Source organism: Trifolium pratense, linkage group LG5, assembly GCF_020283565.1.
Source record: "Trifolium pratense cultivar HEN17-A07 linkage group LG5, ARS_RC_1.1, whole genome shotgun sequence".
Classification (NCBI taxonomy): Eukaryota; Viridiplantae; Streptophyta; class Magnoliopsida; order Fabales; family Fabaceae; genus Trifolium; species Trifolium pratense.
Genome location: NC_060063.1, coordinates 34785027 through 34857115, shown reverse-complemented (window position 1 = coordinate 34857115; position 72089 = coordinate 34785027). Strand labels below are relative to the sequence as shown.

The window sequence follows — 72089 nt, the reverse complement described above, 5'->3', positions numbered from 1 at the left end:
CCTGGTTACACATGAAAATTACTAGAGTTGATGTCTTGAAAGATTTTGAGAACGTATAAAAAATTGAAATTTATAAACAATAAAAGACATATATGTAAACTAATATAATTTTTTAATCATTGAGTAACATACCTGATATTCAAGAGATTGACTCATCAACCACCACAAAAACGAATACTTGAAATGTAACCATCAACCCATAAGGTATTCAATGCAAAAAGTTATTTCATTCTAATAGAAAGTGAATAATATGTAACATTTGAATAATGAATAGGAATAGTAAATGTCATTATATATACATAGTATATTTTTTATGTTGAGCATACATATAATTTATATATACATACTTTAGTGACGTATTTTCATTTTTTTTCTTTTATAATTTTGATCCTCTTTTTTTATTTTAGCACCATTAATTTCCATTATTTGTTACTTATTAATTTTCAATACTTCCAAGATATATATATGTATAGATATAATATACCATATATAAACGTAATATTATGTTACTTGCATTTTATTTTTTACAATATTTGCATTTGTTTTAAACCCATTATAATCTGCCTAGATATAATTTATGTTAGTCTCAAGACCAATGATTTGGATGATGAATGGACACAAAATAAATTTTAGAGTAATGTTTAAATATAGCTAGAGAAAATTTTCTCTAAAGCATGCTACATAGGCAAAAATATGGAGGCTTCAAAATAACCAAGAGTAAAATACACACCTTGTTGAAGACGAACCGTCACATACATGTTATTGGTCATATATCTAGCTCCAAAAAATGCATGTTGATTTTGACCGCACACATAACTCCATTATAGAAAAACGTAATCCACAATTATTAGAAGACATAATTCATAATGATTATGAATGAAAAATGTAAAACATAAAGATGGTTGTAGTTTTAACACTTTTTTTTTTTACCGGAAAGTTTTAGCACATATACAATGTAATATCCACAATATTATGAAATAAAATAATGGAAAAAGATTTGGTTAATCTAAATATATAGTGACTTCAGCTTCAATCCTATAAGAAAAGCCAATGAAAAATTTGAAGAGTATCATCAAATAGTTGTTTGAATAAAGCGATGATGATCCAAAATCAATTTTTTTTATTATAGATAGATAGATAGAAAGTTGTAGAATTGTAAAAGTTATATGATTTATTTATTTACCTAGAATAAGAAGTTGCATAAAATTTTTTAGAGGTGTCAAATCATCACAATGCTTGCTTAATAGATAGAAGATAGATAAATAGATTTGAAAATTGAAAATAAATACAATATTCTAACAATTACTTAAAGCTTGCAACTGTGGAACAAAACACTAAATGACCATTTTCAACCTGAAAAAAGATAGAGATAATTAAAAAGGTTATTAGATATGATGTCTTATAAGATCATAAGAGCAATCAAACAATTATAATTTACAAATTTAAATGAAAGACAATTATCTCGTACCTATGTATATCAATTTCTTAAACATTGAGTCGCATGCTTGGGAATGTAACTATATATATATATATAGAAACACACACTAATGAATTTATGTAATCTTTAAAATATACTCATAACGCAAAAAAATGAGAGTTTGAAACGATGATACTTAGCTTGTTGAAGTTCCTTTGAGCAAGAAACACATTTCAGTACAAAGAGGTTGATAGATTAAAGAATGAACACACAAAATGAGTAGTACAATTGCATGATGTGAGAAAGTGGATAGGTTATTGCACATTTATACAGGATACTACTCAACTATAAATATGTTTAATTTTGTAAATTTTTTTTATATATGAAAAGTTGTGCTCTTTCAAGTTCTAGAGGATTAACACAATCACAAATTATAAGAAAAATTTCCGTTTTGTTTTAGGAGTATTTAATTTTAGTTGGTCCCTTTTAATTTAATTTTTTATTTTTTCATTTTTTCATTTTTTAGTATTGATATATCCTTTTGTAAGCAATTTTATTAGAGGTGCCACATCATCACAATGAAGGCCTAGGAGCAACTCAACCTTCCTTTTATTAGTAAAAGATAAAAGATTAGTGCTTACCCTGTTACTTTTTATTTGTTGGCTTGGCCCTACGATGTGCAATCGTAGATTTTCAGGTATAGGGTGAACCTTAAATTTTGCGGTGAAATCCTTTACTCATACTTGAGGTTGGCATGTAGACGTCTCTTCTGATACTAGTAACATGGGGGAAAATTCATCTAGTTTTATTTTCAACTTCTTTTATTTCATAAATACCTCATTTGGGAAACTTTGATGTATTATTTTCATCCAAACAACACTTTATTCTATTTCTAAAATTATTCAGATATTATTAAGAGTTTTTCAGTTTAATTAGAGTTTGTATTTCAGACAATTTTATTCATTCCGCTGCGATGTTTAATTAAATAGAAATTATGTTTTGGATTTTAGTAAGTGACATCCTCTTTTGAAAAAAAGTAATCATTTTTTTTATTAATGATAATCGGTTGGGAAATGAGGGTGTTACAGATGACGTGGTCAAGGACTAAAATAACATTAATTTTTTTTCCTCTTCATTTATTTATCTTCTTCCTCCCATTCTTCTTCATCTTCTTCATACATTCAATAACATAACAATAACCCATTTCGCTTCTTCTTCTTTCAAATTTTGTTGTTATGCATACTTTTTTTTCTTCATTTATTTATCTTCTTCCTCTCATTCTTGTTTACCTTCTTCATACAATAAATAAACTAACAACAACCCCTTTTACTTCTTCTTCTTTCAATTTTTTTGTTGGCTTTCACCACCAATTTAATCTGGTTCGGGGGTTAGTTCTGACATCAAGTGGTTCCGGTCCCGTCCCGATCGCAGTTGTGATAGAGAGAATGAAAAAGAATGAGAGGAAGAAGATAAAGAAATGAAAAAAAAAGTAATGTCATTTTAGTCTCTGGTCACATCATCCATCCAATTGTCACACAAATGTGTTAAATCTGCGTGCCACATGTTCTAAAAAATGTCACTTCAACTTTTTTATAAAGTTAGCAACAATTTTTAACGCAAGGGACCAAAGTGACTAACGGATTGCATAGTCAAGGACTATTTTGTATTTTTTCTTGATTCAGAGACCATAATGACAGCGAGTTGCACATTCAGGGACCAAAATGGTAGTTTCCTCGTCCCTCGTGCCAACTCTGCAAGCTGGCGTGTGTCCAAAAAATGCCACGTCGACTTTTTGTTGAGTTAACAGCCAAACTTAACAGAATGGACCAAACTGACTAACGGAATGCAGATTCAAGGACTATTCAATAGTTTTTCCTCATTGAGGGACCAAAATGACAGCGAATTACATAGGGTCATGCTAAACAGTGCCCCCGGGGCACTTGTTAAGCTTACCTAAAAAGGAAATAAAAAATAAAATTTATATTGAAAAGACAACTTTTTATACTTTTGAGGCATTGAATGCACGCATTTCGAGACAAAATTTCTATTTTAACATGCTTAACTAGTGCCCCGGGGGCACTGTTTAGCATTTTCCAATTACATATTAAGGGACTAAAATGACTATTTCCCCATTTTTTATATTGGACGTTATTGTAAAATTTGTTTGTTAGTTGATAAATGTTATTCTATAAAGTATTTTAAAACCTTATATATTTTTCATATACAACTTAGATTTTTACGATAAAGTAGATTAAAATTACGGAAAACAATGGGAGTGAAATTCAAACCAAGAATAAATGAGTTGATAAAAAAAAAAATCTTGTAGCGGTAGCACTGTCACTTAAATTGAACAATTGAAATTAAAATTTCGAATGATATATACGAGTTGACCTTTTTTTGGCGAAATTACCTGAAGCCTACGCTTTTTTAAATCCAATTGTAGATTTTATGCCAGTAATACCCTTACAGGAATTAAAATTGTAATAAAATAGTAGTAAATAAAAAAAAAAGATTGCTTACTACAACTCGTTTTTTTTTTTTTTTTAACGTTATAAATAGGACTTTCAATTTATGAATGATTTATATGCTTCGTGAATGATTAGGAAACGACGTCTTCTTAATTATTATTTTTATTGAAAATAGGCAGAATAATTAGTTTTGCAATTAGAAGCGTGTGATTGTGGCCTGATACATAAAACAAGAGCCACTGTTCTTATTCCAAATATGTATTATGTATATGCTAGCTTCAATGAAAACTAATGACATCTAATATTTCATTTCCAAGCTGTGTTGGTGATATCGAATTGAAAAGTTAACGAAACGAATCGGTTAATAGCTCTAAACATTGATTCTATTTTATTCGAACTGAAAAGTTAGCAAAATGAATATACGTGCATTGATTGATGTGTGTCTAATATGATCGCTATAATTGATATAAGTATTACAGTGGACAATTGTTATATGCGGTCCACTATCTATCTTAGAAATGAATATTGGACCTAACTCATCCTTACAAAACCGGCTTGTAAGGTGAGGATTGCCTACTGATGTGAGACTCTTAACACACCCTCTCACGCCCAGTACTATTGGGCTTGGTGCGTGGATATAAACGGTAGGTGGCGAGCCTCTAATACCATCTTAGAAATGGATATTGGGTCTAACTCATCATTATAAAATCGGCTTGTAAGGTGAGGATTGCCTTTAGTATATAAACACTTAGTCAGACAATCTCTCAACCGATGTGAAACTCTTAACGGTGTGTACTGATGCTTAAAATTATCTAAAAAATGCTAATGGCACATAATCAGCTATTTATATGTATATGATTGATTCCCTCGACTGCTTTATGTGATTGGTCTTGTGCATAAATTAAGCTTTTACTTTGTGATTAGGAAAAGAGAAGTCCGCATACACCATTGCTTAATGCATTAGTTCTTATAACAGGTTGATATAGTACTAGTACATGATGATGATTCGAAATGTGATTAGTTTAGCGATACAAGCTTAAAAGAAACAAAACTCTTTTTCTTACAAGTGGAATCAAATATAGTAAAGAGTTGGGTGCAAATTAAAGCATGATGATGATGATGGATCTTTTTACAGTCAACATTCAACAATAATAGTGTCTAGTACTAATTTGATAATTGATACAATGAATGAATGCACAAACTTAATTTGATACAATGAACTTTGAACTAAGGTAATGCCAACCTAAGTATTATATTTTTACATTCAATAATATTATGATGCATTACATCGCCAAGCATCAACAACTTAATATGATGCATTACTTACCACATGTTACTTACTAGTACTATTCTCTACTGTCATGAAAGTAACACCACTCAGTTGATATATAAAAAATACTTGGCACATGCTACTTACTAGTACTACTCTCCAATGTCATAAAAATAACACCATCTAATGTCATGAAAGTAACACCACTCAGTTGATATATAAAAAGTACTTGGCACATGGTACTTACTAGTACTACTCTCCAATGTCATAAAAATAACACCATCTAATGTCATTAAAGTAACACCACTCAGTTGATATATAAAAAATACTTGGCACATGCTACTTACTAGTACTACTCTCCAATGTCATAAAAATAACACCATCTAATGTCATGAAAGTAACACCACTTAGTTGATATATAAAAAGTACTTGGCACATGGTACTTACTAGTACTACTTTCCAATGTCATAAAAATAACACCATCTAATGTCATTAAAGTAACACCACTCAGTTGATATATAAAAAGTACTTGGCACATGCTACTTACTAGTACTACTCTCCAATGTCATAAAAATAACACCATCTAATGTCATGGAAGTAACAGCACCCAGCTGATATATAAAAAGTATTTGGCACATGCTACTTACTAGTACTACTCTCCAATGTCATAAAAATAACACCATCTAATGTCATGAAAGTAACACCAATCAGTTGATATATAAAAAGTACTTGGCACATGCTACTTACTAGTACTACTCTCCAATGTCATAAAAATAACATCATCTAATGTCATGAAAGTAACACCACTCAGTTGATATATAAAAAATACTTGTCACATGCTACTTACTAGTACTACTCTCCAATGTCATAAAAATAACACCAACTAAAAAAAAGTTAAATTGGAGGAAAAGGTGCCAACCATTATTTCATCTGATATTACTTTCTCCAACATTTTTTGCTTTGGACTTGTAAAGCAATAGCCCCACATGACAAAAATATCATGAAAGAAAATAAGGGCCCGTTTGGTGCATAGGATAAGAGACAGGATATGATAACTGTATCATATCCTGCCGCAATCGAGTGTTTGGTGATACAGCAGGATATGATAAGTTAATCCTGAAGCTTATCCTATCCTGTCTCTCTAGTTATATGTGATTTTCTCACAGGGATAATTTTGTAATTTATATATTCTAAAAAATCAAAAATTTTACTAAAATTACAATATTTTAAAGTAAAATGATTATTAAAAAATTGACAAATAGGGATATTAACTTAAATTTTATAAAAAATTAAAATAATTCTTTTGCAATAGTAGTTTTATTATTTACGTATGAGATATATCATATATTTATTTGGCTTATCTAACATGTATATATTATTGAGTTATTTATTTGATCATGATTCATATAAAAAATTAAACTTGATTATTTTCTCATGATTTTTATTTTAAATTATATAAAGTTATTTGATTACTTATTTATATTTTTTATTTATAAAATTCAAAGTATAACAAAATAATTTTTAAAAAATAATAATTGTTTTACAAGAGTAATTTTGTCAATTAAATATGTTATATATCTTATCATATTATTATGAGAAAGTATGTATTAAAAACAAAATATAATAGTTATCATGTTTGTTATCTTGTGTGCACCAAACATAGGATATGATAACTGAGTATAACTGTTATCCTGCTGTTATCCTATCCTATCCTTATCCTGTTTTATATCCTATCATGTCACTGTGCTATCCTGCGCACCAAACGGGTCCTAAAAGCTATAAAAAAGAACATGATATTGTTGTTGGGACAATTTTGTGAAACTTAGTTTGTGACATTTCCAACTATAATCCGTGCATGTAGAAATCAATTGTCATCTTTATTTAACTCACATAAAAAAAGAAGTTAAAAAAGCTAAAAATATAAATAATATTCACTATAAATAATATATGTGGTATCATATGATTAAGTTGATCCAAGTATGCAATTGACAAGGCATGGGTCAAAAATAATAAGGAAATTGACAGTGCAGGCATACATGCATGGATCTACCCGATGTTCCCCACTTTCAAAATTCTCCATCTCACACACACATGCACAAACTTAACTAGGAAAATAAGTGAACTTTGAACAAAAGTCTTGCTTTTTACTTAATTGGACCGTCTCTTCTTTTGAAATAAGGGAAGAATTTAAAATGGCAAAAGATAATTTTGATTTTGAGCTTATATAAAACTTATAATTTATAAACTCATACAATTAAAATAAATCTCTTAAATTACAATTTATGCGGACGAGCTTATAAGTTTGTTTGGCAAGTACAATAAGTTAGTTTGTAGTATAGATAGGTTGAATAACTCAATTTGTTTGAACTAAGAGTTAAATGAGTCGGAGAACATGTATTCAAATCCGAACATAGGGCAAAATATTAATTTAATAACTAATTACTAACATTGGTCATTTAAAGAAAAAGTTAGTTTGTACGTAGTTCATATAGTTATAAGCCTGTGAGATAAAATAAACTTTTGATGACAATTATATTCTTACAAACTTATAACTTATATTTAATTTTTTAGAATGAACATATATGATCACTATATATATAAACTAGTACTTTAACTAGCATGATATATGTTTCATTTATACTATAACTTGAGTGGAGTGTGTCTTTGAGTACTTAGAAAAGTTTGGATAAGTGATTGAATAATTCCTAGAGCATACATGATGCACTAATCCATGTTGCTTTGTGACTAAATTTTGAAATTATGGTATAGCAGAATCAGATGTTGTACAGAATGTCGAGACATCTGGTCTGATATGAATTATACGACAAGATGTATAACATTAAAAAAAGATAGTGAGGAATAATGTTTGATCAGATGTTCCAACATTCAACTTAAAGTGAATGTCGTACTTAATGTTGGAACATCTTACGAAACATAATAAAATCAACAAGTAAATAAACTGCACAGGAAATTGTTAACCCAGTTCAGCCAACTGCCTACTCTGGGGGATACCAATCCAGGAAGGAAATCCACTATCAGCAGTATTAATTCAGAGCTAAACTCTCCCGTTTACAACTCCCCACTTAATCCCTACCCAATGCAACTTCTACCTAGGAACTCCTAGATATGAGACCCCGTCTCACTCCCACTCAACCAACACTAGTAGAAAAAAGCTATTTTACATCTGGCGAAAACCACTTTTTACATCTGAGCAATTTCAGATGTAGGCGCACGAGACTTAGTAAGTATACACGTTTTACATCTGGCGTAGTCAGATGTAAAAAAACACTTTTTACCTCTGACCAAGGCGAAAATCAAATATTATTTTTTTAAAATTAAATTGGACTTTTTACATCTGACCAAGTCTACCAGATGTGAAATCTTAACTTTATTTTTTTCTTTTTGAAAAACCTGCGTTTTTTTTTTTATATATTTTAATTTTTTTTTTTTATTAAAAAAATCTAACCCACAATGTCAACACTATAACATAACTTGCATCAAGGACATAATACTAAAATTCAACATCCATAGCCAAATTCAACATTCAACATATATATAGTAATAATGTCATTAAAGTACAAACACATTGTAATCCAAAATACAAAACATCATAATAATTAATACTAATCCATCCAAAATACAAATTAAAACATCATCATAACTAGTCCATTGTAACTTCACAAACCTAGCTAGCTCCTAATCTTTCTCGTCGGCATCATCATAATCTACCTCGGGATTATATAGTTCAAGAAAACAAGTTGCCTAGCGGTCTCGCAAATCATACAGCACCTCCTCTGTTAATGCCGTGGGATCATTGAACACCTACAATATGTAAATAACATAGTTCTACAACATGTTAATTAATGTATGGTAAATGAATCAGCATAGCCATTTAGTGAACCAGCATATAGCACAAAAATTGTGAACCAGCATAGCACAAAAATTGTGAACCAGCTGCTGGAGCCAAAAAAGGTGCCCAAATAGAAATGCACAGCAGCAAAAAAAACAAGCACAATAGCAAAAAAACAAGCACAACAATATGCACAGCAGCCTATATATCATCATTCATTCACTACTAAGTATACAAATGTCTTCCTATCATCATTCATTCACTACTAAGTATACAACTGTCATTAACTACTTAGCTAAATGCACTAAACTATGAGTCTCATAGAAAAATATAAATTCATTACATAGAAAAATACAACCTTAGTAGAGACAACATTGATAAAGAAAAATACGATACCTCCATCCAATTCTTTGTAATACTAGCAGAGACAATGTCAATCATATTCTTCATTACATAATATCCACAGTCATTGCCGTTAGGCTGTACCCTTGTCTACATATAAATGACATTTAGTTAATACATATATATATGCCAAAACAAAAATACGAATCAATCATCATGTGTTATTAACGTAAATAAATATTAAAATTTACGCCACACTTACTTTGGGAAAAATCCATGAAGCCTTCTTTCTATTACCAAATGTTGCTAATTGATGAACTTTAAAAGCACTACAAAAATTTAAAAATCAACAATGCTTTAATAGGCAGTAAGTGGATGAACAAAGGCAAACTAAAGGCAAACTAAATAACGTAATAACTTACTTTGTAAAAAGACTCTTCGCTGCTTCAGGTATCTTATGGTGTAATGAACAAAGGCAAACTATTACATTGTCCTTAGGACACATAATTATTAATTGTCAATGCCCGCTGTACACATGAAAGAACAATTATTAGTGATTATGCTATCAAAATAAATAAGAAAATACATGTAGCTTATCAATGACATAAGCTATAAATATATATATATATATATACTTACTCCCAAAGATGTGGTGCTAAGTAGCACACTTTGTTTAGATCACGCAACTGATTTTGTATGTATTGTTTACCCGCCTTTTGAAATGAGACTGGCTGTGAATCTGTTGGGCTACTCTCAGATTTTTTGCTGAAGTCTTCTGAACTCAGATGCTCACGACAGGCCAAAAGGAATTGAACAGCTTGTTGAAGAAAGAATTGAAAAATAAAATGTTAATTCAAAATCAACTAGAACCAAAGGGTGAACAAAAGATAACCCCTATATTTCTACTGAATGAGCATTGATACCAGAATGGTCATATGGTGAAATATGATGATTATACACTAAAGACTAAGATAAGCAACTAATTCAAAATTTGTTTGTGCAACACATTCATCTGAAAAATTGATTATCAAGACTACAAACCTCATCTGGCTTCTTGGCAGCAAGTAATGAATTGGTAAGGCCACGCAGAACATCAAATTTGATATCTTCCGATACCTATCAGAATCAACCAAATATTTATGGATAACACTAGGTGAAACTACTGTGCCTGAAATAACTAATCACTAAGATTTAGTATTGATTTCAGCAAATCGAAGAAATTCAATCACTCCCTGTTCAAACTCGGCACTTAATCTACTAGCTTTCATCCAATCCAAGTACATTCTTAACATACAACTCTCAAAGCAACATAACATAGACCAAAATAACCACATGCCTAAGATTGGACTGCTAAGACCTGAGGCTGAGATACACACACAACAAGAAAAAGCTTGGCAATTATATTTATATTTCACTAGAATGCTATCTTTTATGGATATATGAAACAGGTCAGGGATGCTGGGTGCTGACAATACAAAAACATATCATTTCCACAATGTACCATCCAGACATGGAAAAAAATGCTACTAATAGACCAACAAAAGTTGAATTTTTTTAAAATCGAAAAATCTCAGAGTTCTAACAGTTCCTAGACATACTTTGGATATATTCTCCTTGGTTCGATTGGTCCAATTTCCTTAAAAGCATCTGCAAGTGTTTAGATCACTCCTCCCAGTGCACATTTTTAAATACCTTGGCATTGCAGATGGTATGTCCAGAAGAATTCTAGCTCTTGTGATTATCCCAAACTGTCCAAGACCACCAAGAACAGCATGGAATAAGTCTGAGTTACGTTCTTCTCAACACGTCATCACCTCACGCTTTCCTATTTCACACAAATAAAGTACACACACCATGACATACCAATAAGATAAGAGAACACTATAGTACTAAAATTGATTAGCATGTCTACACCAAAGACAAAAAAGGAGAGCTTCATATGTACTCAATAATTAATCAACATATACTATGTCACAGCAATGGCAAATAATAATTTATGAAATAAAACTAACAAGCAATTAAGAAATTAAATTACCTGTAACAACATCAAGTTAAAAAACATTGGAAATTTGAGGACCATAATTGAAGGTTTGACCACTAATACCAGCGTTGGATAAGGTACCACCCACAGACAAATACAAGTAATCAGTCCAAGACATAGGTGCTAACCCATACTCCATTGTTGCTTTCAACACATCTATCCACAATTCACCACCCCAAACATCCACATACATTTCTTTCTCCCAAACCTTAGGACCCTTAATTCCCTTTCCCATTTCAACCACCACACATTTCATCCTTGTATCTGCTTGTCCGTTTATCGAGTGTCTGTGTCCTCTCACCGACACCGCAAAAGGCGGCCACTTATTTGCCGCTTTAACCACTTTTACCACATCATCTAGCGACGTTGGCCGAACTGGTGCCAAAATCATGCCAGACTTCACAAGTGAAATAGGAATCGAAGGCTTTCCAGATGAGCTTATTTAGGTTACTTTCAACACATAAGTTCATCAAAAGTTTACTTACAATTTTCTCGGCAACAGCTTGTGTAGCCGTTGATGCGTACGAACCATCTTTTGTTTGTCGTGCCCTCTTCCAGCTCTCATGACGTGGGGGTGGAGATGGACTACGATCATTATCTTTAAATGAATCGGATTTCAAATTAATCACTTAAACTTTACCACTATATACCAGACAAAAAAATCACTGAAAATCATTATATACCACACAAATTATGAACAACAACAGATTTCCACCATATATACCAGACAAAAAATCACTGAAACTTTAAATGAAATTAAAAAAATACTTTAAATGAAATTAAAAAAAATGTGAAAATAACAATAACAAAAAATAATACAAGCAGAGAAAAAAAACCTAAATCTATTGCAGTAGAGAGAGAGAAAGGAAATTGAAAAATTGGAGTTGAAAATGGAACTGACCGGTCAAGAACGGAGATGTATTTGAGAGTTGAATAGACGGATTCGGGATTGTCGCGGTTGAAGGATGAGTCGACGTACGGTTGCGATGATGCGTTTCCCTTATAGCTTCGATTTGGAGCTAGGGTTCAAGAAAGAAGCTTCGATTTGGAGCTAGGGTTCGAGATTACGAGTGAGAGAGAGAGGACGACTGAGAGTGAGAGGGAGAGGACGGCTGAGAGAAGGCGGTGCTTGGAGAAGACGGCCGAGAGTTGATTTGGGGTTGTTGGGTTCAATCGATTTCGGCAGTAGATCGAGGGTGGTATGTTAACGTTGATTTGGGGTTGCTGGGTTGCTGAGTGTTTGGTGTTTGGGTCAGAGAAGAAGAGATAAGATTGCTTTGGTTAGTCTATCTATTCACCTATTGGTTCCAATTTTTTTTTTTTTATTCAACTTGACTTTTTACATCTGTGGCTATATATGGCCAGATATATATATATTTTAGATAATTTTCGTCGTAATTACAGGATTGCCACCGCGTTCAGTTATGCTTCTGGCACATTGAAACCAGATGTAAAAAGTTTTGTCTATATATTTTTCACCTCTGTGGATATTGAAACCAGATGAAAAGACTACTCCATATAGCTTTTCACATCTGGCATATGTTCCACAGATGTAAAATGCTTATGTAATATGTCATTTTTCTACTAGTGCAACACAACCTATGTTGTTCATACAATGTTGAATATAACGTGGCGACAATCACCATGACAATACTTTACTCTTGCTTAAAAGCTTCGAGTAAATCACACACAGTTAACTCCGTACTTCAAAGCTTCGGAGTAACCTTAAAACATTACAACTCAATAAACACATACCTACTCAAGTATTAAACCAATACGTTAGAGGCTCACAAAGACACGAAACCCTAAAAGACTACATTTTTGATGAACAGTGGCTTCTGTAACACCCCGAACTAACTACCCTTAAAAGACGTGATCTTAAAAACTTTTTTAAAGATGAGTAGCCGGAGCGCTACGGAAAACATTTTATAAAACGATCGTGCACATGACACGAAACGTCGCAGCGGAAAACATTGAATAAAGGATTTTCAAAGCAATGAACAAAATAGTTCAAAAGATAAATTATCTACATAAAACATAAGTTAAGATGTTCGCATCGATATACGACGGAATACAAACGATCCCCGACTCGATGTTACAAAATACCAGAGCACTAATATACATCACAACCCAACTAAACTTAACAAAACTATACGAAGGTAGCCTACACTAGCTCCTCACCAAAACGTGCTCCACACCAAAACGATCTGCAGCTAAAGCTCGTCGAAAACCTCGACCTGAATACCTGAACCCCCAAAGGTCCAGCACATAACAATTAGGTAGAGAGTTAGTAAACATAATCACATACATACGAATATAGAAACGCACCTATATTCAACCTATCACGTATTACTAACTCACACACATGCCTCAATAAGCAATACACCAGATAACACATACTCACAAATACACAACCAGATAGTTTCGCGTCGTTTCGGACCACACAAAGAACTCACATAACACATAACACATAATTGCACATTTACTCAAATGCGACTAATGCCAAACATTCAATGTCATGCCAACCTAGACACGACTAATGCATGAGGTACCATCTTCTTTATCAAGGAACTTACCATTGATATCCTTCTTTATTTGACAAGTCCAATATCCTTCTTTATCAGACAAGTCTGATATCCCTAAATAATGCATGAATTTATGAATGCCATGCATTTACCAAACATATGATAATCACTTAGCACGAAGCTACCGCTCACTACATGGATAACATAATCCATTAAACTTCTTTATCAGACAAACTGATATTCTTCTTTATCGGACAGCCCGATATACAAAAATACATATACTTCTTTGACATTTTATATAAATGCCATTACACAACACAATTATTAAACATATAATAATTCCAAACCAAAACGAAACCAAATACATGGATACACACACTTTACAAACATTAACAAAAATTGCTGTCACAGAGGCCTTCGCTAAGCGAGGGCTTAGCGAGACATGGCGAACCTCACCAGGAAGTCACCTGCTCATGGCGAGCATTGGCGAGCTTCAGCGAACATGTTCGCTACAGCGAACTCCTGGTCGCTTAGCGAACTATACCAGAAAAATATCTGTTCTTGAGTTTCAATAAGGCGATGACGTCAAGTCATCATGCCCCTTACTGCCCTGGGCGACACACGTGCTACAATGGACGGGACAAAGGATCGCGACCCCGCGAGGGTGAGCTAACTTCAAAAACCCGTCCTCAGTTCGGATTGTAGGCTGCAACTCGCCTACATGAAGCCGGAATCGCTAGTAATCGCCGGTCAGCTTAACATTGAATCCAACCAAAAATTCATGTAGACATGTTATAAATTCTTATAAACAGCTAATTCAAGCATATATGGTATCAAGGAACATTAATCATCCCTTCCAAACATCCAAATACATCAAACAATCAAAATCATGTCAATTTCTTGCAAAATAAGCAAAGTTGCATAAACATGCAAAACCATCATCAAACATATACATATTCCCTCCTAGATGTTCATTAAGCATACTAAGATGAAAAGGACATGTTTATGATAAAGAAACTTCACCCAAACCCCAAAGAAATTGGGTGAGAGAGTTTGGGAATGGAGGCTAGACACCTCCCCTCTCTTGGATCACCCAAGCTTATGCTTAACCACTCTCACCTTAGATTGAATGATGATTCTTGGCCTCTAAACTCTTCTCCTTGCTCGTGTTCTTCTTCTTGCTCTCCTAGGGTTTTGCTCTTGCTTCTAAGCTTACAAACCTCTAACTTCTTGATGACAAAATTAGCAAGTGTACTAACTTATCGTTAAGTAATAATATTTATAAAGTTCGTATCCGCAGGGATTGTTTCAATCTCGACAAAACAATTGAATTGTATTTAGGTTGTAAATATAAGGGGGTATGCTTGGCATATATTTGGTTTATAAAATAATTAAAATAAAAATTGCAATAACTTGACGAAGACTTTTTAATGGAGCGAAGCGATTAAGGATTGTTCGAATCCTCTCTGTATCCCTATTTGGTACTCTAGGTTCTAATTCTCAACAACCAAACTCTAATAGTTACGATAATTTAACAAAATAGATTAAGTCCAATTCCTTGGCTCATGATCCCTTTTATCTAATAAAGTACCCTAATTCCTTAGGCGAAACTAATATTATCAAAAGCGTTATTGAACGTTAAATTCTCAATCATACCAACTAATTCTTTATTCCTAAAGCAATTACGATTGGCAAACAATTAATTTAGTTCTAGTAATAAAACCTAGGGTCAGTAGTGAATTATTTCTTGAAATCAATTCGATATTGGCCAAATAAAGAAAAGCATTAAACACGAAATTAACTGAATAACTATTAGTTTTGATTGCATAAATAAGAACACGTAGTTACATGGTTCAAATAGTTCTACAGAGAATCATCTAAAATCCCTAATCTGATGAGATTAGTTACTCATGATAATAATTGACATAACAATTAAGTTCTAAAAATTATACATGAATTAATATAAAAAGCACCTTGAATAAGAACTCCAATGGTGAATTCCTTTGTCTCCTAGTTAAAGTTGCGTTTCCACCTTTTTTCCAAAGTCTGCAAGGTCTGCAAGGTCTGTGTGTTGTCTCCCTTAGGTTAAAAAAACTCATCTATATATATCCTCCCAAAGAACAATCACGTGCAATTAAAAAGGGATCCAGCCATTAGTGCACTGACACATCATCAAGGAATAACGTAAAGAGCTGTACGCGGCACTGTAGCACGTGTTTTTATCTATCTGGCAGTGGCAAAATCGCGCTGCGATTGAAATAAGTAGCCTCACGAGAAATACAGTGCTCCAGACATAAAATGCTTCAAAACTTCCCATTTTTTTCCAAGTATTTTTCTTCTTTTCAACTTTTGTCTTCAAACTTCTTGCTATGTCAATTTCTTTAAATATTCTTCTCTTTGACCATGAATTACTACTAAAAACTAATTAAAAACACTAAAATTGGAATTAAAATTAGCAAATGACTGCTGTCATCACAACCCCAAACTTGAACTGTTACTTGTCCTCAAGTGACATGCCTGTCAAAACAAAATTGTCAGGGAATTAACAAATTAATTTGAATGATAAAAATCTCATAAACCTTATTCTCTTCATCCGGCAATAGACCACCGGTCTTAACTTCAGTGATTCTGCTCAATCAACACTCTGGCTTCTAAGACTTCAATCAGATTAAGTCCAATGACCATTCCACACGATGTCCAAAGTTCAACCTTATCTCTCACTCACCATTTCACTCAATTTGACAGGGTATTCACTCCATCAACATGCAAATGCTATTTTACCATAAGCTTGAAAAAATTCTAAACGTCAATCAAAGTAAATACATCACACACATTTTTGAGGTCTTAAGGGTTATAACTTGGCTTGGGTAAATGGTGGGATAATTTTGGGAAATGTAGGCTAAATTGGAGTTAGGTGTCCACTACTATTCCTTATTGAAAAATCACCATTATTGGGACTCACTTCATCGTTAATTAGGTACTTAGAGAACTTATCCTTCAATTTTTTTCTTTCTTTTTGAAGATGCCAATATTTTTCATGTTTAATGGCTCTTTATTTTTTTCTAAGAAACTCCATTATTTTTGTGAGTCTTTATTATTCTCTTTTTTTTTTTTTTTTTTTTTTTTTTTTCAAGTTCTCTAGTACCTCTACCCCAAACTTAAGATGTTGCTAATTCCAGAAGCAACCCCAAACTTAAAATGATGCCATGACAAGAAAATTTAAAGCTTCTACCTAACTCCAAGGAGGGCAAACAGATAAAAAATTTCATGTCTAAAAGGCTTATAATTTGGTATGTCACCGAAAGAAAAGGGGAATTTTTTTTTTTTTTTTTGGCTCAAATTGGTTTAGCAACGGATAAATAATAAACAGGGTAGCTTGAAAAGGCTCAGAGTACCAAACAAATGTGCCTCTATGTGTGAAAATGTAAAACCAATCAACAGTAGAGAATAATCGCAAGTTCTAGAAAATATACAAAGCATGGATACGCTCATAAGATGTGAAAGGAAAAGTATACCATGGAATTTATTTGGCTCAATATGCTCACCAGCTGAGGTATCTGAAGATCGAACTAGTACACCGTGCAAAACTCCATCTTTCATATTCGTCTCTTTGTCTCTTGAACCATCGCACTTTCATGAGCAGTCACACGTCTGTTATTCTTTTATGTGCAAGTCTAAGAGATTCTCATCATGCAAATTCAGGTATTAACACACTGACAATTCAGATGGGTTGCCTCCCATCAAGCGCTTCTTTATCGTCATTAGCTTGACACATCAACCACTGTTAGGGTGGCCTGAATGATAGCAGGAACACATCATCCTTCCTCTTCCTCTTGTTTGGTAAGAATTCCATGAATTTCACATAGAGAATTAAGTGTTCCCATCTTCCAGCAACTAAGCTTTCAGAACAAGCACTCTCCCACCTTGGAGAAGAATGAGACTTCTTTTGCAAGGGGTTTTTCTCTTCAAACTCCATTGGTTGAAACTCAAATGTAACATAGAGATCAAAATGATTCACTCTTCTCATGACATTCTTATTGGTTTTCAATTTTTCTTCTTCTCCAATAGCATGATGTTTCATCTCCATCTCAACCAACTTCTCACACTTATTTGCCTTTTCAACAAGATTACCACATTCAACTTCAAATCCATCAAATGAACCTTGATTTGACCTCAAAAATTCACCCAAAATATTTTCGAGTTGAGAGTTGAAATCAATCTTAATCCCTTGATGTTCTTCTTCCTTTAAGCAAAACTCCTCACAATAGTCATTGTGGTGATTCACCCCGCAAAAATCACTTCTCACCTTCAATCTTGAAATCTTTGCATCCAACCTCTCTTGCTCATAAGATAGTAAACATAGTTGATAACAAATGATAGCTATTTCTTCGGAATCAACCAATCTATTATCAATCAATTTCATTGCTACAAAACTTGGAGAAATTTTTTAGTAGCAAAACAAACTAAAGAAGACATAAAGAGAAAATTTTATATATACAAGAATAAAATGAAAATAACAAGAAAAATAAAATAAAAATCCTAAGCAAAACAAATTGTCTTGTCAAAATTAATCAACAATCCCCGGCAACGGCGCCAAAAACTTGATGAAAAAATTACCAAGTGTACTAACTTATCGTTAAGTAATAATATTTATAAAGTTCGTATCCGCAGGGATTGTTTCAATCTCGACAAAACAATTGAATTGTATTTAGGTTGTAAATATAAGGGGGTATGCTTGGCATATATTTGGTTTATAAAATAATTAAAATAAAAATTGCAATAACTTGACGAAGACTTTTTAATGGAGCGAAGCGATTAAGGATTGTTCGAATCCTCTCTGTATCCCTATTTGGTACTCTAGGTTCTAATTCTCAACAACCAAACTCTAATAGTTACGATAATTTAACAAAATAGATTAAGTCCAATTCCTTGGCTCATGATCCCTTTTATCTAATAAAGTACCCTAATTCCTTAGGCGAAACTAATATTATCAAAAGCGTTATTGAACGTTAAATTCTCAATCATACCAACTAATTCTTTATTCCTAAAGCAATTACGATTGGCAAACAATTAATTTAGTTCTAGTAATAAAACCTAGGGTCAGTAGTGAATTATTTCTTGAAATCAATTCGATATTGGCCAAATAAAGAAAAGCATTAAACACGAAATTAACTGAATAACTATTAGTTTTGATTGCATAAATAAGAACACGTAGTTACATGGTTCAAATAGTTCTACAGAGAATCATCTAAAATCCCTAATCTGATGAGATTAGTTACTCATGATAATAATTGACATAACAATTAAGTTCTAAAAATTATACATGAATTAATATAAAAAGCACCTTGAATAAGAACTCCAATGGTGAATTCCTTTGTCTCCTAGTTAAAGTTGCGTTTCCACCTTTTTTCCAAAGTCTGCAAGGTCTGCAAGGTCTGTGTGTTGTCTCCCTTAGGTTAAAAAAACTCATCTATATATATCCTCCCAAAGAACAATCACGTGCAATTAAAAAGGGATCCAGCCATTAGTGCACTGACACATCATCAAGGAATAACGTAAAGAGCTGTACGCGGCACTGTAGCACGTGTTTTTATCTATCTGGCAGTGGCAAAATCGCGCTGCGATTGAAATAAGTAGCCTCACGAGAAATACAGTGCTCCAGACATAAAATGCTTCAAAACTTCCCATTTTTTTCCAAGTATTTTTCTTCTTTTCAACTTTTGTCTTCAAACTTCTTGCTATGTCAATTTCTTTAAATATTCTTCTCTTTGACCATGAATTACTACTAAAAACTAATTAAAAACACTAAAATTGGAATTAAAATTAGCAAATGACTGCTGTCATCACTTCTCATGAAAATAAATTGTGATACTATTCATTGGTTTGACTTGGTTACTTATACTACTCTCTAGTCATGAACCAAGCCCAATGGCTTAGGCCCATTAAGCTTCTAACTCACGCCCAAGCCCACTAACATGGCAAAGGTTTCGCTCACAAACTTATGTTCGCGATAAATAATTATACGTCGCGTAAATAAATATTTAACACTAACCCAAAATATATGCAAATATATAAAATATCGATTTACTAAAAATCGGGTCGTTACAACTCTACCCCCCTTAAAAGAATTTCGCCCTCGAAATTACCTAAGAGATAAAGCGGAGAACGAACCCTCAACGCGGCATCTTCGGTTTCTTGCATACCGGACTCTTGTGACCTTCCTCGCCACAATTGAAACAAAACACTTTCACCCGACAAGCATCGGCCTTGTGCCCAAACTGCCCACAACTGAAACACTTGTCGCTTCTCCTCGGGCAATCATATGACATATGACCCCGCTCTCCACATTTGTAACAACTTCCACTTCCTTGCTTCTTCTTTCCATTTCCATCGCCCTTGTTCTCATACGGCTTACCGCGATCCAAACCTTTTCCTTTCCTATCATTCAGAACCTTATAGTAGTTGGTCTTGGCTTTGCTATCTTCATCACAAATCCTTGCCTTGGTCATAAGGGTCGGAAAATCCCTAATTTCAGAAAATCCAATCAAAAGCTTGATATCCGGACGAAGTCCACTCTCGAAATTGACACACTTATCCTCTTCGGCTTCCACCGTGTTGTAGTGTGGACTAAACACACACAAAGCTTCAAACTTAGCCGTATACTCGGCGACCGATAAATTTCCTTTCTTGAGCTCCATGAACTCGATCACTTTCTTATTCTTCACATCAGCCGGAAAGTACTTCCTTAAAAATTCCCTTTTGAAAGTTTCCCAAACGATGGCAACACCGTCCACTCCTATCCTGAGTCTCACATTCCTCCACCAAACGATTGCCTCCTCTCTAAGGGCATAAGTTCCCAAAGTAGTCTTGTTCTCCTCAGAACAACTCATTGCTTCAAAGATGATCTCAACCTCATCTAACCACTTGATAGCCCCCTCCGGGTTATAGTCTCCGGTAAACAGAGTCGGTTTATGCGACATAAACCTTTCCAATCTTTTCTCACTATCCCTTTCCGGGTCATTATCCCTTACCACCAATGTAGTCAAAGCAGTCAAAGCTTGTGCAATCTGAGCGTTGGTCCTAGCAGCAGCCATGATTCCTGAACGAATCACAACTCGACGTTAGAATGTATTAACAGTGTACCCAACACATGCTTCATACAAGAGAAAGAAAATCCTAATGGCTCACATGAACCGACCTGCTCTGATACCACTTATTGTAACACCCCGAACTAACTACCCTTAAAAGACGTGATCTTAAAAACTTTTTTAAAGATGAGTAGCCGGAGCGCTACGGAAAACATTTTATAAAACGATCGTGCACATGACACGAAACGTCGCAGCAGAAAACATTGAATAAAGGATTTTCAAAGCAATGAACAAAATAGTTCAAAAGATAAATTATCTACATAAAACATAAGTTAAGATGTTCGCATCGATATACGACGATATACAAACGATCCCCGACTCGATGTTACAAAATACCAGAGCACTAATATACATCACAACCCAACTAAACTTAACAAAACTATACGAAGGTAGCCTACACTAGCTCCTCACCAAAACGTGCTCCACACCAAAACGATCTGCAGCTAAAGCTCGTCGAAAACCTCGACCTGAATACCTGAACCCCCAAAGGTCCAGCACATAACAATTAGGTAGAGAGTTAGTAAACATAATCACATACATACGAATATAGAAACGCACCTATATTCAACCTATCACGTATTACTAACTCACACACATGCCTCAATAAGCAATACACCAGATAACACATACTCACAAATACACAACCAGATAGTTTCGCGTCGTTTCGGACCACACAAAGAACTCACATAACACATAACACATAATTGCACATTTACTCAAATGCGACTAATGCCAAACATTCAATGTCATGCCAACCTAGACACGACTAATGCATGAGGTACCATCTTCTTTATCAAGGAACTTACCATTGATATCCTTCTTTATTGGACAAGTCCAATATCCTTCTTTATCAGACAAGTCTGATATCCCTAAATAATGCATGAATTTATGAATGCCATGCATTTACCAAACATATGATAATCACTTAGCACGAAGCTACCGCTCACTACATGGATAACATAATCCATTAAACTTCTTTATCAGACAAACTGATATTCTTCTTTATCGGACAGCCCGATATACAAAAATACATATACTTCTTTGACATTTTATATAAATGCCATTACACAACACAATTATTAAACATATAATAATTCCAAACCAAAACGAAACCAAATACATGGATACACACACTTTACAAACATTAACAAAAATTGCTGTCACAGAGGCCTTCGCTAAGCGAGGGCTTAGCGAGACATGGCGAACCTCACCAGGAAGTCACCTGCTCATGGCGAGCATTGGCGAGCTTCAGCGAACATGTTCGCTACAGCGAACTCCTGGTCGCTTAGCGAACTATACCAGAAAAATATCTGTTCTTGAGTTTCAATAAGGCGGTTTAACATTGAATCCAACCAAAAATTCATCTAGACATGTTATAAATTCTTATAAACAGCTAATTCAAGCATATATGGTATCAAGGAACATTAATCATCCCTTCCAAACATCCAAATACATCAAACAATCAAAATCATGTCAATTTCTTGCAAAATAAGCAAAGTTGCATAAACATGCAAAACCATCATCAAACATATACATATTCCCTCCTAGATGTTCATTAAGCATACTAAGATGAAAAGGACATGTTTATGATAAAGAAACTTCACCCAAACCCCAAGAAATTGGGTGAGAGAGTTTGGGAATGGAGGCTAGACACCTCCCCTCTCTTGGATCACCCAAGCTTATGCTTAACCACTCTCACCTTAGATTGAATGATGATTCTTGGCCTCTAAACTCTTCTCCTTGCTCGTGTTCTTCTTCTTGCTCTCCTAGGGTTTTGCTCTTGCTTCTAAGCTTACAAACCTCTAACTTCTCATGAAAATAAATTGTGATACTATTCATTGGTTTTACTTGGTTACTTATACTACTCTCTAGTCATGAACCAAGCCCAATGGCTTAGGCCCATTAAGCTTCTAACTCACGCCCAAGCCCACTAACATGGCAAAGGTTTCGCTCACAAACGTATGTTCGCGATAAATAATTATACGTCGCGTAAATAAATATTTAACACTAACCCAAAATATATGCAAATATATAAAATATCGATTTACTAAAAATCGGGTCATTACAGCTTCGGTGAATGAAATCTTGGTCTTGAGTCTTCTTTATATAGACAGAGATAGCATGCTCCCGATCTTTCAAGATAAGCTTCAGAACACAGTTGGTCTTTGAGTCACGTCCAGCTAAGCAAATCAGACCTTAATAAAAACTTTCCTAAAATGGTTGACCATCTTTAGGAAATAAACAATGTGCTGGATCATTCCATTAAGTCTCCATAAAACATATCTTCACTAATAAAGTCTTGATCAGATCAAATCTTGATATACACGTTTGTAGAGTGTGAAGGTGTGAAAACACAAGAAGGGGGGGGGGGGTTGAATTGTGTTTTAGCTAAGTTAAAACTTTTTTAAAGTTCTTAACTTAACTAAGTTCGCAGCGGATAAAAGCACAAATAATAACAAGATTAGACGAAGAGAAAAGCACACAAACAATTTATACTGGTTCCTCTCACAAAACGAGAGTAGTCCGGTCCCCTTGCACTTCCAAGGGATTTCACTATAATCACACAAGATTACAATTGCTCAAGCACATAGCAAGAGACTTCACCAACAATGCTCAAGCACACAGCAAGAGACTTCTCAATCTAACAAAGTAAATAAAGTTCGTTGATTGTAATACAACTGCTCTTAAGAGAACCTTAAAGATCAAATACAGTGAGTATATAAAAACTACAAAGTATTTGGACTAAGAGTGAGAAACACTTGTTCAGAGGTTCAGAGCTTGTATTCGCAAATGAGAATTGTTCGAGCGCGTGTAGTAATTGTTGTATTTTGCAAACTGATTCTTCTAGTATATATATAACTGAGAAAGAGTCGTTGCAAAGATGACCGTTGTTGAAGATAACCTTTTGTCTTTAAGTAGCTTGTCTTGATGCAGTTTGGTCGTTTCCAAAACAGAGTAAGAGTTTCAGCAACTTTGACCATGTGCAGAGAAGACTTTCCTTATTCAACTAAGAAGTTAGATAAGTCACGTTCTCCCTTGTGGACAGACAAAATGTAAGTAGCTGTTCTGTTCAAGGTTGAGAGGTCCTTTTCTTCATTGGTAAAAGAGTTTACCTTCAAAAACGAATCTTCATACAATCCAAGATATACATCAGAGTTTGATTAACTTCAGACTTTAACAAGTTCTGATGTCTTCATCCTCTGATGCATATAACTTCTGAAGATTCTTATCTTCTGAGTTCTTGCGAACCTCTGAGAACTTAACTTCTGAGTCTTCTTCAGAGCTTGTCTGTATCTAAGTTCTGCACACTTAAAATAAATTTTTAGTATCTCCAATTGTATATTAATACTTTGTTATCATCAAAACCTTAATAGATTTAGGGGCAAACATTTTTAAATCAATTTTGTTCCAACAATCTCCCCCTTTTTGATGATGACAAACATAAGTATTAATTGACAATTGTTGTTAAATTAACTTATCATGTTTCTCTTAGGTTTGTGAGGTTTGCAAGCTCCCCCTAAGATTGATACTCCATAAAGCCTTAGCTTTACGTTTTATCCATGATATTTTAATTTAGTATAAGATTAAGTAGTTTTTAAAGTGAAATAAAGTTCCATATTTTTCTCCAGGACGAGAGGTTTGCAAGCTCTCCCCCTAAGTCTCATAAGGTTAAGTTAAAATTGCACTCTTAACTTATCCTTACTTATGAAATTTATTTTCAGTTAAAACACTTAGTCTCCGCATAAAATAATTAAAACAAATACTTGTAACAAACTTTATTAACTTAACAACTTTAAGCGTGGTTTCAGAAATTTTGAAACATATCAATTAATGCGCGTAACTACTCCCCCTTTTGCCATTATCAAAAAGTAATGGTCAACAGTCAAAAGTGAAAATACCAAGACAGTCAAGGATATGAATTGGTTGTTACGATAGGTGAAATTAATTTCAAAAGATAAAACCAAGGCGCCAAAGTGGCTATAAATATGATACGATAGAACAAACATTCTTCACAACAAAAAAATAAACTCATTATTCAAAGAGAAAGAATTTAAGAACAATGAAAAGATTCAGTGCTCGCATCGCAGAATTCCGCTGAAGAAAGGAAGAAGAACGGGAGAGAGAAAACAAGAAAAATCAAGAAGAGGAAGACAAGAAGAAAGAGGAGGAACAGATAATCATCATCTCTTCTACCAACAATTAAAACAAAATATCTTTAACATAAAACAAATAATGTGCAAAGAACATAGAATCCTAGGGTTTAGAGGTGGAGATGATGGCTAGAATTTGGTCAAATTTGGCGTGAAGACCATCCACTTTGGAATCCAAAGAATCCACCTTGCTGGCAAGAACTTGATGATCAGACCTCTGAGCTCCAATAGCTTCTTCAAGAGCTTTCAGCTTATCATCTACCTCTGGTTCCATAGGTCCTTTGCCCTTGTTAGAAGTAGTGATAGCATCCTCTAGATATTCCAATAGCAACACAGTCTCTTGAGCTAGCAGAGAAGTCTCTTGAGCAATCCTCTCAGTTTCAATCCTCTGAGCCTCCAGCCTGTTGAACAGTTCAAATTCCATTCTGCAACCCTTAAGAGCTTCTAGCAGCATGTCATCAGCAGCTCTTCTAGCAGCTTCAGCTTCAGACCTTGAAGATTCAGCCTCTACATGACAGTAGAGAGTCAATCGCTTTTGACTTGCTCTTTTAACAGCTTCCATCATTAGCCTGGCAACTTCCATTCCTCTCTGACCAATCTCTTCCTTAATTTCAGCACCAATAACCTCCAGAAGATCACCCAACTTGGCCTTCAGAGCATAAATCTCAACATCCACATCAGAAGGAAATACCAAGAGCTTGTTCCTAAGCTCAGATAGTCTCAAAAGATCACAATAAAACTGATTGAAAAGACTATCAAAGGGGTCAGCTGAAGAGTCAGAAGGTTTGGAATAGGTGTAAGGGACATATGGTTTTGGTAGTTCAGGAAGAGTTTTGATAAATTTGATGGAATGAAGATCTGTTCTTGAAATATAGGAAACCACATCCACTTCTGGATCTTTGAAGCGAGAGAATGCTTCATCAAACACAGAGGAGGACATGACCAGATCATCTATGGTTAGAGGTGGGGGACAAGGAGCACAAGTGTGAACACGTACAGGGGATTCATGTTCAGCACTTGGGGTTGGTTCAGAGTCCATAGGCTCAGAATTAGATTTAGAGACTATTGGCTCAGTAATTGGCTCAGGTGATTTGGTGGGAGAGGTTAGTTTAGGTTCATCTGGTTTAGGGTCAGATGATGGTTTAATTGGTGAGGATGGTGTGGAATTGGGATGTTGTTGTTGTTGTTCTGGTGATTTAGTGGTTTGAGTGGTTTCATGAGAAAAAGTATGAGTGTTTAGGGTGTCAGGGCTTAGGTGTTTTTCCAGTTCAATAATGGGGTCATCAGAAAGAACTTGTTTGTCCTTCTACTGAGGCTTGTCAGAGGAGGTAAGTTTAGAAAGCCCTTTCTTACCTCTTCTGAGTAGCTCATCAGTTGAACAACTAAGTTCTTCTGAGTTATCAGAAGATGAAATATTGATGAGATCAGGGTGAATAGTTCTAAGGGGTTTTGTATAGCCTAATTCCATATCTGTTTCAGAAGAGATCTTAAGAGCTTTACCTTTAGGAGCAGGAGCTTGTTTCTGCTTAAGCCTAGCAACAAGAGTTTGCTCATCAGAGTCTGTCTCTTCAGAATCATCATCCAGCTTCAGTTTCCTCTTAGGAGCTCTAGAAGATTCTTCAACCACCTTCTCAGCAGGAGCTTCATGCTTGTGCTTAGTCCTCTGTTCAGCAGCTTGTTCCACTTTGATCTTCTTCTGAGTCAGAAGATCTGGCTTAACAACTTGTTCTTCCTGAGTCTCAGCCTTTCTCTTGGACTTCCTTTTCATTGCATTATACACACTAACAGTTGGCTCCTTAGTCACAATTTCTCTTGTAACTTGTTGACCTCCCTTCCTAAGTTGTTCCAAGTAGTTCTAAATGACTTCTTCACAGTCCAGTTCAGAAATAATGGGATAACCATCCACATAGAAAGGATCACCAGTGCGAACATGAAAGTCTTGCTGAGGTTGAACTACCTTGGTGATGATTATATGCATCTTAGTCAAGAAGTTGGCAGTCAGAACTTCTAGAGTAATCACATTATCAACAAGTTCAGAGTGGTGTTTCTTAACCATCTTAACTATCTTGCACTGAAAGAGTAGCTCAGACAAAAGTCTAGGATGAACTAGAGAAGTTCTCCTTTGAGATTTGCTGAGAAAAATTGCTTCGCAAACACGTTCAAAGAGGTAATCACCCAGATTAACCTTTTTCTGAGTCAGAAGGAAGTATATAAGGTGACGATGCGTCCATGAGATAGTATCAGTACCACCTAATCTAGGACAGATAGATGATATGATAATCTTGAACAGAACTCTGCACTCATCAGTCATTCCCTTGACTTTACCTTTCAGCTTCTCATCCAAGAACATCCTGTGCAGAAGATCTTTTCTATACGTTGTTTCCTTTTCAAAAGACTCCATAAACAGCCCTTTGTCTACTAATCCAAGTAGTGCGTTGAAGTGTACCTTTGAAAAAATTAGGTTCAAACCACAGACGTTTGACCTAATTTGAGGACCATTGAATTCCATAAGACCCATTTCCTTCCTAGATTTGCCTTTCAAACTAGGATTATTCTCAATAGCTAGGAGTTCCTCTAGCTGAGCTTCAAACTTTGTAAAGATCTTAGCTTTCATCCAGAAATGCTTGAGAAGATCTGGGTAAATGGGACCATTCAACATCTCGAAATATCTGTTCCAACCTTGATAAGTGAAATAAGGCTCCATATCATAATTGTTTGCCTTCAGACTGTTGAAATCCACCATCTTCTCAGGCACTAGCGTTAGCAGAGATTCTTGAAATTCCATTTCTTTCCCGGTGTATGCCATATTCTTGCAGAGATAGGGAGGAATAACGATTGGATTCTTTGAAGTAGACATGATGAAGGTTAAGGTTTGGTTGAAGCTAATGAGAGAGAAAGAAGTTTGTGTTGAAGGTTTAGAGAGATGAAAGTGTAGGTTGTGAAGTGAAAAGTGTGCAAGTGTATAGTGTAAGTTTATTTAAATGCGCACAGTTAACATAAAAATGGAAAATTTGGGAAGTTACTCTTATTTGACAAAAGTTTGAATATCAAAAGTCATCATTAACCACCCACTACCTGACAGAAAAGCCACGTGTAAAAGATTATTTGGTAACTACCATCTTAGTGGACAACTGTTCAGCAGCGAATGTTAAACGTTTTCCACTTAGATAGGTCAGAGCCTTTGAGTTGAAAAGATCCTATCAGAGGTAAGTACTTCAGAGCTTTTGCATTCAGATGTTTTGAAGCAGAACTTCTGATATACATAACCTCTTACACTTTAGAAGCCAAAATTTTTATTCAGAGATTGAAAACATGTTCAGATGTTTCTTTATAAAATCAAATCTTTCAACAGGTAAGGCTTTAGTAAATATGTCTGGCCATTGATTTTCAGTATCAACAAACTTAATATCTATTATACCTCTCTGAACATAATATTTGATAAAATGATGTTTAATTTCAATATGTTTGGCTCTAGAGTGAAGAATAGGGTTTTTAGATAAATGAATGGCTGCAGTATTATCACAATATAAAGGAATATTGTGACTGCTTACTTGATAATCTTCTAACTGATATTTTAGCCAGAGTAGTTATGTGCAACACTTAGCTGATGAAATGTATTCTGCTTCTGCTGTTGACAAAGCTATGGTAGTTTGTCTTTTACTAGCCTAGGAGATAAGGTTTTCACCAACAAATTGACAATTGCCACTTGTGGATTTTCTTTCAATTTTATCTCCAGCATAGTCAGCATCACATAATCCATTCATCATATAATCATTGGATTTCTTATAAAGTAATCCAAGATTAGTTATTCCTTTCAGATACCTAAAGATTCTCTTTACAGCAGTAAGATGAGATTCTCTAGGATCTGACTGAATAAAATATCAGGCCTAGAGGCTGTCAGATAGAGTAAGGAACCAATCATACCTCTGTAGACCTTTTGATCTACTTTTCCTTCATCTTCTATTTTGCTCATGTTGGTTGTTGAGTGCATGAGAGTGTTCATTATCTTGCAGTCATCTAAGTTGAACTTCTTCAGAAGTTCCTTAGTGTATTTGGATTGATGAACATATGTTCCTTCCTTCTTCTGATTGATTTGAATTCCAAGGAAGAACTTCAATTCGCCCATCATGCTCATTTCAAATTCATCCTGCATCATCTTAGAAAAATTCTTGCACAAAGAAGCATTAGTAGAACCAAAGATAATATCATCAACATATATTTGAATGATTAAAATATCTTCTTTGGTTGTTTTTCTAAAGAGTGTGCAGTCAACTTTCCCTTTCTCAAAACCCTTTTCAAGAAGGAAATTACTGAGTCTATCATACCAAGCTCTTGGAGCTTGTTTCAGACCATACAGTGATTTCTTCAGTCTATAAACATGTTCTAGGTTTGAGATATCTTCAAAACGAGGAGGTTGTTTGACATACACGTCTTCAGAAATAAAACCATTTAAGAAGGCACTTTTAACATCCATCTGATACAAAGTTATTCCATGATTAACAGCATAAGATAGAAGTAACCTGATAGCTTCGAGTCTAGCTACTGGTGCAAAAGTTTCAGTATAGTCAATCCCCTCTTGCTGACTATACCCTTGTGCAACCATTCTAGCCTTGTTTCTTACCACCTCACCTTGCTAATTCAGCTTGTTTCTGAATACCCATTTTGTTCCAATAATGTTCTTATGAGATTGTTTGGGCACCAGAGTCCATACATCATTCCTTTGAAATTGATTTAGCTCTTCTTGCATGGCCACTATCCAAGCATCATCTTTCAGAGCTTCATCAACTTTTGAAGGTTTCATCATAGAGATAAGTCCAACTAAAGATTCCTCACATCTAAGTTGAGATCTTGTCTTTCTTGGACTATCTTTGTTGCCTAAAATCAGTTCCTCTGGATGAGATGATTTGTATTTGAAATTATTTCTTGGGGGTTCATCATCTTCAGACTCATCAACAGCAGGTTCAGGAGCTGCTTCATTGCTTTGATGTTCAGAGTCTGTTGGAACTGTCATGTTCAGAGGTTCTTCAGAAAATGAATGTTTTGAGTAGTTTGGAATGTCTGAATACTGATCCTCTGATACCTGAAATTTAGAGAAACCTTCCACAAGCTCTGACACTTGGTCAGGCTCTTTGTCATCAAATTTTACATGCATAGTTTCTTCCACAGTATGTGTTTCAGAAATATACAGTCTGTATGCTTTTGAGCGTTTAGAGTATCCTATAAAGATACCCTTATAACCTCTAGCATCAAATTTCTTTAGATGGACTTTATTGTTTAAAATGTAACAAGTACATCCAAACTGATGAAAATAAGAAATGTCAGGTTTTCTTCCCTTGAACAACTCATAAGCCGTTTTGTTCAACTTAGATCTGATATAGATTCTATTTTGAACATAACATGCTGTGTTTACAGCTTCTGCCCATAAAAACTTTGCTACATTTGTTTCATGCATCATGGTTCTGGCCATTTCTTGCAGAGTTTTATTCTTCCTTTCTACAACCCCATTTTGTTGAGGAGTTCTAGGAGAAGAGAATTCATGCAAGATGCCATATTTTTCAAAAAAAGTTTCAAAAGGTTCATTTTCAAATTCCCCACCATGATCACTTCTTACTTTTAAAATGGTGTAGCCTTTTTCATTTTGAATCTGTTTGCAGAAGATGCTAAACTCATCATAAGCTTCATCTTTTGTTCTTTGGAATTTTACCCAAGTCCATATACTGTAATCATCAACAATTATCAATCCATATTTCTTTCCATTGATAGAGGCAGTGTTAACTGGCCCAAACAAATCAATGTGAAGAAGTTCCAATGGCCTTGAGGTAGAGACAATGTTCTTAGGTTTAAAAGAGGATTTTGTAATCTTTCCTCTTTGACATGAACCACAAAGTGTGTTTGAGTGATATTTAATTTGAAATTCTGGTATCACTAGAATGATGTTATCGAAGATGTCCCAACAACAGCTTTATGAATAATGTTGTATTGATTGTTGGCACATCTTACATAACATGTAAAAATAAACTGACAGAAAGTAAATTGCACAAGTGATTGTTAACCCAGTTCAGCCAACTGCCTACTCTCGGGGATAACAATCCAGGAAGGAAATCCACTAATAGTTCTAGTCACTAAGACCTCCAGCAAACCCTTGGATTTACGTCTCAAACTAAGACCTCCAGCAAATCCTTGGTTTACGTCTTATAACCTCGACACTACTCATGTAACTTCTGCCTAGGAACTCCTAGACATGAGATCCCATCTCACTTCCACTCACACAACACAACATGTGTTGTTTATACAATGTTGGGAATAATGTGGTAACAACTTACCAAGACAATATTTCACTTTTGCTTAAAAGCTTCAAGTGAATCACACACAGTTACCTTCGTACTTCAAAGCTTAGGAGTAACCTTACAATAATAAACTCAGTTCTTAACTCGTGTTATTGAATCCACAAGTAAGAATCACAATAAACAAATACAGACTCAACAAAGACTCAATATGTATTTTCTAATACTTTTCAATGAGATGCTTAGTCTTGAACTTGGTCTTCATATATATAGCACAATAGCACGCTCCTCTTGCTTCACAAATGCTAGGACGCTCCTTGAGAGCCATAAAGGGTGATATGATACATTTTTAATCTTCATCAAGGATATATCAAAACTTTCCATAAGTGTTTAAAGGACTTTAGAAGATAAGATAAGTCATACAACTATTCCATTAAGTCTGACTTATTCTTAAAACACCTGATCAGATCAAATCTTCAATAAGCGCGCTCTTAAGTGGATTTCCATATATATCAGATGCTCATATTAAATGCGCGATATTTCCTTGAGCAAATAGGATGTTGTAACATGTTTTCCAACATCTTGTTAGCATATTTGTTTTAGCAAAATTAAGCCAATTCAAATATCCAACAATCTCCCCCTTTGGCAATTTTTGGCTAAAACAATTTCAGGCCATTTAATCACCTTTGAGAGATATAAAAAGCGCAATCCTTCAAGTCACCATGATCACACAAAATGAAGGATGTTAGAGCATCTTAAACAAAATTTCGCATATGTGAAAAAATAAGTATCAGAGGCGGCAGCAGCGGAGTCATCATCAAATAGCCTCGAGCAAAATAAAACATGTGTTAGCAAAGATGTTTTAACATGTTTATCTAGCGTGGTATCAGAGCAAGTATGATTAATCATACAACACATCCTATGTTATCAAAGATGTTTCAACATATGGGAGCACAACTTCTAGCACAGGTTCGTCCAATCAGGGCAGCATCCATTCAACAACATACTCCCCCTGAATTTATCAGCTCGTGCATCACCTCAGGGTAAAAGAATTTACTCCTCCTGAATACTTGCTTACTGCTACTTAAAACATGTCATAACAAAAGACACAACAGCATTGTAGCATAAACAAACAAACCAAGCCAAAGTACTACTCCCCCTTTTTAGCCACAAAATGTGCCAAAATAGGAAAGTATAGTATCCAAAGTTCATAATTAAACAAAGTTACAAACCATGCACTCAGAAGGTGCTAAAATCCAGGGCACAGAACCCACAAACCAAATAACAAAGTACAGTAAAAACAAATAACAAAAAGATTACATAATCATTCATCATCACTGCTTTCAGAGTCATCATCCTCTGCATCTGTAGTAGTGTCATAAGCTTCATCCTCATCAGCATTATGTTGTTCACCTGCAGCAGCAACGTTTGCACTAGCTTTGACAGGTGCATCATCAGCTTCCAGTCCTTCAATCATCTTCAGAAACATTTTCTTCTTTTCCTCAAGCTCAGCCTTCTGTTTATCAATCTCCTGACATTGAACCTTTAAAGCAGCAATGATCTCCTTTTTGGTCATGGTACCAGCTCCATCAGCAGATGTCCCAACATGATCTGCAACATTATGATCTCCAAATAGCTTGTGATGAAAAGTGAAAGCAGATTCCCTTTTCTTAGGAGTATCAGTCACAACCTTGATGTCTGGATATTGATCCAAGATGATTCCATATAACAGAGATGGAAATGCTATAGGCATCTTCATAGCAGTGGATCTGATATGCTTAATGGTTTGATCAAAAATAAAGGAACCATAATCATAGTCAACCTTGGTTCCTACAGCATAAATAAACCTACCCAGATTGGTTGCAACATTTGTTGCATGCTTAGTTGGTACCTAGTTAGTTGATCCTATCATATTTAGGATGGCATACTTTACATTCAGCTTACTAGTGGGTATCAGCTTTTTCTTGGGCCACACTTTGACTTTACCAACAGTTATTTCAGAACTCACAATATCATTTGCAACCTCTAATTCAGCCTTAGGCTCTACAGAACTTCCTAGGTAATTATTGATCACAACAGGAGAAAAATTGATACATTTACCTCTGACATAAACTTTGGGGTAGTCCTTGCTCAGTGGATTGTCACACTCCTCAGGAATGTTGACAAGAAACTCTTTGACCAGGAGCTCATAACAGTGACTGAAATCACAAACAGTCTTCAGCAGACCAGCTTCCTTGATATAGTCCAAGATGTCTTGACATTTCAGGGCATCTTTGGTCAATTCCCTCTCTACAGCTAGTCTTCTCTGGTAAATGTAATCCCATCTCAGTGCAAAAGCAGCACGATGGAAAGAAATGTTGTCACTGGGGGCTTCTTCAACAGTTTGGGATGCTTTCTTTGCAGTAGTTTTTGTCTTAGGAGTGGGAGATGAGATTTTTGCAACATCATAATCTGAGTCACTTGATGACTCTTTCTTCCTTTTCAGGGTCTCCTTCTTCTTGCTGGTGGGAGAAAAGACTTTGCTCCATCCTTTCACTGGTCCAACACCTTTTGTTTTCACTCTTGGTGCAGGATTCTTGCTTGCAGTGGGCACAGCCTTGCCTGAACAACTCCTCAGCCTTTTTGTTATACCACCAGTTGATCTTTCAGCAGGTTTGGTGGTCTCATAAGTTTCAACATCAACAACATCTTCTCCTTTCTCTTTCTCAGAATCTACAGACTTCTCAACTTCCTTCTCCTTTTCATTTGTGGGTATAGACTGGTTACTCTCTTCAGACTGAGTATCCTCTTCATCAGCAGAAGTACCCTCTTGAGCAGTTCTAGTTTCTTCATCAGAAGACTCAGATGTTGTGACAATTGTCTCAACATCTTTTTCAACAGCAGCTTCCTTCATGGTTTCCTTGTCAGCAGTCTCAGCCTCTTCAGGTTCATTCAAGGAAGCTCAACATCTGGCATGATATCTTCTTCAGTAATACCATGAGTTGATTTCTCAGTCACCAACTCAGCAATTGTTGGTGATCTACCAGCATCTTCAGTTTCAATCTCTATAGGGTTGTCATCTGTTTGCATTTCAGTTTCAACAAGTTCAGAGGCTAGATTCTTCTTCTCAGCAGCAGATCCCAAATTCTCAGTTGAATCAGGGTTATTGGAAGTTGGGATTTTTGTTTCTACCACTTCAGACATAGGTTTAGGGTTCTGAGGTTCTCCTTCGATAGTTTCAGATGTTCTCTCAGATGTGTTGACATTGGATTCAAACACCATATCAGACATAGAAAGGGGAATTCTAGACTTATAATCCCTTATTTTCTTCTTAGAGGTTCCTTTACCAGATTTATTAACTGAGGGAGAGATATCGTCACTTACTTTGGTAGTTTTCTTCTTTTTCTCAGCAGTTTTCATCTTTCCTTTCTTCTCAGCAGCAGTTTCATACTTGGTGTTGCTGGGATGAACGGTAGTAACAGGAACGGCGTCTTTGATGACTAGGGAGGATTTGATCTTTGCCTTTGATCGTGTGGAACGAGCGGACTTTGTGGTTTGAGATGATTCAGACATGTTTAGATGATGATTTTTGAAGTTTGAGAAGATGAATAGATGAGAGTTGTAGTGTGAAGTTGGAGAATAGGGTTCACGGACAAAAGCTAGAATTTGGGAGAAAAAGCATTGATTGCGTGTGATGACATATTTAAGGGAAGTTTGTAATGATTTCCCTAAATTAGCGTGCATTAATGGATGAGAGAGAGAGCGGTTTCCTTTTGCACGCCATAACTGCAGTAACTGCTATGCTTCTTCATGCAGGCAAATTCCTAATTTGCCCCTTAAAAATTCAAATTGATTTGCATCAAGCGCCTTTGTGAATATATCTGCTAACTGCTCATTTGTACCAACATGCTTAAGCTCCGCACAATTTTCTTCTACAAGGTCTCTGATGAAATGATGCCTGATGTCTATGTGTTTAGTCCTTGAATGTTGAACTGAATTTTTTGATATGTTGATTGCACTCAAGTTGTCACAATATAATGTCATGACATCTTGGTCGACATTATATTCCTTCAGCATTTGTTTCATCCACATCAGTTGGGAACAACTGCTACCTGCAGCTATGTATTCAGCCTCTGCAGTAGATAGAGACACACAATTTTGCTTCTTGCTGAACCATGAGATTAGATTGTCACCCAAAAAGAAGCAACCTCCTGAGGTGCTCTTTCTATCATCAGCATTGTAACACCCAAACCCATTATTTATATATTTCTACCTTAGTAAAATTCTTTTTCAAAATACGCAACGGAAAAATCACATTTAATTTATTGAATATCGGTTCGAGTATTACACTCCTCTACCAAAATAATACTAATGTGGTTAATTAGTAAAAATACTTGTTTATACAAATGTTAAATCAACTAATGTATTTATTAGCTATACAAAACAACCTAGATAAGGAGACTCTATATACATATAAAACCCCTTTTCCCGTGTCACAATCAGAGCGGAGCTTCACCGACGACTCGACATCGAATACCACAAAATCCTGTAAAATCTGGACCCCCAACGGTCCAGCACATAACACATAAAAGAGAGTTAGATAACATACTCAAAATATACAAGTGTAAGTAAATGGTACTTAAACACTTCTTCATAAAAACATGCATAATCATACATTATACATATACATCACCATCATTCATGCATATTCATATATCATGCATATACTTCATTTATCACCTAATCAATCATCCACAAAATACACCAAACATATAGTTTCACGTCGTCTCGGACAATACCAAAACATCAACAAATACATTGTTCAGATTATGGTCATGACGGACCCTGCGTTGTTCATTTTATAGTCATGACGGACTCTGCTCCTCACATACGGATTAACAATCAACATTTACCAAGTATGTGTCAAACATCATTTATCATAAAATGCACATAAAATCTCTAATGCAATCTAATGCTTCACATTCGTGTTATGTCCTCTCTAGACACCCCTAATGCATGTGGTACCATCGTCTTTTTCAGGGTATTTCACCTCCGATATCCTTCTTTATCAAACAAATATAGTTCGATATCCTTCTTTATTGGACAAGCCAATATCCCTAAATATTCATGATGCATGCACTCAAAACTCATGAATATATCCATCAACAATTATGGCATATAGCCCATCAACAATAACGTGGAACACTATCCAACGTTCGTCTTTATTAAGATAATCAATACCTTAATATCCGTCTTTATCAAATAACATAATTCGATATACTTCTTTATTAGAATAACATAATTCTAATATCCTTCTTTATTAAGTTGATTAACACCTTAATATACTTCTTTGACATTTAAATAAACATCATCATAATCATCAACACATACAATGCATTTACTCACATTTTTAACACAATACTAATAATATAAGTAAAGTGTATTAAGCATGCATTTTATCATAAAACAAACTCCGGAATCGGAATCTACGCGAAAAACTAGGTAAAATACATAATATAACATGTCAGAACCCTCAAAGTCATTCAAATTCCAAAATAGCAAAGTGCTGTGCTGTCACGGTGGCTAAGCGAGCCTTAGCGAGCTGTAGCGAGCTGTTCGCTGAGCGAAGGCTCAGCGAGCTTCAGCGAACCACACCAGTGGGTCACCTGCTCGTGGCGAGCTGCAGCAAGCTGTAGCGAACAGCACCTGCCAGAACTGCTCAAAACATGCGATTTCCACCCAAATTCACCCAAAAATCCCATTTTTCATGTTATAAACCCCAAATGAGTTTGTATTCTAGTGCAACAAACATATCTAAACACAAAAGGACGGTTCATTTCACCGATCTACCATTTTTACTACGAAAAAGTAGAGATTTAACACTTTTACTCAAAACTCTCAAGAACACAAAGTTCTTGAGTTTAATCCTTTATAAATCTCGTTTTTAACCATTAGATTCGTTCATACATCATGATAAGAGCATGTTAAACATGTTATGAACCTTAGAATCGATTTCCATTAAGAAAATCCATCTAAACTAAAACGAAAATGGGGTGGAGGAAGTTCGGGTGAGGAGAAATCGACATTCTCCCCTTCCTCGAGTCACCCACGAATATGAAATCTACTCTCTTACCTTGGATCGACGAACTCACGAAGATTGCTCCTCGAATCCCTCCTCCAAGCCCTTGCCCTAGCTCTTCAAGCTCTCTCCTCTCTTCTCTCCAAAACACAAGAACATGAGAAATGAATTTCTCTCTTCCTCTCATGGCCATATGGCGCCTCCCACACACACACAAGGCCCATTGGGCCTCAAGCCCAATTGGCTTGGCCCAATTACACGTTAACTCACTCTACTCGCCTAATAACTAAAGTACTCGATAAATAACTCAAGTTATTAACTTAATTAAAATGCCACGTTAAATAAAATATTTTAACACATAAAAATAACAATATGAAAATTGGGTCGTTACAACTCTCCCCCACTTAGAAGATTTTCGCCCTCGAAAATTACGCGACTAAAACAACTCCGGATAACTCCTGTATCCGACCCTCCAACGAAACGCTCAAAACGCTACACATTACCAAGTATGACAAAATTAGTTTATCCCATCCAACACAATTTTTGTCCATTTATCAACAAGAGATCAAGGACGGCCAGTTCCTCAATTTGTCGATAGATAGTCAACAATCATGATATCGGCATAAACCATTCTTATCAAACCGCTAAAACGTCAACTTCGCACGAAACATCCACAGACTCACATTCTATGGTACTCACAACTCTACCCCAAAACAGGTACAAACAATCGAACTCTCCGAAAGATACTTCCGTGGAATACTTCCACAACTCCATAATTCTCATAAATCTTTGATTCCCTCATGAATCACTTAAATGTGTTACATCACTTATTCATATTCGAATGTTATTCCAACATATCACTCGATAATTCAATTCCGACAATCACTTGATGACCAACATTCTCAAATCTTCCTCGACACATCCAAGAAATTATCGTTTCCAACCGTCAAATTCTTTTTCTCACATTGAGTCGAATTCAATACGACTACTCTGTTTCCAAGTAATCTCTCAACCAATATTTGCATTCCTTAACGCAAACATTTTCCAATACCACTTCTCCTTAATCCCTTAGCAATTCGCCACTTCAAAATTAGGCTACCGCCTAAAATTGGTTCTCCGAACAATCATAACCTCTATCTTGTTGATTCCAAACGACATCTTCAATTTGCCCATAATCCATCTATCAATGTTCCTCATCATCTTGCATTGCAACATGCATAATCTTCTCCGTTTATTCACTCATCGGTTTCTTATTCACTTACGACCTCTACCAATCATCATCTCTCTTTGGATAGCTATCTTTAAACTCCTCCTTAGTACATTCGATACCAAAATCAAACTCTTGAATTAAATCTACAAAACTCCAAATATTCGCCATACGACCTAATTCTATCCATTAAATTCTAATCAACCTTTGTCTTAGTATTCTTACTCATGACTCCTTGTCTAATCTCAATATGACATCTAGAAAATTTCCAAAATTCTCGTCCAAAATACATCTTAAGTTTATTCCTCGAATCACTATTATTCCGTCGTCCACCATGAGACCATACTACATCAACATCCACGATGCATCTAACAAAACTAGTCTCTACCGACTCTTTCATTCCATGGATTCAAATTTTCTGGTAAATACTTACTCACTCTTATCTTTTGGGCACTACAAAATGCTCTCCGATACTTACCTTAGGCATCGCCTTCAACTCCTTACTATATGTGCTCAAACACAACATCTACTCACATGTGCGGTAATCCTTTTTGCAAACTCTCACCTAACACAAGTCACTTCCAACATGACCTCCTATTACTCATTCTCAACACGTTCTCCAACGACTAACTTTCTTATTCTTCATCATTCAAAAATGATACCTCTCTTTTAGCTTCATCTCCACCTCTAGGATCTCTACGTTCTCGTTCAACATGTGACACAAATTGTCCGGTCATTATCCAAATCCAATCACTCTTTCTTCGACAAGCCTCTCACAAAATCTTTCGAATTATTATCCTACTTCCATCTTCGAATAAACTCGACTACTCATACAATCCTTACTTCCAACGATTCAACAAACATACCAATCCTATTATGATATTTCTCAATTCCATTTTCATCTACTTTAAAACTTACTTCCCTTCCTTGATTAATTAACACCAACGGTTCACTAATCTTCACATCTCTTTCTCTAAGCTTCTCAAATCTCTTCTGAAAATCACTTCACACACTAGACTTAGAATTCCAAATTGTTCAACCAATTCAACATACTACCATATGCACGACTCACGTAAAACTTCTTACTCCAACATCCGGTACAACATTTGATCCACTTGGATGACAACTTACTTCAAAATCATCACCTCCCCAAGAATCTTAATCACTCCCTCTTCCTCACATTCGACTCCTTTCGATCAAACAGGTACTTCAACTTTGGTCCACAAAACACGCCTCCATACTTTTAGTGCAACACACGATCTCCAATCATTCCGAATACTCTTCATCTCACTTAACCAATCTCACTAACGCCTCACGGCGAAACACTTGGTCCGACAACTCCTCTTCTAATAGTTTCTCACAACTTGTTGTTCCCATTCATTCCACTTCGAACAACGTCGCCAATTCCTGAATATTCCGCTTCAAGAACATCTCTACTCATCTCATCTTCTCACGTTCGAAACATCTCGGAGGGATATAACCTTCTCCCCCACTTATCTCAAACTCACTCGTACTCTTCCACTAGAACTTCCGGTGCTCACACCTAACGGTTTTATCGCCTCTAAACATATTCTTCTCAAAAGAAGAAACTAGTATCGACATCGTTTACACGCATGTCGCATACAGGGGACAAAACCTAACCCACGATACCATTCAAGCAACCTATACTTCCCTCACTTTTCAAAGTTAGGAAATCAAAACAACACAAGAAAAATGAACATTGCATAGCAACAATTCATATTCACATTTATTCTAGTCTTAACAAACACAAGAAAACAAGAATTTCACATCTAATCAACTCAGAACAAGACATCAAAAATAAAATTCTTGTCTAGCTCCCTCGCTTAGCAAAAGCTAGCGAGCTCCCGGCGAGACAAGTCAAAACATTCACAAGATTTAGCAAGACTTAGCGAGACTCAGCGAGGTTCATTCTTCGCCTAGCGAGCACATCCAAAAATCTGGGTGCTCTGCTACGGTTTTGAACTTACGCTCACTAAACTCTCGTTTTATCGACTCACTAATCCACAAAATCCAAAACTTCAAGCATATAACATCATTATAGACTTGAAAGCACAATTAGAATCATGCATCAACAATCACAACATAGAATTATGAGATCTTCATGTTTTTACTCATAAAACGCATAGCAATTCAAGTTCCTAGTAATCATCTAGCACATGTTATAAACAAACATATAACAACACACACTAGGATTCATTAACATCCTACTATTCTCACTATCTTTAAAATTTAATTTTCACTTATTCAAAAGAAAATAACTATTTATTTTCACCAAAATCTTCAAGAAATAATATTAGTTTTTAAAATTATTTCAAATCATTACCACATGCAGTTTTACATCATGCCGGATCATCACATGCAGTTTTACATCATGCCGGATCATCAACAATTAGCAATAAGCATCAATCCATCAAGTTTAAACTACAAAAAGGTTAAACTCTAAGCATACACAACTATCATAAACATAGAAGTTTAGCACTCACACTACTACTCAACAAAAGAATGGATAATCTAATCCAATTCACACCACTCATAGTTCCTAAATGAACAACATGAATGATCTCACAAAACAAACAACACAAAATCGTTAGACAAACACGACTGACTCACAATACTCACTTGGTCTGACTGCACAGACCTGCTCTGATCGACACATAACCTACACAGTCCGAAGACAACGAGGCTCTGATACCAATTGTAACACCCAAACCCATTATTTATATATTTCTACCTTAGTAAAATTCTTTTTCAAAATACGCAACGGAAAAATCACATTTAATTTATTGAATATCGGTTCGAGTATTACACTCCTCTACCAAAATAATACTAATGTGGTTAATTAGTAAAAATACTTGTTTATACAAATGTTAAATCAACTAATGTATTTATTAGCTATACAAAACAATCTAATGCTTCACATTCGTGTTATGTCCTCTAGACACCTCTAATGCATGTGGTACCATCGTCTTTATCAGGGTATTTCACCTCCGATATCCTTCTTTATCAAACAAATATAGTTCGATATCCTTCTTTATTGGACAAGCCAATATCCCTAAATATTCATGATGCATGCACTCAAAACTCATGAATATATCCATCAACAATTATGGCATATAGCCCATCAATAATAACGTGGAACACTATCCAACGTTCGTCTTTATTAAGATAATCAATACCTTAATATCCGTCTTTATCAAATAACATAATTCGATATACTTCTTTATTAGAATAACATAATTCTAATATCCTTCTTTATTAAGTTGATTAACACCTTAATATACTTCTTTGACATTTAAATAAACATCATCATAATCATCAACACATACAATGCATTTACTCACATTTTTAACACAATACTAATAATATAAGTAAAGTGTATTAAGCATGCATTTTATCATAAAACAAACTCCGGAATCGGAATCTACGCGAAAAACTGGGTAAAATACATAATATAACATGTCAGAACCCTCAAAGTCATTCAAATTCCAAAATAGCAAAGTGCTGTGCTGTCACGGTGGCTAAGCGAGCCTTAGCGAGCTGTAGCGAGCTGTTCGCTGAGCGAAGGCTCAGCGAGCTTCAGCGAACCACACCAGTGGGTCACCTGCTCGTGGCGAGCTGCAGCAAGCTGTAGCGAACAGCTCCTGCCAGAACTGCTCAAAACATGCGATTTCCACACAAATTCACCCAAAAATCCCATTTTTCATGTTATAAACCCCAAATGAGTTTGTATTCAAGTGCAACAAACATATCTAAACACAAAAGGACGGTTCATTTCACCGATCTACCATTTTTACTACGAAAAAGTAGAGATTTAACACTTTTACTCAAAACTCTCAAGAACACAAAGTTCTTGAGTTTAATCCTTTATAAATCTCGTTTTTAACCATTAGATTCGTTCATACATCATGATAAGAGCATGTTAAACATGTTATGAACCTTAGAATCGATTTCCATTAAGAAAATCCATCCAAACTAAAACGAAAATGGGGTGGAGGAAGTTCGGGTGAGGAGAAATCGACATTCTCCCCTTCCTCGAGTCACCCACGAATATGAAATCTACTCTCTTACCTTGGATCGACGAACTCACGAAGATTGCTCCTCGAATCCCTCCTCCAAGCCCTTGCCCTAGCTCCTCAAGCTCTCTCCTCTCTTCTCTCAAAAACACAAGAACATGAGAAATGAATTTCTCTCTTCCTCTCATGGCCATATGGCGCCTCCCACACACACACAAGGCCCATTGGGCCTCAAGCCCAATTGGCTTGACCCAATTACACGTTAACTCACTCTACTCGCCTAATAACTAAAGTACTCGATAAATAACTCAAGTTATTAACTTAATTAAAATGCCACGTTAAATAAAATATTTTAACACATAAAAATAACAATATGAAAATTGGGTCGTTACAAGCACTTCCAGCCCAATCAGCATCACAATACCCTACTAAGGTAGAGTTCTTTGTCTGTGAGTACAGAATCCCATAGTCACTGGTGCCATTAATATACTTCAAAATTCTTTTGACTTGTACAAGGTGGCTCATCTTTGGTTTGGCCTGATATCTTGCACACACACCAACAGCAAAGGTGATGTCAGGTCTACTTGCTGTGAGATATAAGAGACTACCAATCATGCTCCTGTATAGGCTTTGATCAACATCAATGCCTTTCTCATCTTTGGTTAGCTTCAAATGAGTAGCAACTGGAGTTCTTTTGTGTGCTGCAGTGTCCATTCCAAACTTCTTGACCATATTCTTTGCATACTTGCTTTGAGAAACAAATATGGTGTCTTCCATCTGTTTGACTTGCAGACCAACGAAATAGGTTAATTTACCTACCAAACTCATTTCAAACTCTGACTGCATTTGTTGGACAAACTGTTGCACCATCTTTTCTGACATTCCTCCAAATACTATGTCATCAACATAAATTTGGGCAATCATCAGCTTCTCTTCCTTTTCTTTAACAAACATAGTTTTGTCATTACCTCATTTTCTGTAGCCTTGACTAAGAAGAAAATTTGTCAGTCTTTCATACCATGCCCTAGGAGCCTGTTTTAGCCCATATAGAGGTTTCTATAGTTTGTACACATGATCAGGATTGGCTGGATCTACAAATCCTTTTGGCTGCTCCACATAAACTTCTTCATGTAAGTACCCATTAAGAAAGGAACTCTTGACATCCATTTGATATAGCTTAAATTTAAAAATGCATGCTATACCAAGAAGTAGCCTAATAGATTCCAATCTTGCTACTGGAGCAAATGTTTCATCAAAGTCAAGTCCTTCCACCTGAGTATACCCTTGAGCCACTATTCTTGCCTTGTTCCTTGTAACCACACCATTTTCATCTGATTTGTTCTTGAACACCCATTTTGTGTCAATGACATTAACACAATTAGGTCTAGGAACAAGATCCCACACATCACTTCTTCTGAATTGAGTCAGTTCCTCTTGCATGGCTTCTATCCAAAACTCATCTTTAAGGGCTTCTTTTACATTCTTAGGCTCAATTTTGGAGACAAAACATGAATTTGTAACAACCTCATTTGACCTTCTTGTAGCAATTCCCTGATTAGGATTTCCAATAATGAGATCCTTGGGATGATTATTCTGTATCCTTATTGATGGAACTTTGCTAACAGGACTAGGTCTAGGATTATTTGATTCATCACCTGAATCTAATTATTCCTCTGCTACAGCTGCATCTGATGTTGGCAAAGTTGTTGCAACATCTTCTTCATTGTCTGATGTTCTTGTAGATGTTAAGTCATCTATCACAACATTGATAGATTCTACAATTACCTTGGTTCTTAAGTTGTAAACTCTATAAGCTCTACTGTTTGTTGAGTATCCAAGGAATATCCCTTCTTCAGCTTTAGGGTCCATCTTTTTTCTGTGTTCTCTGTCAGTTGAGATGTAGCATTTGCTTCCAATCACATGAAAATGTTTGAAAGTTGGTTTTCTGCCTTTCCATAGTTCATATAGTGTAGTGGAGGTTCCAGTTCTGAGAGTGACACGATTGTGAATGTAACAGGCAGTATGCATAGCTTCAGCCGAAAATTGGTATGGTAGGTGTTTTGCATGCAACATTACTCTGACTGACTCTTGAATTGTTCTGTTCTTTCTTTCAACCACACCATTTTGTTGGGGTGTGATTGGAGCTGAGAATTCATGCTTGATTCCTTCAGAAATACAAAATTCAAGAAAGCTTGCATATATAGCAGATACGTGTAATAAATGCGCGAGATTTGGGCAATCTGACTGTCGTACCCAAACATGTTTAAACATCTGGTCCAACATCTTTTGTACCCAACATGTTGAAACATTTGGTCCAACATCTTGCTTGTATATTTGTTTTAGCAAAATGAGGCCAACACAAATATCTAACAGCCTTATCAAGAGACTAGCTTTAGCCTCTTGAACTTTCTCATTACCATCATAGGTAGCACACATAGAATCAAAAATAGATTTAGTTGAGGACTTGTTCTCTATTCTGACATAATCTTCATGTCTAATAGCACCAACAACAATATCCTTTAATCTATGATGCTTAGTGTAGAGTTTTAGGTTAGCTGGTGTAAGTAACTTTCTATGCTCAATGGACAACCTTCCATGTTCATTCAAGTTTTCGAAAGTTACTCCCAACTCAACCAAATCCCACAGCTCATGATCTATAGTAGTAATGTTACTGTAAAGGGGCTTTTCTATTGCCACTGTGTTCAAATGATTCATTATTCAAATATTCATGACCAAAAGCAGGACCAGCTCTACCAGAACTGTTTTCACCAGTTCTAGTACTTTCGTCTCCTCCAGACATAATGTTTTCACAAGATCTTTACTGTCTCACTGTTAAGTGAAAGTAATAGACCAGTGCTCTAGATACCAATTGAAGGTGTGAAAACACAAGAAGGGGGGGTTGAATTGTGTTTTAGCTAAGTTAAAACTTTTTTAAAGTTCTTAACTTAACTAAGTTCGCAGCGGATAAAAGCACAAATAATAACAAGATTAGAGGGAGAGAAAAGCACACAACCAATTTATACTGGTTCCTCTCACAAAACGAGATTAGTCCAGTCCCCTTGCACTTCCAAGGGATTTCACTATAATCACACAAGATTACAATTGCTCAAGCACACAGCAAGAGACTTCACCAACAATGCTCAAGCACACAGCAAGAGACTTCTCAATCTAACAAAGTATATAAAGTTCGTTGATTGTAATACAACTGCTCTTAAGAGAACCTTAAAGATCAAATACAGTGAGTATATAAAAACTACAAAGTATTTGGACTAAGAGTGAGAAACACTTGTTCAGAGGTTCAGAGCTTGTATTCGCAAATGAGAATTTTTCGAGCGCGTGTAGTAATTGTTGTATTTTGCAAACTGATTCTTCTAGTATATATATAACTGAGAAAGAGTCGTTGCAAAGACGACCATTGTTGAAGATAACCTTTTGTCTTTAAGCAGCTTCTCTTGATGCAGTTTGGTCGTTTCCAAAACAGAGTAAGAGTTTCAGCAACTTTGACCATGTGCAGAGAAGACTTTCCTTATTCAGCTAAGAAGTCTGATAAGTCACGTTCTCCCTTGTGGACAGACAAAATGTAAGTAGTTGTTCTGATCAAGGTTGAGAGGTCCTTTTTTTCATTGGTAAGAGAGTTGACCTTCAAATACGAATCTTCACACAATCCTAGATATACATCAGAGTTTGATTAACTTCAGACTTTAACAAGTTCTGATGTCTTCATCCTCTGACGCATATAACTTCTGAAGATTCTTATCTTCTGAGTTCTTGCGAACCTCTGAGAACTTAACTTCTGAGTCTTGTTCAGAGCTTGTCTGTATCTAAGTTCTGCACACTTAAAATAAATTTTTAGTATCTCCAATTGTATATAAATACTTTGTTATCATCAAAACCTTCATAGATTTAGGGGCAAACATTTTTAAATCAATTTTGTTCCAACAGAGTGGATTTCCATATATAGCAGATACATGTAATAAATGCGCGAGATTTGGGCAATCTGACTGTCGTACCCAAACATGTTTAAACATTTGGTCCAACATCTTTTGTACCCAACATGTTGAAACATTTGGTCCAACATCTTGCTTGTATATTTGTTTTAGCAAAATGAGGCCAACACACAAATATCTAGAGCCGGGTATATGGACCAAGGTCCGCGGGCCGACCCGTTTAACCCGCAGCCCGCACGGACTTAAGACCAAATTTTTTTGGCCCGTTTACATTTTTGCCCGTGTGGGTTGGACCCTTAAAACCGCGGGTTATGCCGGTTAAATCCGTGGGTTCGCGGGTTAGCCCGTGGCCCGCCCTCTTTTTTTATATATAATTAATTACAAAATTTATCAAATATAAATAACTTGGTCCATGTCCAAATTCAACTTTTTTAACCACAAAAAAAAAAAGACTTAGTCTAAACCATAATTATAAAAAGCAACAACACACTCCAATTTTATTCAAGTAGACAACAACACAAAACATCAGGATTCAGGCATGTTCTTCTACTTATAATCTTTTGTTCCTTTTCACTATATTTTACTTTGTCTTAGCTATATATATATTTGCTTGTTTTTAAAAGATACATGTCCAAATGAGTAGTTATTTTTCTTGGGGGTATATTCCGCTATTATGTTTTGAATAATTTGGTTACCTTGATGTGATTTGGTTAAGTTGAATCTGTTAATCTTTTTATGCTTTTTTGGGTACATGTAGAAAGTTTTTCTCACTAAAATGGATGGTACAAAAATGACGATAAGAATCGCTTGAATTTGATTTTAGTTGCATTACTTACAAAGAGAAGATAGACAAACTCAATGATATCACAAACTTTATTTATTTTTATTTGTTAGTTACAATTTATATGTTATAACATAAAATTATTAATAATATATTTTTTAAGCTTTCATTATATCAATATTTTACTAATTTAGTTTATTTTTTTAAAAAAGTGATTTTTTTTTTTTGGTAATAGTCCGCGGGTTAACCGTTTAACCCGCGGGCTTATGCGGACCGAACTCGGGCTTAATATTGTAACTCGTTTATATGTGCCGACGGGCTTGTTCGCCACGTTTAATATGCGGGGCGGGTTAAACGGGGCGGGCTAGCCCGCATACCCAGCTCTACAAATATCCAACAAATTTGAAAAGGAAAAAAGATAAATAAATTCCATAAATATATTTCTAATTAGATGATGTGTTTTGTAAAAAAAAAAAAAAAGATTAAATGATGTGTCAAGTTTTGGTTGGTTGAGCCTAAGGATTAAGTGTTAATGGGGAGACCATGCGAGAATTTCTCCTGGAGAGTATATACATAGACAAAATCAAAAGAGTATAATGTAGTACACCGTGCTTTGCAATGTGTGGGTATATATAGTATATTGTAGTCAGTAATCACTAAGCTTTTAGGAAAAGAAAAAAAAACCAGTCACTAAGCTTTTAGAAAAAGATCAAAATAGGTTTGATGTTAAGTTTTTTTTTTTTTTTTTCAAGTAGCCTAACAACTAGAAAATCCACCTTAAAGGTAAATAAATGGAGTGTTCCAGGTTCGAACCCGGGCTCCTGCACAATTAATATGATGTCCCTACCAATTGAGCTAAGCTCACGGGGACATGTTTGATGTTAAGTTTAATAATCGTCTAAATGAAATTCTCGCTTATCATAAAAATAATGTGTTGGGTTTTTGTATGGTGGCTACATTTTGCAAAAACATCTTTTAGCCAAGTGTTGGGACAGATGTGTTAGCATGTGGAACAACATCCCATGACAGGTTATCTCGCGCCAGCAAGTGCTTTATTTTTGTACGCAATCTTTCGAAGATTTGCTTGAAGAATTGTTTCGTGCTAACTTGTACACCAAGGCGCACGTGTTTAATGAAACTTCAGAAAGCGGTTTACTATGTTACTTGGTACTCAAGACTGTTATAAAATATTAAAGTATCAAAAGATTTAATTTTATAATATAACCTCTGAAGGTTTTTGATGACAACCAATTATATGTTGTTTTTAGTAGTAATTTAGAGTAGTTTTAATAGCAATTGAAGCCCAAAAGCAAGCAAACACCTGGAAAAGTGAAGTTACTTGCCCAGAAGCAAGAAAAGTGGAAAAAACAGCAAACAAGAGAAAAAATGTAATAAAGCAGCGCAACCATTGTACCAACGATGAGGTCTGGCGTGGCGCGTTGAGAAGGCGGTTAAAATTGAAGAAAATCTGCAAAAAATCTTTTCCATCGTACCACGATGGCTTGTCATCGTGGCATGATGATGACTTGAAAAACACGTAGAAAATCCTGAAGAAATCTTCCATCGCACCACGATTTGATCCATCGTGGCCACGATGAGGCGAAAAGCGAAAATACACGCCATCGTGGCCACGATGGGTGCGATGGATGCACAGAAAAAGCCCAAACCCAGCTGAAAAACTATAAATAGAGTCTCCTTCCTCCACTATTATTCATTCAGAAAATATTGAGACATGTTCAATATTCAAGTACTTAGGGTGTGTTTGTTTCGGGGATTAAAATTATAATCCTAGGATTATTATTCCTTAGAACATTATTGCTGGGAGTATTATTCCTATCAATGTGTTTGGTAAATAAATAAAGTTCCTTGGAACATTTTTAAAATAAATTCAATTAACATTTTAAAATATTAAAATAAAAAAATAAATGAGTTAAAAACAATGGGAGTGGGGAGTTATGGATGGTTACATCTTATTCCCATGGGAATATAAGATTCCCACCATTTAACATGGGAATGAAAAGTGGGAAAGTCATGTGTAATTTATATTCCAAGGAATAAAAAATTCCTAGGCATAATTTTTTAAAACTTGAAACAAACATAGGAATTAAAGATTCCCAAAGTCACATTCCTTCCTGGGAATAAATTTATAATCCAGGAAACAAACACCCCCTTAGAATTGAAGGAAAGAAGATTGTAAATAGAAGCCATTATAATCAATGTGTGTGTGACCAAATTGTGACTAAATTTTAAGAGACCACATTAAATTTTGTTAGGTAAATTAAATTTTGCCACCCCTATCTGTGACCAAATCGCAGTCGGATTATTCTAATAGATTATTTTATGGTATTATATCTCAATTGTTAAATTAACGATTAATCAACTATTGAAATTTGACCAAAGAGAATAATTAACTAATCAAATGCACAATACAATTATAATTTTGTGACATGTTTTGGTCCCTAGAATTTTTTTATTCTTATAGTTGTAGTCTCTGTTATTTTTCAAAATTTTTAAAATTTTTTAATTATCCTTAAAATTTTAAATTTTTCAATAATTATTTTTTAGACATGTTTTGAATGCTATAAAAAGTTTCTTCATAAAACTTTAAAAAAAATTAAAATAAGAATAATTAAATATGAATTTTTTAAATATCAAAAGATTTAGATGAAAGTAAAAAAAAAATCTCGACTTAGAAATCAATCTTTTCCGAGATACTTTTTATAATGTTTTAAACATATTTAAAAAATAATTATTTAAAAATACATATTGAATTTAATAAAAGAGACTAAAATTACGTGCATAATAATTTTTTAGGGACCAAAATATGTCACTTTTTTATATAGAGACTAGAAACAAAATTTGGTAATTTTATAGGGAATAGGGAACAAAAATATATTTAACCATATAACAAATTAATGATTGATTTTTTTCCAGTATGAAAATGTTATAGATTAATATTAATTTGAGTTTTACTTTTTATTAGAAACTGAATTGGGCTGTCAGAAAATTTAAGGAACTAAAAGTTATCCCAAATAGCCATTTTAAAATTAATTGTTCAATTTTTTTTAGAAGCATCAAATTAAAATTAATTTTACAATATAATAAGTATTAATGCTATTTGTTCTAATATACTCTTAACTATTTATTATTTTCTATTTTTTTAAACACTATTAGTGAAGTCAAACTCTTTTTGGTGAAGAACTAAGGGAAGACAATTTTATAAAATAACTTATAATTTCTTTTTCTCATATAAAATTAGTTACATTTTTTAATTTATGTGAAATAACCAAGACAAGTTACTATAATTTAAACTATGAAAAGTAGAACGTGTACATGGTTAGTATTTAATTATCACCTACTATTTCTATTGTGTTCACCTATAATTAATTATTTTAGAGAAAAAATAAAAAATACATATAGCAACCTTCAATCTAGTAGGTGTGATAAATGGTTGATGCTACACCAATTCTATGTATTGGTCCAAGTTAAAAGGATCCGAGTTGCCAACTTGCCATCTTAGTCTAAAAATAAAACTTTATGGTTAAAAAGAATTCTAACTAAATGCAAATTGGGAGTATAATTAAATTTATAGCAATAACTGTTTTTCATTTTACAAAAAAATGTTTATCCCTAATATTAGAGAGGGAAAGTGTTCTATACCAAAAATAAAAAAGAGAGGGAAAGTGGAAGATTTTGATTTAGATTCTGTGTAGTCACTGATTGTATGCCTTGGTGCAGTAAGAATTTCTGACAGTCCGATCCATGACTAAACTTTTCACATTATATAAAATTAGAATATATTTTTAATTCTAGACCGTCTGATCATGATCAGACAGTAAGGAATGAATGAGTGCACGCAGAGTGTGACTGTATAGTATCCAGGTCCACTTCAACTTTAACCTTTTATTTCCACTGAACATAAATTCATTGCGCACTGATTCACGTATTGCTCTTTTTCCTTCCGCCCTAAGTCATTTTCTATATTCATTGCGCACTGATTCACGTATTGCTCTTTTTCCTTCCCCCCTAAGTCATTTTCTATCTATAAATACATTCAACAATCAAAAATCAAATCAATACGAAGAATCAGAGAAACCTCTGTTTTGCTTTGTTTCCTTCCAAACACATTCATTCTCTGTTTTGCTCTGTTTCTCTCTGTTTTCTTCCAAACAACTCACTCAACACAACAATGGCACAAATCAGAATAACCCTCTTCTTCTTCTTCTTCTTCTTCTTCTTCTTCTTCTTCTTCTTGTTTTTCCTATTATCAATTACACTCTCCTCCACCTCCCTTAATGTCACAACAGTACTATCCTACTCTGAAGATTTAAGTATAACAACCAATTTCATCTCCACTCTCGGCATTGATGCTGAGCTACAAGACGGCTCAAATTTCACACTCTTCTTACCTACTGACACAGCTTTCAACAACCTATCAGCAGCTTCAGACACGTACAAATTTCATTCACTCCTGCCTTTCCAACAATATAATCTGATCAAGACAAAAGTGTGCAAAGACAAACCTTATCTAGCGGTGTATATCGCAATCGGTTGCCGATAATACACTGCCCGAGTCACGATCGAGTGGTGAACGATCGGAGTCTGAAGCTCGACCACAGAGTTGTTGATTGCGGTGATATTGAGCAGATAACCGTCCAAATCCACAGATTCGCTAGATAAGGTTTGTCTTTGCACACTCTTGATAGATTGAAGATCCTTGCTTACATTACTCCAACCGATCTTCAATCTATCAAGAGTGTGCAAAGACAAACCTTATCTAGCGAATCTGTGGATTTGGACGGTTATCTGCTCAATATCACCGCAATCAACAACTCTGTGGTCGAGCTTCAGACTCCGATCGTTCACCACTCGATCGTGACTCGGGCAGTGTATTATCGGCAACCGATTGCGATATACACCGTTACAAAAGTTCTTTTGCCAAAAGAAATGTTTGGCATTCACAAGCATTATCATGCTCCTCCTCTTTCTCAAATTCGTCCACGTATTCTTCGTCCCCAGCCACCGAACTCTGGAGTCTCCTCTGGCTGCGAGTTCTCTGGTTTAGTTCTTTATTTTATGTTTTTATTGCTGTCATGTATTTAGTAGTAATTTGTTCAATCCTCTCTAGTACTAGTAGTACTTGTAGTAGTAGTAGGTAAAGATGTAATGAGGAGTAGAATTGAATGTGTGTTTAAGTATTGAATAGTTTGTATAATTAAGTTGATTATTATAAAGTGATTATGATGCTTGTAAATATATCTTCTGTAATTTTACATTTCAGTGAAATTAGTAGTGTTTCTATGTTAATGTGTATTTTATTGTTCATTTAGCTTTTGCACCATCCATCATGTTTACAGTATGTAGTTTAACCATGGAACAAAAATTGTCAGTTTCATTAGAGAAGCTACAAGTGTCTCCAAATGCTACATTCCTAGCATGTCCATAATCATAGAGGAAAATCATCCCATTAAAACCAATAATGAGCTTCAAATAACCACTTTCAGACACATTGGCAAATGGAAATCATGATAAAGTAGTGATTCCTCCCAGTTGCAATTCTCAAGTTGATTTGGTGTCACATTAATAGTGTAATCCTTGGCCAAAAAATAAGAGGGAAAAGCTGTTATCATCTTTGTTTGTGTACTAGCCACCCTTAAAGTTGGAGGTGTAAGTATCCATCTTACAAAGAAATGCACAAATATATGATTTAAATCCACTATAAAGTAAACCTTCAATTTCAAGAAAATCAATTTTGCCAGTGGTTTGTGTACTAAAAAGTGATCCAGCAGTAACCATCCAACACATGGACAAGGAGTTACAAGGTAGTCATACTTCTTACTACTTGTGTGGCTTAACTAATCATAAGGCTCATAAAGCCATTCACCATTTCCAAAAGAATGACTCTTAAATTTGTGATAGGAAAACCACTCTCTGGTGCCTCGAATCCCATTGTTTGAATTGTAAGGACCCATTTATAAGTGAAAAATAGCAAATACCACTAAGAGTCATTTCATCAAACATGCAATGGGCGCTGTAGAATCTCCGAATGCTGATTATTGGAAACAGTATTTGTATCATAATCTGGAATCGGCAGTTCAGAGCTTGAATTGCATTTATCAGGAGGAGCTCACTTGATAAATGGCTTATTCGTCGAAGATTGCACAGATGAGTTCGAACTACCATTAGAAGCGGAGGAGCTCACTTGAAGTGCAACCAATTTCGCCTTCAATTTGATCCATTCGTGAGACGTCAGCTGAGTGTGACTGCAAATACTCAATGTGGCATATCATGCCTTCATTTGTTTCTCTTTCAGGCGTAGACCATATGATGGTATTGATGGTAGACTTTGAATTGCAATGCTTTATTTACTGTAGATTGTTCACCTATGCTTTTGGAAACAACGTCTTCTCTATTAAATTGAACACGTCCTTTCCAAAAGTTATAAAAAAGAACATAGGTTTCTACTGTAGATTGTTCACCTGTACTTTGACTTTGCATTATACTATTTCCCACAATGTCAAGAACTAGGACCGTGGTTTTGAACTTTTATAATATAGACAAATAATATGGACTAAATCTCTCCTCCAATTTTGTTTGTAAAGTTATTTTGTCAAATTAATCAGCTAATTTTCTTGATCAACTTAAATTGTGCTATAGTTTTTTATTGGCTAAATTGCAGTTTTGGCCCCCCACGTTTCATAATTGTGCGATTTTGGCCCCCCACATTTCAAATGTGCGATTTTGGCCCCCCACGTTTCATAATTGTGCGATTTTGGCCCCCCACGTTGACTATTTTGACCAAAAAATTGATGACATGGAATATTTTTTACACGTGTCTTAATTGTATTGGCCAACCAAAATTTATTATTATTTTTTTTTTTTTTAAAAAGGATAGGTTTCAAGAATTGATTATGCTATATTGCTTTCACGTGACCTATCCTTTTTTTAAAAAAAAAAATAATAATAAATTTTGGTTGGCCAATACAATTAAGACACGTGTAATAAGAGATCTTAAGAGCTTTACCTTTAGGAGCAGGAGCTTGTTTTTGTTGTAGCCTAGCAGCAAGAGTTTGCTCATCAGAATCTGTTCCTTCAGAATCAGCATCATCATCCAGTTGCATTTTCCTCTTACGAGCTCTAGAAGATTCTTCAACCACCCTCTCAGCAGGGGCTTCATGCTTGTGCTTAGTTCTCAGTTCAGCAGCTTGTTCCATTTTGATCTTCTTCTGAGTCAGAAGATCTGGCTTAACTTGTTCTTCCTGAGTCTCAGCTTTTCTCTTGGACTTCCTTTTCCTCATAGTATACACACTAGCAGTTGGCTCCTTAGGCACCATTTCCCTTGTTACTTGATGGCCTTCCTTCCTAAGTTGTTTCAAGTAGTTCTGAATGACTTCTTCACAATCTAGTTCAGAGACAATTGGATAACCATCTATGAAGAATGGGTCACCAGTGCAAACTAGAAAGTCTTGCTGGGGTTGAACTACCTTGGTGTTGATTATATGCATTGTAACACCCCATTTTCAGTAACTGTAGAAAATGGTGTTAAGTCGTAAAATTTTATCGCGAATACGAATTAACTCTATTTATATATTTTACTTGTAATGGAATAACAATAATACATTTTTATTTTTACTTTGAGTCTGAATAAAAATTAATAAATATAAAATGAAAACACATTATTATATAGAATATGCATCATATATTTCACAAAGTCATAATTTCCATGCCAGTAGGCTTACATAGTTAAACTTGACAGGTATAGTTAAACTATTTCACAAAACCTGCAAGTAAATAGTTCCTAATTAGATCAAACTATTCTTAGCTAATCATGAGTCATACACCTTACCCCCTAGAAGTTACTGCCACCAAGAATCACAAAAGAGAGTCACGAAGCATATAGACTTATCTAGTCTATTATAATAATCCAAAAGGCTTCAAGACTTAATCCTACCATTAGTTAGTATCTTACAAACTGCCTAACCATTATTATTATTATTAATGACAATTAGGGAGACTTCCAATATTCCTGTTAGCTTCTCCACCACTAGAGTCTTCAGAAGGATCTTCATCAGGTACAATTTGATTCTCATTATTATTCATTCTTAAATTTGCTTGATGATTCACAAAATTATAATAAACTGGACTACGACTACACACTCTCATACGGGCAGTACGACCAACACGAGGCCTTGGTCCCCTAGGTCCAGTAGAGTGAGAACCCCTTCCAACTCCATTAAGGTTGAGAGCCATTATCATCCTCTCTAATGGCAGCACCATCTCCAGGGTAATATGGTGTATGATAGATGAAACAAGTAATCCTCCTATTCCTTCAGTTGTCTTCATGAATCCAGTAAAAGTCAAGGTTTGTGACGCTCTATCCAGCTCCCAAACAGCGTCACCCATCTCCTCTAGACACTCAATTCTCCGGGTTCCCGAGTGGTTCAGCGGCTCCCTCGGCATTATCTGTAATGTAAGGGTGAAATACTCGTACACAAGCTTACCACGCGATTAGATCACAAGGTTACACATAGTATTATACAATTACATGCATTTTATCTCTTCTAATTACTATACATGTCTAGACATAAAATTATGTTGAAACAAAGAATCACATGTTATCATAAGCAGTTTCACAGAAAATTTAATAGTTAATAACAGAAGCATGTATCACAGAACATTTGATAGCTAATCACAGAAGCATGTATTATGATAAATATAAGAATTCATCTCAGAAGCATGCATCAATAAGTTAATATATTAGGATCATCACTTAAGATTATTCACATTCAAGACATTATAGCACTTAGTCAAATAATTCTCACCACCCAACATTTGTTAGTCCTTATCGAATTCAAATGATAAACCGAGACAAAAATTCATTATCCAAAGTTAGTTTACTTAACTTATTTGGTATTTATTTTTGACACACCGACTCCATGGAGACTTTTATTATGAGCGTAAGGCCGTTTCAACTGCCATATCATGGTTGTATGCAACCGACATATATCAATTATGTCTCAACCATTCTGGCCCGAGCGCTACACCTTATTATAGATAGTCCTGCACAGTCAGGTTTCACCACGTCGGGTTGTATGATTTCCTCCAGTCAGAGTTGCTATCACTGACTATTGGTAGGAGTTCAAAACGCCGGTGATCCCCATTAGGTCTTGAGGCGACCCAGCCGGACCTATCCTCAGTCTTACATACATTCTAGTACTGTAAGAAACACCCTGTTTTGCTCTTCACCTATTAAAGGTGATTAATTATTCAACTCATCGACTTTGATTTACTTTATTATTAGTCAATTTAGTATAGTTAGTATCCGAAACTCATGTTCACCTCAACTTTTTACCATAAACAGCTTCAAGTACACACATAGTTTACAATAGATAGTTCAAAGATGTAGAGAATGTATCATGAATTATTATTCTAACTATTTGAACATGCTGTGTTATATTATGAGAAAATGAGTTAAGATCATATATAGATTGTATTCACATACCACATATATTAAAAGGGAGTTCTACTTTTATCAATTCAATGTTACAGGGATTATCGTCCCCTGCATATTAACTTATTTTAATCAATTCTATGTTACCTTATAATTATAACATTAAGTACACAAGTTCCTAATTATAACTAATAATATATATACAATTACCACATTTCTTGTGCTCACCAACTTATTATTAGTATAACCCCTTACCTTTGAGCTTTTCAGAATAACTTGTGCAATCTCCTTCTTCTATGTTACCTATCCACTTATCAAAATAACTACTCTTAACTTATTATCATTACACTCAAAATTCTAACATTACTGAGATAAAAAAAATAAGTCACAAGAATTTATATTCTAAGAATAAAAGATGGAGAGCCAACGTACACTAATATGTTAAATGGCCTATCATTGTTGCTTAAGCATATATATGTGTTTATAAATTTTTGAGATCTTGCAACTATATCTTCTGATAGTTCAAAACACTATAATTTTCTTTGCAAAATGACAGATCTAGATCCTGTTATCATGCTTCATTCTCTGTTCCTTCATCTATCTTCTTTTTCTTTTGTAACCAATTAGTGACAAAATCAAGTGGAGTTAAAATCTTGTTTATTAAGGACCAAATACTTGATATTTTAACTCATCATGTTAATCCAAAGATTTTATTTTTAGAAGTATCCTCTCTTGTTACTATCCTGTTACATGGCTACACCTTACATGGCTACACCTTACTTAGTTATCACTTAAAGAATCAACATGGTTATATGAGTTAAATGTCAAAACTAAAACAGAGAAATGGACAACCAGTGACTAATATAATTGATCAAGTAGTACCATGTTCTTAAATTTTGGAAGAAAGATGTTTAACTTTACACGAGTTAATTTGGTTAAGCTAAACACTAGGAGAAATGAAAAACTAGTGACATAATCAACATTTGCACAGATATCATGACTGTTTTAGAAGTTTTAAAACAAAAGGAACAAAAGAACCTAAACTTAAAAGCTAGTGGATATAAAGAAGAGTAACTATAGGTTTTAAAGTGAACCAAGGAGATCAATTTTTAAAAGAACAAATACAAACAAAATAAAAGAATATACGACTATGAGAAGAATGAAAAAAGACATTCGGTACCTTTTAAGTAATTCTCAGCTTGAAAGTGATGGTTGTGTGAAAGGTAGTGAACACTAAGGTCCTATTTATAGAGTTTCACTTCTACTTCTACATGGTAAATATATGTCCACGTTTTTACTTTCAGTTAAGTCCACGTTTCCACTTTTACTTGTGAAGAAAATTAAGCCACCATGATGCATAATGTGTAATTCTTATCCCATACAGTGAATTTATTATTATTATTTTTTTTTTGTGATATAATTTATACGGTCGATTAAGGCACTGTCTAAATTTCGGTAGAATTTTAAGCCTGAAATTTTATCATAGCCTACCGAAATATTTCATGATTGATTTCTAAAATTATTTTTCTTAAATTCATAGTCTAAAGGGTAAATTAATTATCGGTCTACACAAAGTAAAACTACTATCAAGGCACATATAAAACAAGTTAAAAATATTTGGGTGTTACATTACTACCCCACTAAAAAAAAAACTTCGTCCCCGAAATTGTGTACCTCGAAATAATTCTGGATATTGTGATCTCATATTCTCCTCCAACTCCCATGTTGAATCCCCAGTTGCTTGATCCCAAACAACCCTTACTAAGGAAATTTGTTTCCCTCGTAGTTGTTTGATTCTCCTATCTTCGATCCTTACTGGAGATGTTTCATATGACAAGTTTTCTCTCAATGGGACTTCATCAGGTTCAATTATGTGAGATGGGTCGGGTACATATTTTCTTAATTGCGAAACATGCAAAACATTGTGGATATTCGAAAGAAAAGGTGGTAGAGCGATTTGATAAGCTACTGGACCAATATGACGAAGAATTTGATATGGTCCAATGAATTTTGGAGTGAGTTTTCTAGCCTTAATAGCTCTACCTACCCCAGTCGTTGATGTGACTTTCACAAATACATGTTCACCTTCTTGAAATTCGAGAGGTCTTCTTTTTCGATCAAAGTAGCTCTTTTGTCTGCTCTGTGCAACCTTCATCTTTTCACGGATTTGTTTAACTTTCTCTGTTGTTTACTGGACTATTTCTGGTCCGAATATAGAGCTCTCTCCGTCTTGATACCAACAAAGCGGTGTTTGGCATTTTCTCCCGTACAAAGCTTCGAAAGGAGCCATACCTATACTCGAGTGAAAACTATTATTATAAGTAAAGTCGATTAGTGGTAGTAGATCATCCCAACTCCATAAACAGCCCTTTGTCTACTAATCCAAGTAGTGCGTTGAAGTGTACCTTTGAAAAAATTAGGTTCAAACCACAGACGTTTGACCTAATTTGAGGACCATTGAATTCCATAAGACCCATTTCCTTCCTAGATTTGCCTTTCAAACTAGGATTATTCTCAATAGCTAGGAGTTCCTCTTGCTGAGCTTCAAACTTTGTAAAGATCTTAGCTTTCATCCAGAAATGCTTGAGAAGATTTGGGTAAATGGGACCATTCAACATCTCGAAATATCTGTTCCAACCTTGATAAGTGAAATAAGGCTCCATATCATAATTGTTTGCCTTCAGACTGTTGAAATCCACCATCTTCTCAAGCACTAGTGTTAGCAGAGATTCTTGAAATTCCATTTCATTCCCGGTGTATGCCATATTCTTGCAGAGATAGGGAGGAATAACGATTGGATTCTTTGAAGTAGACATGATGAAGGTTAAGGTTTGGTTGAAGCTAACGAGAGAGAAAGAAGTTTGTGTTGAAGGTTTAGAGAGATGAAAGTGTAGGTTGTGAAGTGAAAAGTGTGCAAGTGTATAGTGTAAGTTTATTTAAATGCGCACAGTTAACATAAAAATGGCAAATTTGGGAAGTTACTCTTATTTGACAAAAGTTTGAATATCAAAAGTCATCATTAACCACCCACTACCTGACAGAAAAGCCACGTGTAAAAGATTATTTGGTAACTACCATCTTAGTGGACAATTGTTCAGCAGCGAATGTTAAACGTTTTCCACTTAGATAGGTCAGAGCCTTTGAGTTGAAAAGATCCTATCAGAGGTAAGTACTTCAGAGATTTTGCATTCAGATGTTTTGAAGCAGAACTTCTGATATACATAACCTCTTACACTTTAGAAGCCAAAATTTTTATTCAGAGATTGAAAACATGTTCAGATGTTTCTTTATAAAATCAAATCTTTCAACAGGTAAGGCTTTAGTAAATATGTCTGCCCATTGATTTTCAGTATCAACAAACTTAATATCTATTATACCTCTCTGAACATAATATTTGATAAAATGATGTTTAATTTCAATATGTTTGGCTCTAGAGTGAAGAATAGGGTTTTTAGATAAATGAATGGCTGCAGTATTATCACAATATAAAGGAATATTGTGACTGCTTACTTGATAATCTTCTAACTGGTATTTTAGCCAGAGTAGTTATGTGCAACACTTAGCTGCTGAAATGTATTCTGCTTCTGCTGTTGACAAAGCTATGATAGTTTGTCTTTTACTAGCCTAAGAGATAAGGTTTTCACCAACAAATTGACAATTGCCACTTGTGGATTTTCTTTCAATTTTATCTCCAGCATAGTCAGCATCACATAATCCATTCATCACATAATCATTGGATTTCTTATAAAGTAATCCAAGATTAGTTATTCCTTTCAGATACCTAAAGATTCTCTTTACAGCAGTAAGATGAGATTCTCTAGGATCTGACTGGAATCTTGCACATAAACAAACACTGAATAAAATATCAGGCCTAGAGGCTGTCAGATAGAGTAAGGAACCAATCATACCTCTGTAGACCTTTTGATCTACTTTTCCTTCATCTTCTATTTTGCTCATGTTGGTTGTTGAGTGCATGAGAGTGTTCATTATCTTGCAGTCATCTAAGTTGAACTTCTTCAGAAGTTCCTTAGTGTATTTGGATTGATGAACATATGTTCCTTCCTTCTTCTGATTGATTTGAATTCCAAGGAAGAACTTCAATTCACCCATCATGCTCATTTCAAATTCATCCTGCATCATCTTAGAAAAATTCTTGCACAAAGAAGCATTAGTAGAACCAAAGATAATATCATCAACATATATTTGAATGATTAAAATATCTTCTTTGGTTGTTTTTCTAAAGAGTGTGCAGTCAACTTTCCCTTTCTCAAAACCCTTTTCAAGAAGGAAATTACTGAGTCTATCATACCAAGCTCTTGGAGCTTGTTTCAGACCATACAGTGATTTCTTCAGTCTATAAACATGTTCTAGGTTTGAGATATCTTCAAAACGAGGAGGTTGTTTGACATACACGTCTTCAGAAATAAAACCATTTAAGAAGGCACTTTTAACATCCATCTGATACAAAGTTATTCCATGATTAACATCATAAGATAGAAGTAACCTGATAGCTTCGAGTCTAGCTACTGGTGCAAAAGTTTCAGTATAGTCAATCCCCTCTTGCTGACTATACCCTTGTGCAACCATTCTAGCCTTGTTTCTTACCACCTCACCTTGCTCATTCAGCTTGTTTCTGAATACCCATTTTGTTCCAATAATGTTCTTATGAGATTGTTTGGGCACCAGAGTCCATACATCATTCCTTTGAAATTGATTCAGCTCTTCTTGCATGGCCACTATCCAAGCATCATCTTTCAGAGCTTCATCAACTTTTGAAGGTTCCATCATAGAGATAAGTCCAACTAAAGATTCCTCACATCTAAGTTGAGATCTTGTCTTTCTTGGACTATCTTTGTTGCCTAAAATCAGTTCCTCTGGATGAGATGATTTGTATTTGAAATTATTTCTTGGGGGTTCATCATCTTCAGACTCATCAACAGCAGGTTCAGGAGCTGCTTCATTGCTTTGATGTTCAGAGTCTGTTGGAACTGTCATGTTCAGAGGTTCTTCAGAAAATGAATGTTCTGAGTAGTTTGGAATGTCTGAATACTGATCCTCTGATACCTGAAATTTAGAGAAACCTTCCACAAGCTCTGACACTTGGTCAGGCTCTTTGTCACCAAATTTGACATGCGTAGTTTCTTCCACAGTATGTGTTTCAGAAATATACAGTCTGTATGCTTTAGAGCGTTCAGAGTATCCTATAAAGATACCCTTATAACCTCTAGCATCAAATTTCTTTAGATGGACTTTATTGTTTAAAATGTAACAAGTACATCCAAACTGATGAAAATAAGAAATGTCAGGTTTTCTTCCCTTGAACAACTCATAAGCCGTTTTGTTCAACTTAGATCTGATATAGATTCTATTTTGAACATAACATGCTGTGTTTACAGCTTCTGCCCATAATAACTTTGCTACATTTGTTTCATGCATCATGGTTCTGGCCATTTCTTGCAGAGTTCTATTCTTCCTTTCTACAACCCCATTTTGTTGAGGAGTTCTAGGAGAAGAGAATTCATGCAAGATGCCATATTTTTCAAAAAAAGTTTCAAAAGGTTCATTTTCAAATTCCCCACCATGATCACTTCTTACTTTTAAAATGGTGTAGCCTTTTTCATTTTGAATCTGTTTGCAGAAGATGCTAAACTCATCATAAGCTTCATCTTTTGTTCTTAGGAATTTTACCCAAGTCAATATACTGTAATCATCAACAATTATCAATCCATATTTCTTTCCATTGATAGAGGCAGTGTTAACTGGCCCAAACAAATCAATGTGAAGAAGTTCCAATGGCCTTGAGGTAGAGACAATGTTCTTAGGTTTAAAAGAGGATTTTGTAATCTTTCCTCTTTGACATGAACCACAAAGTGTGTTTGAGTGATATTTAATTCGAAATTCTGGTATCACTAGAATGATGTTATCGAAGATGTCCCAACAACAGCTTTATGAATAATGTTGTATTGATTGTTGGCACATCTTACATAACATGTAAAAATAAACTGACAGAAAGTAAATTGCACAAGTGATTGTTAACCCAGTTCAGCCAACTGCCTACTCTCGGGGATAACAATCCAGGAAGGAAATCCACTAATAGTTCTAGTCACTAAGACCTCCAGCAAACCCTTGGATTTACGTCTCAAACTAAGACCTCCAGCAAATCCTTGGTTTACGTCTTATAACCTCGACACTACTCATGTAACTTCTGCTTAGGAACTCCTAGACATGAGATCCCATCTCACTTCCACTCACACAACACAACCTGTGTTGTTTATACAATGTTGGGAATAATGTGGTAACAACTTACCAAGACAATATTTCACTTTTGCTTAAAAGCTTCAAGTGAATCACACACAGTTACCTTTGTACTTCAAAGCTTAGGAGTAACCTTACAATAATAAACTCAGTTCTTAACTCGTGTTATTGAATCCACAAGTAAGAATCACAATAAACAAATACAGACTCAACAAAGACTCAATATGTATTTTCTAATACTTTTCAATGAGATGCTTAGTCTTGAACTTGGTCTTCATATATATAGCACAATAGCACGCTCCTCTTGCTTCACAAATGCTAGGACGCTCCTTGAGAGCCATAAAGGGTGATATGATACATTTTTAATCTTCATCAAGGATATATCAAAACTTTCCATAAGTGTTTAAAGGACTTTAGAAGATAAGATAAGTCATACAACTATTCCATTAAGTCTGACTTATTCTTAAAACACCTGATCAGATCAAATCTTCAATAAGCGCGCTCTTAAGTGGATTTCCATATATATCAGATGCTCATATTAAATGCGCGATATTTCCTTGAGCAAATAGGATGTTGTAACATGTTTTCCAACATCTTGTTAGCATATTTGTTTTAGCAAAATTAAGCCAATTCAAATATCCAACAATCTCCCCCTTTGGCAATTTTTGGCTAAAACAATTTCAGGCCATTTAATCACCTTTGAGAGATATAAAAAGCGCAATCCTTCAAGTCACCATGATCACACAAAATGAAGGATGTTAGAGCATCTTAAACAAAATTTCGCATATGTGAAAAAATAAGTATCAGAGGCGGCAGCAGCGGAGTCATCATCAAATAGCCTCGAGCAAAATAAAACATGTGTTAGCAAAGATGTTTTAACATGTTTATCTAGCGTGGTATCAGAGCAAGTATGATTAATCATACAACACATCCTATGTTATCAAAGATGTTTCAACATATGGGAGCACAACTTCTAGCACAGGTTCGTCCAATCAGGGCAGCATCCATTCAGCAACATACTCCCCCTGAATTTATCAGCTCGTGCATCACCTCAGGGTAAAAGAATTTACTCCTCCTGAATACTTGCTTACTGCTACTTAAAACATGTCATAACAAAAGACACAACAGCATTGTAGCATAAACAAACAAACCAAACCAAAGTACTACTCCCCCTTTTTAGCCACAAAATGTGCCAAAATAGGAAAGTATAGTATCCAAAGTTCAGAATTAAACAAAGTTACAAACCATGCACTCAGAAGGTGCTAAAATCCAGGGCACAGAACCCACAAACCAAATAACAAAGTACAGTAAAAACAAATAACAAAAAGATTACATAATCATTCATCATCACTGCTTTCAGAGTCATCATCCTCTGCATCTGTAGTAGTGTCATAAGCTTCATCCTCATCAGCATTATGTTGTTCACCTGCAGCAGCAACATTTGCACTAGCTTTGACAGGTGCATCATCAGCTTCCAGTCCTTCAATCATCTTCAGAAACATTTTCTTCTTTTCCTCAAGCTCAGCCTTCTGTTTATCAATCTCCTGACATTGAACCTTTAAAGCAGCAATGATCTCCTTTTTGGTCATGGTACCAGCTCCATCAGCAGATGTCCCAACATGATCTGCAACATTATGATCTCCAAATAGCTTGTGATGAAAAGTGAAAGCAGATTCCCTTTTCTTAGGAGTATCAGTCACAACCTTGATGTCTGGATATTGATCCAAGATGATTCCACATAACAGAGATGGAAATGCTATAGGCATCTTCACAGCAGTGGATCTGATATGCTTAATGGTTTGATCAAAAATAACGGAACCATAATCATAGTCAACCTTGGTTCCTACAGCATAAATAAACCTACCCAGATTGGTTGCAACATTTGTTGCATGCTTAGTTGGTACCTAGTTAGTTGATCCTATCATATTTAGGATGGCATACTTTACATTCAGCTTACTAGTGGGTATCAGCTTTTTCTTGGGCCACACTTTGACTTTACCAACAGTTATTTCAGAACTCACAATATCATTTGCAACCTCTAATTCAGCCTTAGGCTCTACAGAACTTCCTAGGTAATTATTGATCACAACAGGAGAAAAATTGATACATTTACCTCTGACATAAACTTTGGGGTAGTCCTTGCTCAGTGGATTGTCACACTCCTCAGGAATGTTGACAAGAAACTCTTTGACCAGGAGCTCATAACAGGGACTGGAATCACAAACAGTCTTCAGCAGACCAGCTTCCTTGATATAGTCCAAGATGTCTTGACATTTCAGGGCATCTTTGGTCAATTCCCTCTCTACAGCTAGTCTTCTCTGGTAAATGTAATCCCATCTCAGTGCAAAAGCAGCACGATGGAAAGAAATGTTGTCACTGGGGGCTTCTTCAACAGTTTGGGATGCTTTCTTTGCAGTAGTTTTTGTCTTAGGAGTGGGAGATGAGATTTTTGCAACATCATAATCTGAGTCACTTGATGACTCTTTCTTCCTTTTCAGGGTCTCCTTCTTCTTGCTGGTGGGAGAAAAGACTTTGCTCCATCCTTTCACTGGTCCAACACCTTTTGTTTTCACTCTTGGTGCAGGATTCTTGCTTGCAGTGGGCACAGCCTTGCCTGAACAACTCCTCAGCCTTTTTGTTATACCACCAGTTGATCTTTCAGCAGGTTTGGTGGTCTCATAAGTTTCAACATCAACAACATCTTCTCCTTTCTCTTTCTCAGAATCTACAGACTTCTCAACTTCCTTCTCCTTTTCACTACTACAATTTTGCTTTATAATAGCGCCTATTTAATAGCGCTTTTTGAAAAAACGGTATTAAAAATTGCACAGGGATACATACAATAGCGGTTTCTCGTCGGGCGCTATTATAGGTGACTCTTACGAAAGCGCTTTCCATAAAAGCGTTGTTATATGTTATCAACCAAAATATTCGGAGTCTATAATAGCACTTTCTTTTAAATCGCTATTATAATTGTACCCCTATGTTAGCGCTTTGTTTGAAAACGCTATTATACGTCTTTCTAGTTTAAATAAAATAATTAGGCAAACCAGAACCTTCTTTTATTTTTCGCGAACCTTTTTCTCCTTCTTCACTCAGTTTCTTCAACCTCACCCAGAACCCTTTTCATCACTCAATCAAAATTTCTTCCACAACCAGGAACCCTCTTCTTCTCATCTAGCCGATTGAATCCAGAATTTCTCACTACTCAATCAATTGAAACTAGAAATCCTCCATCGTTTTTCACTCATTCTCCATCGCTCTCCTGAATCGATTGAACCCAAAAAACCTCACTCTTCTCTTTCCTCGTCACTCAACCATACTCACGAACTCGTTGAAATCCTAAACCCCATAATCTTAAGACTTGTTGAAACCAGAACTCGTTGAAACCCTAAAACATCTTCCCCATCATTAACCACCGTCCATGGTTCCAGAGGTCGTTGAACACAGAATCACCACCGTCCATCGTTCCAGAGGTCATTGAACCCAGAAACTCTTCATCGTTTTCCATCATTCACCGCAATTGAATCACGTCTCGTTAGAACCCGTCTCTAGGTATCTGTGTAACATAATTTGACATTCCGTCTTTAGTAAGTTTTTTTTTTATTATACTGTATAATATTACATTGAATTCATAACTATGGTGATGTTTTTTTTTGCATTTGGTGTTAATTTGGAGAACATTGATTGATATGGAAGGGTAACTGCAAGAATCAAGTGTGACGTGAATGATAATCTCACTCTTAAAACCAATGCTCAAGTTAACATGTGAATGATAATCAAGTGTTTTTGTTTCAATTATGAGCAATATAGCTTACGATATTCTGCTGTTTCTACTTCCCTGATTAGTTAACATGTATCTTTTAGATTTTATTATTATAAATGTTATGAAAGTATGATACTGTTTTCTTGTGCCTAGTTATGTTAGAAATGGTTACTTACAACTTATCAACGGCTGAAAAGGAAAACTTATATGCCATGGAATGACCACTTAATTTATTTCTAGAGTATTTATTTAGTTTATGACATCTCCTGCCTCGCGTCTACCCGCAATTGCGTCACCATTATGCTCACATTTTCATTCATTCATAGTCTCACACAATATCACTCTCATCTCTATTTAGCTCTCCTCACAGTCTCGCTCGCAATGTTTATATTTTTTCTAATTTTAAGTTCATTTGCTTTAACAATGTTTTGTAGATTTGTGTGGTGCATGTGTCTCTTGTGAAAGCAAATCAACAAGATAGAAGGGTTGCAACTCATTTTGCCAAAGGTATGTTGTGTAACTAATCTTAATATTTGGTTTATTAATAAAGAATAATCTGAAAATAAGTGTGTTGGTTATATAATTGTAGTAAAGAAATGAAAAATACAGCTAGCTAGCTGTATTTTTTTTGTTCCTTGAAATTGGATATTATTCTTCTTCCTCCTTTTGCTCTAATTCACCATCTTTTTTTTGCTCTTTGTAGAATTGAAGGTAATTCATTGATAGAGTGATTTTCCAACAATTTAATTAGTTGCTTTTGTGTTGAGTGTATTTTGAACATCTCTGTCAAATAATATAAGTGTTGATGCAGCAAAGAACTGCCTCAATCTTGTATTAAACAAGGTAACAATGGATATAGTAGATTTGCATGACATGATATATATTCATATAGCCTTTTTGTTATATTTGCAATTAGTTGTAGATCCTACAATCATTTTGTCTTTACTAATTACTCCCCATAATTAAGGAAAATATTGTAGCTAAGGCAATTCCTTTCTCAATTAGGGCAACAAATGGTCTTACGCTTTAGAGGTTACAGGATAGTTCATAGTAGTCTATGATATATTTTCTATATATCTGCATATATGATATTATTGAATGCACCTTTTTTTGCGAACTGTTAGGATTTGGCATTTCATCACTTGTCTCTTTCTGCCCTGCTGGGAGAAAACATCTACAACTACAATTTTAGAGAGCTACTTGCCCATCCTATTGTGAGTATCTGCTGATTTGTTTTTGGAATGCCTGCTCTTTCAAGTTTTCTTTACTCCACTCATCTATTTAAGTTACTATATACTGAATGTTACCTATATTTCAAGTTTTCTTTACGACCAAATGTATGCAGGGGCTTTAGATAACCCTGTGTATTTTGAGCCTTTTTTTATTGTACATCAGTGATTCAATTTGTGTTAGAAATGATGATTTCTCTTTTAATATCCACATAGCTAGTCTTTTACTTCAGGGTTATTATTATATTCAAAGAACTCTTTAGTCAAGGTATGCTCTCTAATGTTGGACTTCTTTAGTCATGGAAACAAAGTATCACTCACTTATTCTGGATGTTTTGTTTTTAGTAAATTAAGATAAGTCTCCGAACATAACCATGTTCATTGTGAGAAAAACAATAAACAAGAGATACAAAAGCAATCAAAGTTTTCACGTATTGTCTTATAGCAGAGACCGAGGGCTGTATCTTATGTCTTGAATATATTTGGCACATCCTAAACGCTCACAAGTTTTTCTTTAATTGTCAAATGCTTCGATAGGACCTGTTATATTCATATCACATGAGTAATTTCATGATAATAGTAATAACTTCATGTTCTCATTCATGTTCATTGTAGTCTTTGTTTCAAGACATTTGAAAGTCTTGTTATGATTAAGCCCTGCATTTGAGGGTTGTGGATTCAAAATGACATCAATATCTACTCAGCAACAGTTCTGATATGCCCAGCCACCGTCGAAGGTGCTTCATTCGAACCAATAAGTCATTGCAATGATATCATAATAAAGCTTGTAGTTTATCTAGTTTGACAATTTCTCCTATATTTTTGGTTTTGAGCTGGCTTCTTGATTTTCTTGTCAGCCTATTAGAGCATTCACTTGGCAAGGTCACTGAGAACTTATATTTTTGGTTGGTGTCTCCCGGTATTAAAGTTTATCATGCTTCTTTTTAATTGTGAAACTTCTCAATATTACTCCCAAAGACATGACTTGTGAGTAGCTTATTTTCTTGTTAGTGTTATTTGTTATGTTTCATTCAAGTTTGAACACTAAGTGTTGGATTTTCTGGTTCTTTGGCAGTAAATTTTTTAAAGAGTTACAAGCTTGTCTTATAGCTTTCAAAGAATTAGCTTGATGTGGTGAAGGTCAAATGACATTTGACGTAATTCTGTATGGGTAGTTCAATGACAATTTTCTAGAGGTATGTGAAATTTGTTTACATTTCGTGCTTTAGCACATTATGAGCCAATGATTTTTCTTCAATTGTAACCCCTAGGGAGTCATTGAATTTAAATTCGTTCTTGTATCTTATATACTATGAATAACTTTCAGGTTAAGAAGCTCTACATCCAGAGGAAAGATTAAATCAAATAGTCGAAAAAGATCTAATGACAAAGTGACTTTGTTAAATGGGAAGAAATGGTCCACGTTGCACTCATCTGTAGACATTTTAGGTGACTCTGTTGATTATGTGTAATTGCATATGCCTCTAAGCATTAGTACTCAGGCATCACATGAGCTAAACTAAGACTTTTCTCTTGTACTAAAGATCAACGATTTAGAAGCTGAGTGGTGTCATTCATACATGCTATAAGCAAAGGATTGATTAAGTTTGAAATTTTGAGTTGTATTTTGTTGTTGGATTATTTTATATCCCATACTTGGTTATGTTGTAGTGCACGTCACTTATTTTTTATGTGTTGTTGATTAATAAAATTTGTTTAGTTTTTTTTTTTTTTGGTTATCAAAGTACAGTATATTACAAAATTTAGACAAAAAATGATTTTTTTTTTAATTTGAAAAAGGACTTATAATAGCGCTTCTGGGCACGGGCGCTATTAAAAGTTGTTTGCTGGAAGGACTATAATAGCGCTTTACACACGGGCGCTATTAAATAACTGACATATAATATCGCTTTTAGAATAAAACGCTATTAAAACTCGCTTCCAAAGTCCTAGCAGATGGCGCCAACTTACATACGATAGCGGTTTTTGCAAGAAGCGCTATTAAAAGTGGACATTTGATAGCGCTTATAAAATGCTATTGTAGGCACAGAACTTATAATAGCGGTATCAGTAATAGCGCTTTAAAGTGCTATTAAAAGCTAAGTAAAGCGCTATTAAAGGCCTTAATTTGTTGTAGTGTTTCATTTGTGGGTATAGACTGGTTACTCTCTTCAGACTGAGTATCCTCTTCATCAGCAGAAGTACCCTCTTGAGCAGTTCTTGTTTCTTCATCAGAAGACTCAGATGTTGTGACAATTGTCTCAACATCTTTTTCAACAGCAGCTTCCTTCATGGTTTCCTTGTCAGCAGTCTCAGCCTCTTCAGGTTCATTCAAGGAAGCTCAACATCTGGCATGACATCTTCTTCAGTAATACCATGAGTTGATTTCTCAGTCACCAACTCAGCAATTGTTGGTGATCTACCAGCATCTTCAGTTTCAATCTCTATAGGGTTGTCATCTGTTTACATTTCAGTTTCAACAGGTTCAGAGGCTAGATTCTTCTTCTCAGCAGCAGATCCCAAATTCTCAGTTGAATCAGGGTTATTGGAAGTTGGGATTTTTGTTTCTACCACTTCAGACATAGGTTTAGGGTTCTGAGGTTCTCCTTCGATAGTTTCAGATGTTCTCTCAGATGTGTTGACATTGGATTCAAACACCATATCAGACATAGAAAGGGGAATTCTAGACTTATAATCCCTTATTTTCTTCTTAGAGGTTCCTTTACCAGATTTATTAACAGAGGGAGAGATATCGTCACTTACTTTGGTAGTTTTCTTCTTTTTCTCAGCAGTTTTCATCTTTCCTTTCTTCTCAGCAGCAGTTTCATACTTGGTGTTGCTGGGATGAACGGTAGTAACAGGAACGACGTCTTTGATGACTAGGGAGGATTTGATCTTTGCCTTTGATCGTGTGGAACGAGCGGACTTTGTGGTTTGAGATGATTCAGACATGTTTAGATGATGATTTTTGAAGTTTGAGAAGATGAATACATGAGAGTTGTAGTGTGAAGTTGGAGAATAGGGTTCACAGACAAAAGCTAGAATTTGGGAGAAAAAGCATTGATTGCGTGTGATGACATATTTAAGGGAAGTTTGTAATGATTTCCCTAAATTAGCGTGCATTAATGGATGAGAGAGAGAGCGGTTTCCTTTTGCACGCCATAACTGCAGTAACTGCTATGCTTCTTCATGCAGGCAAATTCCTAATTTGCCCCTTAAAAATTCAAATTGATTTGCATCAAGCGCCTTTGTAAATATATCTGCTAACTGCTCATTTGTACCAACATGCTTAAGCTCCGCACAATTTTCTTCTACAAGGTCTCTGATGAAATGATGCCTGTCTATGTGTTTAGTCCTTGAGTGTTGAACTGAATTTTTTGATATGTTGATTGCACTCAAGTTGTCACAATATAATGTCATGACATCTTGGTCGACATTATATTCCTTCAGCATTTGTTTCATCCACATCAGTTGGGAACAACTGCTACCTGCAGCTATGTATTCAGCCTCTGCAGTAGAAAGAGACACACAATTTTGCTTCTTGCTGAACCATGAGATTAGATTGTCACCCAAAAAGAAGCAACCTCCTGAGGTGCTCTTTCTATCATCAGCACTTCCAGCCCAGTTGTAACGACCCAATTTTCATTTATTCGTTTTTATGTGTTAAAATGTTTTATTGACGTGGCATTTTAAATAAGTTAATAACTTTAGTTATTTATCGAGTACTTTAGTTATTAAGCGAGTAAAGTGAGTTAACGCGTTATTGGGCCAAGCCAATTGGGCTTGAGGCCCAATGGGCCTTGTGTGTGTGTGGAGCGCCCATAAGGGCATAGTGAGGGAAGAGAGAATTCATTTCTCATGTTTT

At 35.2% G+C, this 72089-nt stretch overlaps 5 protein-coding genes and 2 long non-coding RNA genes across 8 annotated transcripts in view; 2 read left to right on the top strand and 5 right to left on the bottom strand.

The window, feature by feature from the left end:
• LOC123887458 overlaps window positions 1-2371 on the top strand; it is a 13998-nt gene extending 11627 nt beyond the window's left edge. The window contains exon 2 of the long non-coding RNA XR_006801498.1: window positions 2107-2371. This is a non-coding gene — a long non-coding RNA (uncharacterized LOC123887458). The remainder of the gene's footprint in view (window positions 1-2106) is intronic.
• A 6475-nt stretch (window positions 2372-8846) lies between these two features.
• LOC123885670 lies at window positions 8847-10434 on the bottom strand. Its single transcript, XM_045934970.1, has 6 exons — window positions 10389-10434; window positions 9987-10164; window positions 9770-9874; window positions 9610-9676; window positions 9402-9497; window positions 8847-8977 (listed from the first exon to the last, which is right to left on the bottom strand). The coding sequence occupies exons 3-6, from the start codon at window positions 9850-9852 to the stop codon at window positions 8918-8920; spliced, it is 306 nt and encodes a 101-aa protein (XP_045790926.1). The 5' UTR covers window positions 9853-9874; window positions 9987-10164; window positions 10389-10434; the 3' UTR covers window positions 8847-8917.
• Window positions 10435-27067: 16633 nt separating this feature from the next.
• LOC123886505 lies at window positions 27068-28069 on the bottom strand. The gene has a single exon (XM_045935820.1). It carries the CDS (start codon window positions 28067-28069, stop codon window positions 27068-27070), a length of 1002 nt encoding a protein of 333 aa, XP_045791776.1.
• A 4751-nt stretch (window positions 28070-32820) lies between these two features.
• LOC123886504 lies at window positions 32821-34389 on the bottom strand. Its single transcript, XM_045935819.1, has 3 exons — window positions 33441-34389; window positions 33040-33326; window positions 32821-32973 (listed from the first exon to the last, which is right to left on the bottom strand). Exons 1-3 carry the CDS (start codon window positions 34387-34389, stop codon window positions 32821-32823), a joined length of 1389 nt encoding a protein of 462 aa, XP_045791775.1.
• A 24142-nt stretch (window positions 34390-58531) lies between these two features.
• On the bottom strand, window positions 58532-59129 carry LOC123886503. Its single transcript, XM_045935818.1, has 2 exons — window positions 58649-59129; window positions 58532-58539 (listed from the first exon to the last, which is right to left on the bottom strand). Exons 1-2 carry the CDS (start codon window positions 59127-59129, stop codon window positions 58532-58534), a joined length of 489 nt encoding a protein of 162 aa, XP_045791774.1.
• Window positions 59130-64566: 5437 nt separating this feature from the next.
• On the bottom strand, window positions 64567-66582 carry LOC123886500. Its single transcript, XM_045935817.1, has 4 exons — window positions 66561-66582; window positions 65229-66014; window positions 64786-64940; window positions 64567-64719 (listed from the first exon to the last, which is right to left on the bottom strand). Exons 1-4 carry the CDS (start codon window positions 66580-66582, stop codon window positions 64567-64569), a joined length of 1116 nt encoding a protein of 371 aa, XP_045791773.1.
• An 861-nt stretch (window positions 66583-67443) lies between these two features.
• Window positions 67444-69769, top strand: LOC123885361. 2 transcript variants are annotated; one of them, XR_006801143.1, is made up of 7 exons: window positions 67447-67502; window positions 67699-67838; window positions 68120-68209; window positions 68840-68961; window positions 69082-69211; window positions 69300-69420; window positions 69552-69769. It is a non-coding gene; the product is annotated as an uncharacterized LOC123885361 (long non-coding RNA). The 2 variants fall into 2 exon arrangements; XR_006801142.1 differs by lacking the exon at window positions 67699-67838 and having other exon boundaries at window positions 67444-67502.
• The last annotated feature ends 2320 nt before the right edge of the window (window positions 69770-72089 follow it).

Excerpts from the sequence above, each read along its gene's own strand:
- LOC123885670 (XM_045934970.1), bottom strand. The coding sequence starts at position 9,852 with ATGTGTCCTAAGGACAATGTAATAGTTTGCCTTTGTTCATTACACCAT. Across the intron at positions 9,677-9,769 it reads GCGAAGAGTCTTTTTACAAA|TGCTTTTAAAGTTCATCAAT; the intron begins GTAAGTTATTAC and ends AAATTTTTGTAG. Across the intron at positions 8,978-9,401 it reads TTACAAAGAATTGGATGGAG|GTGTTCAATGATCCCACGGC; the intron begins GTATCGTATTTT and ends TACATATTGTAG.
- LOC123886505 (XM_045935820.1), bottom strand. The coding sequence starts at position 28,069 with ATGTCTACTTCAAAGAATCCAATCGTTATTCCTCCCTATCTCTGCAAG.
- LOC123886504 (XM_045935819.1), bottom strand. The coding sequence starts at position 34,389 with ATGAAGGAAGCTGCTGTTGAAAAAGATGTTGAGACAATTGTCACAACA. Across the intron at positions 33,327-33,440 it reads GAAAAAGCTGATACCCACTA|GAACCAAGGTTGACTATGAT; the intron begins GTAAGCTGAATG and ends TTTATGCTGTAG. Across the intron at positions 32,974-33,039 it reads AGATCATTGCTGCTTTAAAG|ATGATTGAAGGACTGGAAGC; the intron begins GTTCAATGTCAG and ends ATGTTTCTGAAG.
- LOC123886503 (XM_045935818.1), bottom strand. The coding sequence starts at position 59,129 with ATGAAGGTTGCACAGAGCAGACAAAAGAGCTACTTTGATCGAAAAAGA.
- LOC123886500 (XM_045935817.1), bottom strand. The coding sequence starts at position 66,582 with ATGGGGTTTAGGATTTCAACGA. Across the intron at positions 66,015-66,560 it reads GGGGTTTAGGATTTCAACGA|GCGCTATTATAAAGCAAAAT; the intron begins GTTCGTGAGTAT and ends GCTATTAAATAG. Across the intron at positions 64,941-65,228 it reads GAGTTCTGAAATAACTGTTG|ACATCAAGGTTGTGACTGAT; the intron begins GTAAAGTCAAAG and ends ATCAATATCCAG.